Consider the following 70,004-nt stretch of genomic DNA (forward strand, 5'->3'; position numbering starts at 1 on the left):
GGGACTAATCAGTTTCCAAATCCTCCAATTATGATGGGTATTACTATAAAGAAAATTATAACAAAGGCATGAGCAGTTACAATGACATTATAAATTTGATCATCATTTATTATTGATCCTGGTTGGCCTAATTCTGCTCGGATTAGTATTCTAAGGGCTGTTCCAATTATAGCAGCCCATATTCCAAAAATTATGTATATTGTACCAATATCTTTGTGGTTAGTAGAGAATATTCATCGCGGTAAAATGTCTGAAGGATAAGAGATAAATTGTAAATTTATTTATGGCTTAGAAAATCCTTTTACTATGAGATTTAGGCTTTATATTTTATGAAGAATTTAAAATTGCAAATTTTAAGGAGATTTCAAAGCTTAAACAAATTTATTGTAAACTTTGAAGGTTTATAGTTTTAGTTTAACTTAAAGCTTTAATATAATATTCTGATTACTGGCCCTCTTAATAAAATAAGAATAAAATAAGGGGAATAACTTAAAGAATTTTGATAAATATTTTTTTTTTTTGAAAAAGAGTTTAATATCAAGGCAACATAGGTTAAGCGGATGTAGAAAATAAATTTATTATAGCTCTTATAATAAGAATAATGCTAACAATTATTCAATTTAATTTGATTAATATAGATAGAACCATAAGCTTAGGGAAAAAGCCTACTAAAGGGGGTATTCCTCCTATATTCAATATTAAAGTATAAATTAAGATCTTATTTTTTTTTTTGAGGTAAATAAAGTAGTGTTAATTGAGCTTATTTTTAAAGATCTTATGGTACCTGTAGCAATGATTAAGGATAAAGAATAGATTAAGAAGTAGATTATTACTATATTAGTTCTACATATCGTAGCTCTAATAAGTCATCCTATATGGGCAATTGAAGAGAAGGCTAGTATTTTTTTTGTTCTTGTTTGAAATAAGCCCCCTAACGACCCCCAAATAATTGAACTAATTAAAGCTATTAGGATTAAGTTTGATATTTTATTATGAATATTAAGAATTATTAAGGGAGCAATTTTTTGTCATGTTAAAAGCAGGGTTATTATATTTCAACTAATATTTTCAGTGATAGAGGGCACCCAGAAGTGGAAAGGTGCTGCTCCTAATTTAGTTAGAAGAGCAACTGTAACAATATCTGTTCTTAATAGTAAAAAATTATTTTGAATTGAAAATAATAGCAAAGCGGAGGAACTAATTGATTGAATAATAAAATATTTCAGTGCTCTTTCTGATGTTAAAATATTTTTTTTTTGTTAACAATTAAAGGAATAAATCCGATAATATTTATTTCTATTCCTAATCAAATTGAGAATCAAGAGGTAGCTCTAATTGAAATTAAAGTTCCTAATTATATTATTATAATAAATGATAAAGATGAGGGTTTTATTAACATTTAAAAAAGGAGGTGTTTTCATCTTTAGGGTATGGGCCTAAAAGCTTAAATTAGCTTACTTTTTTAGTTTAGACTATTTATAAGTTTTAAGTTATTAGGTTAGTAATATTTTAGTAATAACTTGTATTATTTTTTAGTCTTAAACAGTTTAATTTAGGCTTACAGTCTTATTGTTATTTTAAAGTTTTATCTAAAGTTTAGAGATATAAAATTAATGAGGCCTTGGTTTTATATATTAAATAAATTATATATAGATTAAATAATTTAATACCGGCGAAAAACGTGCCAGCCGCCGCGGTTAGACGAAGGGTGTAAAATAAGATTATTTTACGTACTATTTTGGCCTCGTGCTTTAGAAGTTTCAAAACTGACGCAGAGGGGCGAGTTCTAAGTTTAGATTTAATTGTTGACAAATATAGAATCCGTTTTTTAAATGTTTATGCCCCTTGTAAGCCTTATGCGAGAAAAATATTTTTTGCGAACATTTATCAATATCTTGAAGGCCCTGTAGACGCGTTTATTATGGGCGGCGATTGGAACTGCGTGCCGGACCCCGCCTTAGATAGAGAGGGTTGTACCAATACACTCCGCGACATCAGCGTAGCGGAATTAAATACAAGTTGGGAAAACCAAAATATTACCTCTCCGAGTCAAGAGGTCTACTACTACAAACTTATTTACCTAGATATGGAATTATTTCATTTTTTTGAAGTAAAAATTTACGAAATATTGAAGCAGTATTCCAAGCATAGCGAATAATACAGTATAGCAGACGACATTTTACATCCAATAAGGATAAATCTTGGACACATGGAAATCAGTCAATGGGGAAAAGATCAGGAAATGAAGTCTACGCTTCAGCTGTTTACCGTATATTCTGATAGCTACATTCACAACTGGTTTGCAGTGTAAACACTATCGTCTCGTCTCACCCAAAGAAAATATACGCTCCGGGAATGGAAGCTATGTCTCGGGGTTGGGTTGACCAAGGAACTTCCGGTCTATGCAATTTCAATGTAGCCGGAAATACCTCGGTCAACCGAGCCTGCCTTTGGAGCGTACTAGGAGGGGAGAGACAAAAATTTACACTAGAGGAAGCTACACTTTCCATTCCTGGGGCGTGTATCTTCTTTGTCTCACCTCAACAATATTCTTAGTTTGCCAACATGAATGTTAACGTTAAATAACACCAAAGCTAAATTGTAGCTAGACGCACTGATAGTCGATGCGCACCATAAAGAGAATAAAAGGTCTGTAGCTACTACCCGTTTACCATTAGCCCTTTTACTATTCTAATTGCCACCATGATCTTTTCTTCTATTATAAAATCTTAACCTGATTATTTAACAGTGTATTTAACTTTCGGCTCACTCTGAACCGTTGATGTCTCTTCATTTCAGACACGAAAATCAAAGCCCAAAGTTTACTTCACCTCAGGCCTCAATTATTTACTCTTTGTTTCACTAAGCCTATTGCGGATGATACTTAATATACCCGCCGGAGTCTAGGTCTTAGTTTTCTTCATGAAATCACTCAACCAAGGATTATTGTATATACAGATGTAGTATAGCTTAAGTAATATATAAACAGCCATTTCAAATAACAATATTAAAAAAATCTTTGGAATATCAAAATGAAACAGAGCTTTAAAGCTACAAAAGTACTAAATACATCATAATTACGAAAAATACTTCCACATATTCACTTTATATTATGGAAAAAGGGAATATTAAGGTTCTGTATGATTTCTTAACACATCAACACAAGGCTAACTGCTAACACGACGCACTAGTGTAACAATGGACGGACACACACAGACAAAAACATAGACTGCTTTTTAACTCTTTCCGTAATAATTTTGAGTTGAGAAACAAGATTATCTTTAATATTTAAATAAATATAATTATTTTTAATTATTTTAATCTTCAATAATTAACATTAATAATAGTTAAATCGTTTAAAATAAAGTTATACCTATTATCTTCTCAAACTTTGCTAATATTGACGTTTACAGTGAAGGGTACCCCTCTTCCCGCTTTCTTCAAATTTTGGGGTATATATACGATTCGTTTCCATTATAATAGCAAGGAAAAAGCGCAATTGCGAAAACCTTCGGTGGTCGATCCCACCTTAGGGAGGCTAGACGTTTCTCGTAACCCTAGCTGATCGCCGCGTATATCCTAAAACCAAACGATGATAATGGAGTAGAAGCCCATGAGACAGATTGGTGTCTATGTGGAATAGACGGAAGACCAGTAGATGGTGGTGTTTAGAAGCCAGAATGTACAGATTGGTGTCCAAGTGGGATGGACAAAGACCAGAAGATGGTGGTGATTAGAAGCCAGTATGGACAGACTGGTGTCCAAGTGGAATGGACGAAGACCAGAAGATGGTGGTGATTAGAAGCCGGTATGTACAGACTGGTGTCCATGTGGAATGGACGAAGATCAAAAGATGATGGTGATTAGAAGCCGGTAAGTACAGACTGGTGTCCGTGTGGAATGGACAAAGACCAGAAGATGGTGGTGTGAGAACTCAAGTAGGGGAGCCATTTCCGTGACTGTGAAAGCAGTTCGGAAATGGCGAACACGTTTGCTCCGATTTGTAAACTGCGAACGCGGTCACGTGGGGTCTGACAGACAGACAGACAGACAGACAGACAGACAGACAGACACACACACACACACACAGACACGGTCAGTGCATTACCTCTCCGTGACGTCATCGTCACTCGGAGAGGTAAAAATCACCGATAGTCTCCAACTTTCTGATATCTGGCGGCTGCTTAATCCGTCGGCTAAACAATTTACCTGTGAATCCTCAACTAAAAAGAGCAGATTAGACCGTTTCTACTTGCCACAGAACCAAGAGATCTCCGCCTCGTCTTCAGAAATTTACACCATTGGAAATTCAACAACGGTTATCTCCGACCACAAGCTCGTTGTCTCTACGATACACTTCGGCACCAATACTCCCCGGGGCCCGGGTATTTGGCGTCTTAATGACGCTATCCTGGACGAGGCGACAATCAAGAAGTTCTCACCAACAATCAAAGATCTCGCCAAAGAAGTTAACTCATTAGAAAAATGGGACCAATTCAAAGACCACGTCAAAACCATCCTACGGAATGAAGGCAAGGAGAGGGCAAAAGCCAAGAGGAGGGAGGCAAGCTTTCTGCGCTGGAGTCTTCAAAAGCTGTATAGAGCACAGCAAAAGACGATCGAGGCCATCTCTTTGGAAGAGGAGCTACGCAATAGCTTACACGATTTCTGCACGACTACATTCAGAGAGAAGATGCAGAGAAACTTGGCAAGCGACCTAACCAATGAAGAGACCTTCACTTCTGGATTTTATTGCCGAGCCAAAAACAGCCTATGAAGACCAGTTATAACAGAAGTCCTAACTCCCTCAGGATTATCTACCGACCAAGAAATTATAGCCTCGGCTTTCAATGATTACTACGCAGCGCTCTACCAAAGGGGACCCGTACAAGATCTAGCCAATAGCACCACTTTGCCACAAGTGACTGTTCTAGACGCAGAATCTCTTGCAGCGGAGTTTACGTTGGAAGAGGTTACTCAGTCACTAAAGTCGATGAAAAAAAGAAAGTCCCCTGGCCCTGATGGGCTAACATCGGCCTTTTACTCTTCGTTTTGGGAAGTCCTTGGCCCGGTGGTAACATCTCTATTCAACGAAATCCGCGAGTCCGGTTCTGCGCCGACGTCTATGAGAAAAGGAATCGTTACCCTCATTTGTAAAGACGATACGAAGAAAGCGGAAGTGTATTCATGGAGACCAATAACCCTTTTGGACTTTGACCGTAAGCTCTACGCTAAAGTTCTAGAAATGTGGCTTACTAAAGTTACCAACGCGCTCATCGGCAAAGATCAATCATGTGGTGTCAAGGGCCGCGTACCGATGAGGAACCTTCTCTTCCTTCGTGACGCAATCACCCAGGCAGTCGAAAAGAAGAATCCCGGCTATTTGCTGTCAAAGCCGCCCTGCTTGAAGTTGACAAGTACTGTGCAGCCTCAGGGAGTATAATTAACACGACCAAATTAATAAATAAATTCATGATCTAAACTAATGCTGATCGGCGAAAACCATGACGTTTGCCTGGGTCCGAACCCACTACTAATTCCAACGAAAGGCCCGATAAAGATTCTGGGAATCCTTTTCAATAACCATGGAGTTCACAAGTCTAACGTGGAGCGATTTGCAAGCAATTTTCGGGAGGCTTTCTTGCCGTGGGATGACATTGGATTGTCCTTCAGGGGAAGGGTCCAGTTGGTCAACCAAGTGGCTGTACCAAGGCTTACGTATCCGGCTCCACTGGTGCATTTCCCCGATGATATCCTGAGCACTCTACAAGGAATGGTTTTCAAATTCATTTGGAGTGACAAACAAGAACTCATCTCGAGAGACACGCTCTACCTTCCCACGCCTAAAGGTGGTCTCGGAGTGCCTAATCTGAAAGCAGTTATTCGATCCTTAGGACTGTCCAGAGTCCTAACCTCCATAAGGGATAAAGATCACGCAGCGTTTGAAACAATCGAGTACCACATGTCCACAGCTTTCAAAACCATATTCCACCAGGAATGGAACCTCCAGCGACCTCATCTGTCCACAACCCACGCAAACTACATCGATGTTAAGAACACAGCAATCCAAGTTCAGAAAACTATCCTTAAACCTGACGAGTTCCTCAAGGCCTCACTACAGAAACTAAGGCGAACATTGGATAAGAAGGATCGGCCACGCGTGGTGGCTCTCCTGCCGCACTTGAACTGGACCCAAATTTTCAACCGTGCCTCTCTTGGTTACCTTGAGGGCTCTCGAAGAGACTTTCAATTCAAGGTGATACATGATGTAGTGCCGACACGTGACACCCTCTTCACCAGAAACATGTCTACTACTAGAAAATGCCCTTTCTGCCCATCAAACGAATCACTTATACACTTACTGTACCAATGTCTCAACGCCGTCCTTTGTTGGAACAAAGTCAAATGTTTCTTGAAATGCCGCTTTATCTCCTCTGCGGCAGCCTTGTACCACTCACCACTTCCAGTACCACCGGAGCTTAACTATGTCACCAACATCGTTTTTACGGAGACAAAATTTCAACTATGGAAGGCAAGAAATGCCGCAATTTTCGACAAGAAGATCCTCAACGCTAAAATCATCAGCGACCGTATCCGGATTAGGATCACTCACCGAGCAAGTGCCGATCTTCTTCGCCAGGATAGACAACGATTCAACACCCTTTGGTGCAACCCCACACTACCCCTAGCACAAGTTCAGGGAAACAATGTAGTATAACTTTCTAGGGCCATATACCCCCTTCTTTAGATTAAGCTTTTTTTACAATGTCGCCTTTTGATTTTTGATTTATTATCCATTTTATTATTATTAAATAACAATCTTTAGATCAGGTTTTACAAATTTAAATCTAGCTTTTTCGACTCTGGGCTCTGCGTGTAATTTAAATTAATGTAAACGCATCCCAATGTAAACTGAATTTTTGACCTACTTAATAAACTATTTAAATATCTAGTATTACCCATAATAGGCTTAGTGAAACAAAGAGTAAATAATTGAGGCCTGAGGTGAAGTAAACTTTGGGTTTTGATTTTCGTGTCTGTAATAGAGTGCTGTCAGAAGCGCCGGTGTGACGTCACCCATGCTGTTTTCCCATAAAGAAAAAACGGTAACTGTCATGGCCTCCCATTGCTAAAGGCAGACTCGTGACGTTTAACCTTGGATCTGACGTCACAACTGACAGCACTCTATGAAGAGACATCAACGGTTCAGAGTGAGCCGAACGTTAAGTAAACTCTAAAATAATCAGGTTAAGATTTTATAATAGAAGAAAATATCATGGTGGCAATTAGATTAGTAGGGCTAAGCTACAGAGTTTTTATTCTATTTATGGTGCGCATTGACTATCAGTGCGTCTAGCTACAATTTAGCTTTGGTATTATTTAACGTTAACACTCATGTTGGCAAACTAAGAATTTTGTCGAGGTGAGACGAGACGATAGTGTTTACACTGCAAACCAGTTGTGAATGTAGCTATCAGAATATAGGGTAAACAGCTGAAGCGTAGACTTCATTTCCTGTTCTTTTTGCCATTGACTGATTTCCATGTGTCCAAGATTTATCCTTATTGGATGTAAAATGTCGTCTGCTTTACTGTATATTCGCTATGCTTGGAATACTGCTTCAATATTTCGTAAATTTTTACTTCAAAAAAGAGAAATAATTCCATATCTAGGTAAATAACTTTGTAGTAGTAGACCTCTTGACTCGGAGAGGTAATATTTTGGTTTTCCCAACTTGTTATAACACAAAACTGGCTGAACTGAACTGATTCAATTTGAACTACAAGAGGGGCCAAGTACCCATAATTCCTTTAGAACTTTCTGTTTTCAAAAACATTTTGTGCTTTGTGAGTGGTGAAGAGAGTCGACAGTCTACGGCTCTACGCGATGGATTTAATCATTAGATCAAAAATAAGTTAACTTAGTTTTGTGATAATCGACCAGCCAGTGTGAACTGCTTGTATACTTTCCCGTTAAAATGTTTCCAAAAGCCAAAGTCAAACGGTTTAATGAGAATATCGGTAATGTAACTCTTTGAACCATATCTCTTTGTTTGTATTTATTTATAATGTTATAATTTAAGTTTAAAAGTTTTATTTGTCGTTTTCTGTGTATCTGTCCCGGTAGCCACACTTTACAGGCCTAGGCCTTCTGTGGTTGCCTGTAACGTCTGTTATTAAATAAAGTATTATTTTTAGTTTGTTGTAGCCCATGCATAGACTTGAAAATGTCTTAACCTTTGTGTGTGATTGATAATTTTAATTAGTTTCTAGAAAAGCCAACTATTACAAATTTTGCCTTCAATCTAGATTGAGGGCACTGAATTTAAATTAAATTTCTCTATTTCTAATATTTTAAAATCTGTATAATGGGCCCATCATTGTCAAAAGCTCTCCAGTTTCTGCAATTACCTTTATTTGACTAAGGGGGCTGTAAGACTGAAATCTGACCCCCTTTATGTGTGGCAACATTTAAGGTAATTTGTTTAAAAAGAAGCAAGGCAAGTCCATGTTCTGGTCTTACCCCTACAGGGAAGCTCTAGCTTTGACATCTTCCGAAGCTTTTAGTCTACCTGCAACGCATTCAAAATCTAAATGTGTTCATTTGTAATCTTAGTAATAGATTTAGGCATTTTTTAATATTTTAAATATGAAGAAGCTCTGCTATAAAACATTCTACTAGGTTATTTACCTTGTGCCAAGAGGCACCAGTAGAGGCAGTGTAAATTTCCAAGCCAATGGGTTAATTAGCTCTGAATTTAAAAAGTGCCACTGTCAGAGAGAAAACACATAAAGCAAATACAAAATACAAATGAAATCATTGTCTCAATCAAATATCCTAGGCTTATACTCCCTTTTAAAAGTCAGCTAAGACAACACCACATCATTTGCCGTTGCCTTTTGGCGCGAAGAAAAATAGCCTAATATGGCTAGTACTATCTCGGGGTACTACTTACAATGGGGAGGAACTACTTGTGGTGTTGTCTTAGCTGACATTTTAAAAGGGAGTATAAGCCTAGGATATTTGATTGAGACAATGATTTCATTCGTATTTTGTATTGCTTTATGTGTTTTCTCTCTGACAGTGGCACTTTTTAAATTCAGAGCTAATTAAGCCATTGGCTTGGAAATTTATATAAACATCTAATCAAATTGTTATTTGGCCAAATGGTAGTATTCCCCCTCCACGGATTTTTAAAAGTTTGTACTCATTTCTGATGGTAAATGAGGTGGGGAACACGATACCTTCAAAATTTTTCCCCGCAAAAAAAAAGGTAGCACATATTACCTATGGTTGTTTTTATATTTGATATTTGGGGCGCATACACTTGTTTAGATTATGTTTGGGATATTTTAGGTTAGGTTAGGTGTTAGGTTCAGTTTCTATTAGATTTGTCCTTTTCCAAAATATTGCAATTTTCATATAGTATATTGGCATATTTTAAAAATCCGTGGAGGGGGAATACTACTATTTTACCTGTTATTTAAATTATAAAGTGAACAGTTTAAAATGACATCAGCACTAGAGAATTATTGATAAATGTAATTGGCTTGACCCAAAACTTTGAAACAATCATCATATACCACTTTGAGTTGAAAATTATTGATAGTGGTTTGTTTTTTCTCAACCTTAAACTAGAGTGTCTATAGACAGAGTAGCGTAAATAGGCCAAATAAAACTTTAAAGTCCTTTGTTTTTTCTGGGGAGGGGGGGGGGGGACGGAAACGAATCATGTTTCCGTTTATTGGCGATAGATGGCGCTGTTTTAAACGCTTTATGTCCGCATAGAACCAGTTTCGGAACTAAGTTGAAAACACTAATACAGGGTTGCCACGGGTCAGGGAAAACCTGTAAAAGTCAGGGAATTTAGAACTGGGCCAAAAAATCACTGAATTTGATTTTAGTGGGTAAAATTTCGAAACGCTAAAACAGGGTTGCCACGGGTCAGGGAAAACCTGAAAGAGTCAGGGAATTCAAAAATGGGCCCAAAAGGTCAGGGAAGTCAGGGAATTTAAAATATTTCAGCAAAGTCAGGGAATTGATTTTTGTGGGTAACATTTCTGTGGATAAGTCTTTATTGAAAGAGTAATGAAAGTTTCTCCTCGTCCTCTCTTAAAGGGGCTGGCCGGAGCTGTTGGGGTGAAGGGGGAGTCAAACCGTTGGTTAGCATATTGCTTACCCGCCCACCGCGACGGTGGCGCCATTTCTTATGGCCAAAGAGCTGGGTGTTTTCCCCCTGAACTAAGGGCGGACTTCACCCCAACAGCGCCGGTTAGCCCCTTTAACACAGAAAACTCTAGAGCAATCCTTAAAAATGCTGTCTAGAATTGTTTTTATAAAGTAAATGCTCTCTAAAAAATCTCTTAGACTGTTTTTTATAGTTAAAACGTTTCTTATTCATTTGGTGCAACAAATACATTGGAAAACTTAATGTAGAGAGTTTATTTAATTATAAGCACTTAAAACGTGCTGTAAACATTCACACTTTCGGCCTAAAAGGTCAGGGAAAACCTGGAAAAGTCAGGGAATTTGGTTCTGAAAATTCCGTGGCAACACTGTGTATACGAAATACTTAAAATAAAACACAGAAATCATTTGTCAATTACGGTCGGGATACTTCATTCATTTGTCAATTTTAAAACAGGGTGTGCGCCAGCTGTTGGATCGTACGACCCTGAACTATTTCTCAAAGTTCCAACCGTTGTTTTTGAGAAAAGTGAACGGTTTAAAAGCGTTCAAAATGGTAGTGAATTTCAATCATTTGCCTTTTAATGTAATGTAATGTAATATAATATTAATTTCTGAAGAACCTGAAGTTTCAAGTACAACTCCTTCGCGATCTGCTCCACGAAGTCGTGGCTCAAAAAATTCTTCCGTGTCCTCAATTTCCAAATCGCCAAGGAAAAAAATCAAGGTTTGTTGCGTTGTATTCAAGAACCCATATAAGACCTGAAATAGGCCTAGCTTATACTTTTGCACTAGTTGTATTGTTTATATTATTGCAATAATGTAGTTGCAATACTAAATGGGAAAACCAAAGATAATAAATGGCAATGCAGCCCTATTATATCTTTGAACATTCCCAGGTCTTATGGATTCTTGTTTTATTGTATAATGACGTTATATATAACCCTTATCACCTAAATTAGTTCTTGTGATTTATTTTAAAACCGTGAAATATTGCTTGTCATAAGCCTTTTATCACCTGCAATATTTTACCTTATAGAAAAGGTCATTCGTTATTTAATATGAAATTTAGAAAATTAAAAAAATACCAAAAATTGTAGAAAAAATCTCTTTAAAGGTAAATTAAAACGCAGTTTTCTAATTAATTAGGTTAAATTATTTTTTACACTGCCTAAAATTAAGTTTAGTAATATAATAAACTAAATAAAATACGCTATAATAATACTTAAATACGTCATTAACGGGAATGTTGCACGATTGCTGTTAAATGTTTGTTTTTTTGGAATGAATTTTTTGAATGTAGAAACACAGTTCTGCGAATGGCTCAATACCTTCAGTTAGTGAAGAAAATATCTATATGGCGGCTGAAACAATTGAAACTAGCATATCTGTTCGATCATTGGTACGTTGTTAATCACCCGCATAAACCGATTCATTCATTCATTATCCATTTGTTTTTAATTGGTCGTTAAGCCTATTTCTTAATTGTAAATACTAATCTTTGTAGAAAACGAGTTTCAACAAGTCAAACGAAGAAGTTGAGACTTACGTAAGTGCCCCCGTTGAGGAGGTCAAGCCATCGGCGGACAGAGCTCAAGTTACACGCAAATTTTCACAGGTTTGACCGCGTTTATGTCCAGAGTTTTATATAACGTATTTTATTATTTAATCCATGTTGAGTTAATATTTTTGGCAAATACCCTATACTTACTATAATTCTCTGTAGTTTTTAGTTTTTTGGCTGTTGGTGGCTATTGATGGTGGAAGCTTTAGTTTTATTTTGAAATAACGCTTTATTACCCAACGTTCTTGAGTTCAAAGGTCGATATCAAAGAATAAGTTCTTATTTAAAGTTCAATCATAATAATGAAAATTTTAGAACTTGATATCGAATTTATGATTGCGAGAAAACTGTACGACTCTGCCGAGCCCTGCAGACTTAATGTTGGTAATTTTACAATCTAAGATCGTTGAAGTATACTTTGTAACTTTGTAGAAGCTCTAATATTTGCGGTTTGAATGATACTTCGAACTTTCTTAGATTGTAAAGTCATATTGTAATCTGATTGTGGTTGAAATATCCACCGAAACATGGGTGAGATATTTACACCATTTTTAGCTTGCAAATTAACCTAGTTTAGGGAAATTAATGTTGTTCATTAAAATCTCAGGATTGATTGGATATAAGCTCATTAAAAATTGGTAAAAAGAACAATCAAAACATTTAAATGTACGAAAATATATGGGAATATACGAAAATATATGATAATATATGGGAATATACGAAAATATATGATAATATATGGGAATATACGAAAATATATGATAATATATGGAAATATACGAAAATATATGATAATACAGGGTGTATCTGAAATGGACGTAGGAGCGAAAGTATTTGGGTTCCTGGGGCCAATATAAGGCGAAACTGTGGTATGACATTTTGTCGTACGCCAACCCATTTGGAAGTTACTTGAACCTCACACTTGCTAGTTTGCATAAATCACAGCATGTTGACTTCGTCTAAAACAGTAGGAAATACGTTCAAGATAGGATGATTATTGCAAATTAGTGGTTGCCAGCTAAAACAAAAAAGCCTCAAAGCCATAGAGTCAATTTTTAAGGAAGAGAAAGTTGTACAGTTGGAGACTCATAACGAACATCATTGTAAAACAACATGTTTACAATGATGTTCGTTAGTTTGTTGAAACAACTGACCGATACTAACGGGAAACTAACAGCGATAACTAGCGGAAACTAATAAGGAACACCGACATTTTGCTTCATTCTTCAAACAATCGAACGGTTGCAAAAGCGTTCATTTTGGTTTGTGTACAAGACTACATATCCGGCGACGTCTCGTTTCCATTAAATTAGCAAATTATTTTTTACATGCTTTAAAGCATTTGAACCGTTAAAAGAACCTTTTTTACCGTTTTTATTGGCAATTTTCATAGAATAATTCTAAGGAATAAGAATGTACATTTCCTTATGGGTACATTACATTGCATCTCGCATTGCACGTAGGTCCCCTGTCGTTCTCAACGCTGGCAGATTGCTACCAGTTAGTAAACGTCATTAGTCTAAAGTTTTCGCATATCACGATACTTCAATCATATGTCTTACAGTTTCTTGTTCAAGCATCCGTATTTAATTTGTTACGGGTGAAGTTTCGGGTGAGGCCCCAAGAAAACCGCCATTACTCCCTCACTTTAATTTTTTAGAGAAAGGAATGTTCCCTTTTTTGGTCTCTTTGAACCGTAACAAATTTTATTTCATTTTCAACATTTAGGTTTCTTCATTATTTGTTGATTTTTATAAGGATTAAATTTTACCAATTATGCATTTTACTGCTCAGTTTTAACAGGCGTTGCCCAACATCCCATCCCAAACATTCGCCCACTAACATTCATTCACGAATACCGATTTCGATAAGTTGCAACAATAACCTAATCTTTAAACTAAATGCAACCTTTCGATTGTTTGAAGAATGAAGCAAAATGTCGGTGTTCCTTTTTCGTTTGCGCTACTTATCGCTGCTAGTTTACCGTTAGTATCGGTCAGTTGTTTCAACACACTAAATCGTAACATGTTGTTTTACATTTATGCTCTTTATGAGTCACCAACTGTACGACTTTCTACTCCTTAAAAATTGACTATAAACTCTATGGCTTTGAGGCTTTTTTTGTTTTAGCTGGCAACCACTAATTTGCAATAACCATCCTATCTTGAACTTAATTCCTACTGTTTTAGACGAAGTCAACATGCTGTGATTTATGCAAACTAGCAAGTGTGAGGTTCAAGTAACTTCCAAATGGGTTGGCGTACGACAAAATATCATACCTCAGTTTCGCCTTATATTGGCCCCAGGAACCCAAATACTTTCGCTCCTACGTCCATTTCAGATACACCCTGTATATGGAAATATACGAAAACATATGATAATATATGGAAGATGATAACCGTTATCTTAATGCCAAGTTTGTTTGGAGACTACCCTTCTGAAAATACGAACTTTTCGATGATTTCTAGGTCAACTTCGCTGGTCTGTCTTCCCTTAAAGATCAATGGGAAAGTGGTAACATAAACACCGCTGCCGAGGAAGCCAAGGAAGATGTTAAAGATGATTTGGCTAAATTGCGCCAACGTATTTGCCTTGGACGTTCGGAGTCCATGAAAGCGGTGGACGAAAAAGCGTGTCAAGACACGAAGACAAAGTCGCCGGTTCGTAGCGAATCAGTCGTCTTAGGACGCGATGTTAAGGCCCTGTCCATAAAGGACAAGTTCGAGAAGGGTGCGATTGAAAATGATGAAGAGATTGAGGCTGAAAAGTTCGAACGTCTGCGCGAAGAGAAGGAAGAGGACTTGTCAGTTCTAACGGAACCTGGTAAGCAATTTGTACTTGTCCTTACATGACTCGAGCTTTAGTATTTTATATCCTTGGGTATTGTGAAATTTCTTTAGGTACGGCTGTTGGTGCTAGTAGCTTCTTCAAGCAGATGGACGCTAGCGTCAAGTCCCCATCACCGACTCAATTGTCCCCTTCGAAGAGCCCTTCCATGATTTTGCGAACCCACAACGACAGTATCTCGAGTCAAGCCCCTGAGGGTGAAATCGTTAAGGGCAGTGCCCCGACCGAAAGGAAAGAGATTCCAGTTGAAACCACCGTTATCACCCAGAAATTCAAATTCTTTGAAAATTACAAGGAAGAGGAGAAGGAACGCAAGCGTTTCCAAATCACTCCTCCGAGGGAAATAACCAAGGAGCCTTCCACAGAACCTGAAGCTCCCAGGGACCCCAATATTGTACGAAGCACTGATAAAATTGATGACCTACCAGTCACGGACACGGCCAAGAAGATGCTGGACAAATTCAAGGCCTTGGAGAACCAATCAACCCAAGAACACGTGCCGATGCCCACGACTCGCAAGCCTTTGAAGCGAATCAAACCACCGAGAGAAGATCGACCCAAGGTGGTCAACGTGCAAGTCGACACCCAACCGCAAGTTGATCCAGATGTCGTTCGATGCAGTTACAAGTCGGATGACGACATAGTAGTTGGGGCGGACAAGGTTAAGAGCCTGAGAGCCAAGTTCAAAAACTGCGAATTGGAAGTCAGCAGGGAGAACTTGAAGAGTGAAAAGTTAGGGTTGAGAATGGCCGATGTCAGCGGAAACGGTGTTGAAGAAACCGATTTCTTACCGCAAGTTCACGCAACGAAGAATTTAAAAGCCAAATCCGAAGCGATTAAGGATGAAACCGCCAAAACTCCGGAGAAGCCAAAACCAAAAGCGAGACGTTCTATTGTAAGTACCAGAGAGGATTCATCCGAATTTTCTTAATGTTTGAACTTAAGTTTAACAGTATGTTACTTAACCCCAAAATTGTTAAATAACATAATACGAGTCACAAATTTTCTATCTACGCTTATACCAGTTTTGATTTTTGCGGAACTTTCTCTTAAGAAACCATTGATTTGCATGTTAGTTTTGAAACGGTAGTTATTTAGCCTTGTTTTTTATAAGACTAACGCTGGTGTCGTTTTGATATATTCCCGTTTAATTAATCATTATGTATATTTATGTTTTCGACTCAATATGTTTTTGTCTCGCCAATTTGGTTTGTAAAATGATCGCAATGTTAACTATCAATCAGTAGCAAATTGTTTAAATTGTAGTATTTAAATTGCTTCCAATGTTACTAATTATTTTGACTGATTAAAAAAAGGTGCCAAGGTCGACTGATATATATATATATGATTATTAAATATGATCCCTATTTTTCGAGAAAAGTAATTAAATTCAAGTTTTTTAAAAATTTTATAGCAAAAACAAATTCAATTTTGATAGAGTAATTAACGTTTTAGGACTGATTACAATTTGTAAAATGAAAATGTTGCTTTAGTAGGAAACTGATGTGGTAGGTAAAAGATTCGTGTGTTTAAATATTATTACGTATAGGCCTAAATTTAATGTATATACTTGAACTTTGCGTTCAATTATTTTGATCTCTTAACTATTTAAGTATTTTTGTCATGGGTTTATAATTTTGAAATTTATAATTCAGTTCTTGCGTAATTATTTCAAAGTCGCATCTTCGAATTTTTTTTTCATTTTTTTTGAAAAAGTTACAATTTGTAATAATTTTTAGGCAATATATCTACTATCAGTGATGGTTTTATAACGTTATATTTATCAGTGAAACCTCATGAGAAAGAAAACAAGAATTAATAAAAACCAATCTTTTGTGGAATTAAATTTATGTATAAACCAAAAAAAACCAAAAGGAAAAAGAAGAAAATAAACGTTTCTAACAAAGAAGTTTATTTTTGACATAAACATTGCACAAGATATTTAAAATTGTGTATTCATCCGCACTAGCCTCCTCAAGCGTTCTTTAAGTTGAATTTAAGTATGGATTCATAAAAAAATCGAGATATTATAATTGATTTGTTTAATTTAAAATCTTCTTTAAGCGAATTAAAATAATTATTTTAATTTTATATTTCCTATAAAATGAATTAAATTATTTTTATTTAAATTCTCTATTAAGTTAACAAAACTAATTATTTTAAATATTTATTACATACGAAATGGATTTAATTAATTCTCTTAACTGATGATGCAGTTAATTAAAATATGGAATAATTTGAAATTATTTAGTTGAAACTTTATCCTCCATCGCCATTCGATCTATTTTGCTAATTTACATAAATAATATAACCAGGGATAGATTTAATTTTAGTAGTAGGAATGGAGAACAGAGTAATGGAATGTGGGCGCGCGTCAAAGTCCCGGACCCCCCTTCCACGGGACGGAGAGGGGGGTATGAAGGAAGAGGCGGGTCATGGCGACAGAGGTAAAAAGGAGTAACGTATTTTTCGCCGTCCCCGTCAGCAACGTCATCAAAACGTAGTTTAAAACTGAGCCAATAAGATCATTTAAACTTTTCGTTACGTATTGGAGGGAGCCCCCCCTTTTAACTCCAAGATTTATAGGACATTGTCCACTGGAGTGCGCAAAAATAGTGTCGCATCTTCATAGTCAAGTTATCAAAAATTCTGAAAAAATGTATTGGTCAACTGTCCAGTGACCCCCTTTGTTTTTAAAAATTATGGGACATTATAAAATTGTATTGGACAATGTCCAGTGTCTTGCGCTTATTTCCGACCCTAGTAACGATATTACAGCGATAAACCTCTTTTTCGTGAGTATAGTTGATTCCTGAAGTTGTCCGGGCACCGACCACCTCTTTACGGTGTCTTTATTGTTGTTGTTGACGTCACAAAGGCCTGCCGTTTGTGTAGATTTTGTATAGGGGTAGTACAAAGTAGTACGTATTCAAAGTCTAATCATTCTTGTTGATGTGTCTTACAGAGAAACCTTCGGCGGAAGCGACATTTCGTGGCTCGGAGTATTTATCATACGATCCTTTGATGAAAGCTCCGATCATCGGTTCGAGCGATCAGGTGTCGTTGTACTTCAAGAGGCGGCAACCGAGCGGCATGTTGTTCTACACGGGCGACAACGAAGATTACATGATGCTCAGTTTGAGAGACGGCGTCATCGTCCTGACCGTCAGGGTCAGCCTCGGTTCCAGCTCCGTCGAGAAGGCCGTCAGACCCGCCAAGGTCCGCTTCGACGACAATCAGTGGCACAAGGTTCTCGTTCAACGAAAAGTTAGAGAGGTAAGATAGTAACACCCCCTGCGGACAAACATTGTTTGTGGAAAAAATAAATACAATTGGGTTTCATAAAGGTTAGCTCCGTAGGATTAACATGGTTCAAGAGATACGAGGAAATTATTTGAGTTGATTATAGCATGAGTTTATAAGATACGTTTCAGAAGTACGTCACTTCCTATACTTTGTAATTCTACTGAGAGACTTACAGCTCGAGCTAGTTCGAGAACGACGGAAGCGAGAATTGAAGTCTTACACTCGGTGGTTAGTTTTGCCGGACTTCCATCTAGGTCCTATTTAGTCTGCATTACTAAGCCCCTTTTGACAGCAGCGCCTCATGCACCAGGCCTCCCTCGCTTTACCTCCTCGAATCTATGACCTATAACTCATACACTTCATGACAAGCTCTTAGTAACCAGAGACAAACTTATGGCCAACATATCTTATGAACTTATGATTATAGTCCTACTTCTCCCCCTTTAACAACGATGCAACCACAAGCTCAAACACGTACGAAAAGCGTCGTAGATGGCGCTAATTGACAGGCGTATCTAAAAATATGAACTCTTTGAGTTTTCTACTCTTGGTGGGATAATAAAATCCATTATTTTCTGACGTTGCTAAACTATTGAGATGATTTTTAAAAATATCGAAGTTTGTAAAAAGCAGCTAGGCCTAGGCATCTCGGAGATTAGACTTCTTGGAGGAGCTATGAAATGCTTGATAAGGCTTTCAAAGAAGCGTGGAGCTAAATTATATAAGTTGATTATAAATGACTTGTTCCTACGTAATATTAGCGAGAGAGAGAACCCATATTTTTAGGTGCGTTCCCGCAACCCCCGCTCACGTACTCCGGAATGGTTTTTTTAATAGCGTGTCGCGGGGGGACTATATTTAAGCTAAGAGGACCGCGTCTTTAAATCCAGCTTAAAAATTCATTAATCCCAGCTCTGATTAATTTCCTCAAAGCGTTTTTCGCACCTGATTTCGCCCTCATAGCCATAGCTACTCTGAATCTCGCGCTATGTTTACTTATCTAAAGACTCGTGAAAGAGATTATTTTAAAGGAACGGGCCTTTTCTAAATCTGAAAGGAAAAATATTTTTTTAAAAAAATGAAATGCTCTCATATTATAAAATTATCAGCATTTAATTAGTCAATTGCTTTAGTGGCGTCTGCTAAATCTAATCTATTACTCCTTACCTTTCTCAGCTTGTGGGAATTCAACCAATCCCGTTTGGGGTAAGTGGTTCCATTTAATAATAATAATAATAGCAGTGGGGTGGCGTAGCGGTTAGCGCTTTCGCCTCGCAGCAAGAGGATCCCGGGTTCGATCCCGAACTGTGGCACCGGGTGAAAATCTGGGAACAAATCCTTCTGCGTAGAGTTTGCAAGTTCTCTCCCCGCTTGTTAAAAGGAGTTTTCCTCCGCGGTCTTACCCGGTTTCTCCTTTCCATCAAAACTTGCAGAGGTTAACGGTAATAGTTAGTATAGGGCGCTGTAGGTTAGCTGTGGCATAGGGGCTAGCCACCACCCCTCTATGCACTGTAAAGGGACCCACCTGTAAACAAGCCACAGGCTTAGTGTGGATATCCCTTCATAGACAAAAGCTTATATTATTATTATTATTATTATCAAAAGTGGATGAGAGGAAAAGTATGAAAATGGCCAAAAGTCGCGAGTCATCAGAGTTTCGCCGTAGTTGACCGTTTTATTGGCGTAGCTATACTGGGCCTGTTCACTGCCTTAAAATAGGTCTTGTGTTAATTCGCGGTTACGCGGTTACCGTCGTCTGCTATTGTGTATGCTAGAACTTCCTCGATTTGTGTTTGTAGTCAGGACAGAGTAGCTGGTAATGTTTTAAAAGGTATTTGAAGGTATAAAATGGATTTAAGTAAGGTTATCGAAGCAATAGAAGAACACATAAAACTAGACACGTTAAAAAAAAACTCGGTAATTTAGCTATAGCGCGAGCAGCTTGCGTCGTGATCGAGTGGGCTATGGTTAAACCAAGGAGCATAAATGTCTGAACTACTTTCAGTCGCGAGTTTGCAAGTCCATCAGGCACTAGTAAACTAAATAGTTATTGGCCAAACTTTGATGTCCGCGTTTTTTAACAAAGGCTCTATGGCACTTGTCATACTTTCCCTCTCATCCACATTTGTTATTATTATTATTATTATTATTATTTTCCAGCCAGTCGAGTCGTTCATCGAATAGTTCGGCCTAGTATTCGCGAATAGTTCGGCGTTTGTATTTCAGGGATAATCTAATGAATTTTTGAAATGAAAGGGACTTCTCAATGATTTCCATCTCGATTGTTTACTATTCAACGCGCTTCAATCTTACACCCTTTTCAGGGTTCATACAACTTTTGGGAAACCGATTTCCACCAGTTTCCAGGTTTTTTCCCATATATATTATATTTTGTTTAAACGGTTCACCGTTGACCACGAGGCGACGACGCGATATTACGGCCACTCCCATACCGTCACTCGAGATGAAGTAGAAAAATTTTATCTGAATTCAATTTTAGCCTGAACTTTATGTATTAATTCGCTGTTGTAGTAATTTCTGGACTAATTTGCTTCCCTGGATATAATTTTAATGTCTCTTTCCATTTGGTCATTCCTTTCAGAACGATACGGCGCACTTAAGGGTCATCTCTGCTCCCAAAAATCTTTTTCTCGAAGCTTGAAGTCCGACATTATAATTTAGTGTAGCAATAACTTAAATAAGCATGATGTAATTTTAGTGTAGGGTTTTAATAACGTTCCTGTATGATCAATAAAGATTTTATCACGAAAATATTGTTTCATTTATTAGAACAAAGGCTAAGTAAGATATGTTCCAAAAGTTTGTCACTGGTTACAATCTGGAGCTTGTCACGAAGTGAAGTACGTAGGTCATAGATTCGAGGTAAAGCGACGGCTGGTGAGGTGCAGTCAAAAGGCTTAGTACAGACTAAATAGGACCTAGATGGCAGTCCTGCAAAATTAACCGAGTGTAGTCAATTATAGCAAGTTGTTCTCGGACTAGCCCTCTGTAAGTCTCTAGCATTACGAAGTATAGATAGTGTCATACTTATGGAACATATCACTTATAAACTTATGGTATCACCTATATATAATTTCCTGGTAAAGTTTATGGTGTCTCCGAGGTAGCTCGTTGTATATATAAATATCCTGGGTACATATGGAGTCAATCATCCATGCGTAAGACCAATCCTGTACGTGTTTGGATCTAAACCAGTAAAGAGACATTCAAATCCCCTAGACATTTGTAATGTCACGTTTCCATCTGAGAATGATGTCTTTTGACGATTATGCCTTATTCTTTTCTTTTCAAAAGGCGTTTAATTTTCATTAATTGTTAGTGATAAATTAATTAAATATGATGTACTCACACACTGCTTCAAGTCCATTTGTAAAACCAAAACTGGTAGTCCGTTAACATCTTGATGACAGGTAATTCCGGATCCATAATTAAACGTTGTTTAAGCCTTTTCCTGTATTTCAGCTCTAAAATATATCAGTATCAATTAGTTTTTAATAAAATTTTCATTCGATAAACAATGTCAAATTTTATGTGGGGAAATATCCAGTTTGGTAAGGAAAATATTTTCACCATATATGTGTACGAGATGGCGCTTATATTACCGTTGTGACAGGGGTCTTCCTTAAATTATCGTTGATATTTTAGGGGCAGTCATAAAATTTTTATGATTGAGTAAAGTTTCATCCTAAAATTAACGTGAATTTTTTGGGGCTATTCACTTTTTATTGAATCTTTCGGTTAGATTGTATTGATGACAACAAAATATATTATTTCAATTAAAATAATTCAGTAAGAGTAATAAAAACGTATACTTACAATCCGCGACCTTGGCCCAAATAATTAAGCAGTCGACAGGGTCACGGGTTTGAACTTTGTTTATTTTACGGTAATATAAGCGCCCCCAAGCGTAAAACCACGGCGAACTAAATTGGTTAAAAAAATATTCTCACTTCGCGACACGCATGGGCCTAGTTTATTTCGGAGGCTCCGATCCAATATATGTATGTACAGAGAATGTCGGCGGTTCTAATTTCGGCCTGGCCTGGTCTCTGTAACTTTGATTGCGGCGACTTTATGGGGGTTGGCTGTTTATAACGTCGTGTACTTCTGTTTCTTCCCCTCAACCCCCCCCCAGCCGGGTCCTTGAAGCGCGAACCGACGTAGCTCTCCGTATACCGAACTAATCTATGCTAGGTGAAGGGGGGTGTGTATGAATTTATCGGATATCTATATTTCATCGTTAACCATATAACATACCAGTAGAATATCTTAGAAGTGCCCGGCCCGATATCAAAAGGGGAAGGATATTGGCCTAATTTCGTTTCCATTGGGTCTACCTTTGTGGAATCTTATTTAGAATAAAGGCCTTTTCAGACGATACAACTTTGACTCAATGGGATGTCATAAACCTTAGGAACAGATATGGCACCCTAACATCGTGGTTGTTGTAACATCTATCCCAGGTATACCATTTCTTCTACCCCCTCCCTTCTTCTTCTTTTTCTTCTTCTCTCCCAGCGAATGATTAAATTCTCTTCAATAATGGACAAATCGAGTAGAAACTTCCCGGCCGGGCTCCGCTCCCTGCAAACTTCCTTCTCCTTCCCATCTTCATCCAGCTCTTGGCTTCACTCCGTCCGTCCGTCTCTGACAGTTTAATTCTCGCGAACCCCCCAAGAACCCCCCGGCCCCACTCTCTTTCCTGGCCCAGAAAAATTTCCTTATAAACAACTTCATTAGCAATTCCCTCTCGTTACTTCCTACTTTACTTCCTCTCCCCCCTCGGGGTAAGGGAGCGACCCCTCTCACGTGTTTTTATACAAACCCCTCTCCCTTCCTACTCCCGTTTCATCTTCCTTGAAGGAGAAAAACCCAAGACTAAGAGATGAGGAAGAGAAAGGATAATTGTGGAAGTAAAAAATAAAAGAACTGGAGCGGAAGTTGGTCCCAGTTCCGATCTGCAGTTCTTCAATGTGTTACGCCAGATAGACAGGGTGCGTTTCAACCCCTGACTATAGCCAACGTTGCAACTTAAGTTAACGAAATTTAGTAAAGCAAACGTTTGTGCCAGCGCCTGCTGCAAGAGGAACCCGGGTTCGATCCCGGACTGCAAGTTCCCTCCCTAATTGTTTAAGTGGTTATACTCCGCTGTCTTACCCTGTTTCTCTATTCTTTCAATACTTGCTGAGGTTAACGGTAATAGTTAGTGTAGGGCGCTGTCGGTTAGCTGTGGGGCAGACGGGGCTAGCCCCCTGCACCCCTCTATACATTGTAAAGAAATTCGCCCATCTTTTTAATTTTGGATTTGAGAGAACCTAAAATTTCTACAGTTTATTTGGCTATGTTTCGTAATTAGACCATTTTAAATGCGAAGGTGGTGATATTGTAAGTTCATGAGATATGTTGGCCATAAGTTTGTCACTGGTTACTTCAATTTGAAGTAGGTCATAGATTCGAGGGGGTAAAGCGAGGGAGGCCTGGTGAGTAATGCGGACTAAATAGGAAAACTCACTTTGCGTGGGAAAACTCTCTTTGCCTGGGTAAACTCTCTTTGCCTGGGTAAACTCTCTTTGCGTGGGTAAACTCCCTTTGCCTGGATAAACTCTCTTTGCCTGGGTAAACTCTCTTTGCCTGGGTAAACTCTCTTTGCGTGGAAAAACTCTCTTTACGTGGAAAACGGTCTTTGCGTTGGGAAACTCTTTGCGACTGAGTTTAATTTTTAACCAGCGACCCCTGGTTTTACCTCCAGTAAACACGGCACAGAATCAAATAGTCAATGTCCACGGAATGAACTTCCGGTTCTCGAATCATGTACGCTGTGAATTAAACCCCATAGGCACTAGGCAACGATTAAACCCGTTTTTAGGGACTCCTCTTGCTCTGTCGCTTAAGTATAAAAAATTAACGGTAACCGAAAAGTAAACTCTTAATTTGATTAGTACAATCATAGTAAGTATAAAAGATGAAGTACGTTGAAAACGTTTTATTACAAGGTATAAAATATATTCTAACGAACCTGTGAACGAATTTTACTTGATGTGTAGAAAACTTAAATATAAAATCATGGATTAATTAACTTATATTGTCGCCCTAAAATTCTGTCTGAACCGCGAAATTTAAAACTTTTTGAAGCTGTAAGGGTTGTTTCAGCGCTAGGCATGGGCCTAGCATGTCAATTGCATGGAACAAAAAAAAATCCAAGATAAAACCTATGTTTAGTCAAGGTTTAGTTTAATTTGATTACTACAATCATTGCGAGTATAAAAGATGAATTACATTGAAGAATTTACTTTTTTATTACACTACGCATACGGAGTAAATATATATACGAATCAGTCGGCTCTAAAAGTTAGATTAACGCATGTAGATTTACATAGGGATATTGATATATCATAAGTTACGTTCCATATCAAGCATACACCCATGATATTTATTAAATTTTCTTACCTACCTTTTTCTCCATAGAGTTCCAGTCTCTAGATGGAATTATTCTATGAACTTTTAACGTGATTAATGAAGTAAAATATTTTAGAAATTATACTATTTAGAAGATGAAGTTTTTAAATTATTTCTAATCATATTTGGGAATAGGCTTGCCGGTGTGGCTAAGGCTCGATACGGCAAATTTTGGGGATTCAAGTCTCGAGTAATAGCCATTAGTTTTAAGATAAAAGTGCATCTTAAGAACTAGGCCATACCTTCATTTATTATTTAGGAGAAAGGTGAATACCATAAGTGTATATCACCACATTATAACATACTTTCTTTACAACATCAAATCTAGGTTAGCATTTTCACCCATAGATGGTTGAAATGTTTCTAATAAATCTAAAGTTGAATTATTGAACTGTAACGAATTTTTTAATATGGGCAGATAACTATCACATGGGTGAATTGTATGTAATTTAGAAAACTTAGGTTTGACTCATTATACCCTTTTGCCTTCTTTGTAGCTTTTAGTTTGAGAGAAAATATACACAGGCTTTTATTTAACAATTCATAAACAATGAACCATCCATTGATTATATAGCGTCCAGTCATTGCATAAAATTTGAAACCTATCATATATTGAAGCCATGAAGGGCTCTACTGGCACTGTAGATTTGGTAGAGGTAAAAAGTGGTCTGCCATTTGCACGTGTAAGCATAGAGACTCCGGTAGAGACCTTAATTAACCATCTTGTACGGTCTCCTCAATCATGGAAGATCTTAATTTTTATCTCCACATGCACAGTATCTCTAGGATCTTAATTAGAAATTAAGGCCCGCCTTTATGAATCATTAATGGTCGAAACGTCCATAGGAGATTTTCAACCTATTCTAGGATGATTATTAGAAATTATACCTGACTTAAGGCCAAGGAGTAATCAACCATTTTATATGGTCTCAATGGCTGTTGAAGATTTGAATTTAACCTGAAAGTATGGACTTATCTCTAGGAAAGTAATTATGATTAATTAACCTAGCTTTGCAAGGTCCATTGAAGGTTTGAATTTAACCCGAAAGTATAGACTAACCCAAGTATAGCTAGTGTCATACTTATGGAACTTATCTTATAAACTTATGCAGCATACCATATAACAAGAGCGTATCCTGCGCAAAATAAAAAGGCAGCGTATTTTTAAAGCCCTGATGGTCAGAGAGGAGCCCTAGCTGCTTTTGATATTAATGTGCAGGGGCTATCTCTTGGTCAGTAATATTGAAGCAATAATACGAAAGCTACGCCAAATAAATACGCACTACCTGAGAAACGCCTTTGCAATTATACTTCCAATTCGGTAATCAAAAATACTTTGACATGCTATTTCCGACAGGGACGCGCTTCTTCCGTTATTTAATGATGAAATGACACTGGAATCAAAGGCAGGGAATGTTATAATTCAAAGGGAGCTCAATTTTAATCCATAGTGAAATTTCACTAGAAGGAAGCCATGGTGAGTCAACATTAACTCGTAAGGGCGAATAGGTTTAGTTCTACTGTAGATTCATGTTGAAATGGATGTGGAATATATATGGAAGGGCGGGGGGTTGTTTAGAAATATAGGTATTACCTTAAGGCCCGTTCGCAAGCGCGCGAGAAGCTCAAGCTGAAAGCTGAAACCGTACTCTAAATGCGATTCTCGCGATTCCACCAGCTGTTCTCAAGCGCGATTGCGGCGCTATTGCGAGAGCGGATCGTCACTTCTCGGCATCTCGCAACGATCTATCTCGGATAGATATTTTTTGAAATCAGCGCCAATTTTTCCCCCTTTTCACCCCCATTAACGCGTCAAACAGAAACAGGCGTCTGCTAGCATAAAGTTTTTCGATTTGATTAAACCAAGTTCTTTGGATTAAACAGTCTGTGATGGCGACTTTAAAACAGAAAAAAGAAATGGGCAAAGCTTTAAAAGCAGATCAAAGATTAAAAGAAATGGAAAGAAAAGAAAAATTTATTGAAGAAGTAAGAAAACAGAATGCAGTTTGGAATAAACTTAACATTGACTACAGAGATAGAGACAAATTAGAACATTCATGGAATGTTATTTCAGTCCAATGTGAAATGACTGGTAAGATACATTTTTTGCTTATTAGCGGCACTCAAAATGTAATTATTGGTTCAGTAAAAGAGGCTAAAAATGCATGGAAATACCTGAAAGACCAATTCCGTTCGAATTACCATGCCATTTCTAAAAATAAATCTGGACAGGAATATTTAGAAGACGGAGATGTTGAGCTGGTCACCTGGCCTTATTTTAAGCAACTTTTGTTTTTAAAAGATGTGGTCCAACGAAGAAAGTAAACAATCACAGTTTTAAAGTGAATGCTGTAAAGTATTCACTTTTCTCGCTTTTCAGAACCACATCAAACATGCCTCTTGGAAATGAAAGTTCCGAAGAAGTAAATGCTCCTGGAGAAGTAAATGGTCCTGGAGAAGTAAAAGGAAATGAGAGTTCCAAACAAATAAATGTTCCTGGAGAAGTAATCAACAGAACTTGATATATTTTTAAAACAAAATTTGTGATAGCCAACAAATAAAAGTTACTCATTGGAATAGGATGACGTTTTCGTGGAGGAAATATTAGAAGAGTGTAGCAATATGGAGACAGATTCCCATGTTTCGAACAGTGATGCGAATGCGAAAAGCGAAATGAAACAGAAAAGAAGATTCTCCTCTACATCAACATCTTCAGTCCAGCCAGACGTCTCAATGAAAACGAAAGCGCAAAAAATTAATAGTATTGACAAAGAAATAGAAAAAATTGATAGGTATTTTAACTATTAGAATATTACTTAAGTTAAATACGCAGTAATTCAATAAAACAAGACAGTAAAATGCAATCGTGCCATATTGCAGAAAGTATGATTCCTACTTGGCGAAAATAAGCATTTTATAGTGTTGGCCGATATTGCATATAAACCGATACCGATATCGTAGTTGTACCGATACCGATTTTAGCCGATTATTTTGCGTTAATTTAAAAAACCATTATTGGGAAAAGTAAACAGAGTCCGATATCGAATGCTGTAAAGTTTTCACTTTTCGGTCGAAATCGGCAAAATAAGCTCGAACCGATATCATATCGGTCGGTTGCATTTTATATCACGGGATTATGTAAGAAAAAAATGGGATTACAGGATTAAAGTAAATTGAATTGATGAGAGGATATTTCAAAATTTTGAGGCGGTGTATAGGGGAAAATCCAAATTTATTTTGACTCGGCATTGACACCTGGGCCCAGGCTATGGACCTGCAGGTTTCTAACCATTATTTTATGGGAAATATTTAAGAATTTAAATGGACCCGCCCTATTGGTCAGCGGTGTTCTATTGTATTTATTATTCTTAATTTTACGAAATGTTTACAGTGCGCTCTCAGCAGCTATAGCTCCAGCACAAAAGGATGAAGCACAGCTGTTCTGCGATTTCATAGCCTCCCAATTGCGAAAAGTTGATGGGAAACTGCTTAGGCAATGCCAAAATCATATTTTGGCAACAATAAATGAATTCATTGATTTGTCAGAATCGACTCAAATGAAAGAATAAAAATGTGTTTTAATATTATTTACAATGTTTTTTATCTTGTAACACCAGGCAAATCCCACTGCCAAGGAACTGCTCCTTCTTCCCAAAAATATTCGGCATAGCTGTTCCTACAGTCTCTAGCTTCCATAGAATAGTTTCGAGATGCAGTTTTTGCCAGATTTCGTAATCCACCTTGTGGCTCTTCATTCCACGCGCCATTATGCAAATCTCCTAAGCTGTCTGTGAAGTCACTATACCCTGGAGGGCAGTACACTCTTCTACTTGACTTAACCTGCTTTTCTTTACTCATCAAAAAATTGTGCAGCACCACAGTTGCTTTAATTATGCCATCAACATTTTTGGGAGCAAGGTTTATCGTTCTGTGGAAAACTCTCCACCTCGCAGCTAATATGCCAAAGGCATTTTCACTACAGCGCCTTCAACAAAATGTTCGAAAATGTTCTTGTTAGTTTGGCATGTTCTTATAAACATCTCATTAAATTACCTGGCTCTGCTTAGTTGGTAGTTAAAAACCCTTGCTTTTAGGGTTAAACCTTTTCCCGGATAGGGTCTTAAAAAATCCGAACGAAGGGCAAAAGCTTCATCACCAATTAATATAAATGGGGCCACTATTTCACTTCGAGGCAATCGAGCAGGTTCTGGAAAGTCTATAGTGCCACTTTCCAGAGCCCTTCCCAGCGCTGAGTTGCCGAAAATTCCTCCATCGGAGTTGGAGCCATAGCCCCCAATGTCAACGGCTATGAATTTATACTCTGCATCTACAACTGCCATCAGAACAACTGAATTTGTTCCCTATATTTGCAAAAACTTACTATTACCATTCTAAAATTCCTCCTTATTTGTTTTTTAAATTAAATGTCTTTAATAATTTGCAAAAATAATAATCAAATTATCCAAAATGTCAAGCTAAAATGATTTTTAAATAATGTTTTATGATATCTTACTTTATAATTGTAATACATAGAACCACTATTTGGTGGTTGTTGTATGACAACGTGTTTACCATCAACTGCTCCGCAACAGTGAGGATATTGCCACTGGCGATCAAATTCTTCAGCAGTTTTTTCCCAAACCGCTTTAGTTGGAACCTTAATAAAGCAATACATTTCGTACAAATAATGTATACATTTATTATCTTTACGAAGACAATATTACTTTCATATACAGAGGCTGCAAGATATCCCACATTGCTGCACACGTTTCATTAACAACATAATGGGCTGTTGATTTGCCGATTCTAAATCCATAAGCTATGCTTATCAAGCTTTCACCGGTAGCTAGATATCTGTATATATTATGACAAATGAGTTCATTATCATAATAGGCGTGACTCGAACGCCTAGTATCACTAGAACAGCTAACCTCAAAGTTATGGCTACGCGATGAGAAGGAGAAAGCGGCTCTCTTGATGATGGATACTTTTTCAATGAATGTGAAAGCAGTTCAACTAATTCATCGAAAATCTCTGGCGACATACGCGAAAAATTCTTGAAATATTCGTGGTCATGTGTTCGCATTGCTTTAAGCTTAATTTTATACAAAAAATATAAATTTTTGGCGGCTTATAAAGTACCTAAGCCTTTGCTATGAAGCTAAAATTACCAAAGTATGAAAATATCCTTCTTCTTTTCGTTTCATCCAAATGGGATGCACCCACCAACGTCTTTTTGTTTTTAATTTTAGTTTTTTCTTTTTTAATAATAAGGTTTTTTTCTTTAATAAAAGCAATTTAATGAGCCTAGCTCGTACTATCTCGCTTCCGTCGTTCTCGAACTAGCTCGAGCTGTAAGTCTCTCAGTAGAATTACAAAGTATAGGAAGTGACGTACTTCTGAAACGTATCTTATAAACTCATGCTATAATCAACTCAAATAATTTCCTCGTATCTCTTGAACCATGTTAATCCTACGGAGCTAACCTTTATGAAACCCAATTGTATTTATTTTTTCCACAAACAATGTTTGTCCGCAGGGGGTGTTACTATCTTACCTCTCTAACTTTTCGTTGAACGAGAACCTTGTGCCACTGATTGTCGTCGAAGCGGACCTTGGCGGGTCTGACGGCCTTCTCGACGGAGCTGGAACCGAGGCTGACCCTGACGGTCAGGACGATGACGCCGTCTCTCAAACTGAGCATCATGTAATCTTCGTTGTCGCCCGTGTAGAACAACATGCCGCTCGGTTGCCGCCTCTTGAAGTACAACGACACCTGATCGCTCGAACCGATGATCGGAGCTTTCATCAAAGGATCGTATGATAAATACTCCGAGCCACGAAATGTCGCTTCCGCCGAAGGTTTCTCTGTAAGACACATCAACAGAATGATTAGACTTTGAATACGTACTACTTTGTACTACCCCTATACAAAATCTACACAAACGGCAGGCCTTTGTGACGTCAACAACAACAATAAAGACACCGTAAAGAGGTGGTAGGTGCCCGGACAACTTCAGGAATCAACTATACTCACGAAAAAGAGGTTTATCGCTGTAATATCGTTACTAGGGTCGGAAATAAGCGCAAGACACTGGACATTGTCCAATACAATTTTATAATGTCCCATAATTTTTAAAAACAAAGGGGGTCACTGGACAGTTGACCAATACATTTTTTCAGAATTTTTGATAACTTGACTATGAAGATGCGACACTATTTTTGCGCACTCCAGTGGACAATGTCCTATAAATCTTGGAGTTAAAAGGGTGGGGCTCCCTCCAATACGTAACGAAAAGTTTAAATGATCTTATTGGCTCAGTTTTAAACTACGTTTTGATGACGTTGCTGACGGGGACGGCGAAAAATACGTTACTCCTTTTTACCTCTGTCGCCATGACCCGCCTCTTCCTTCATACCCCCCTCTCCGTCCCGTGGAAGGGGGGTCCGGGACTTTGACGCGCGCCCACATTCCATTACTCTGTTCTCCATTCCTACTACTAAAATTAAATCTATCCCTGGTTATATTATTTATGTAAATTAGCAAAATAGATCGAATGGCGATGGAGGATAAAGTTTCAACTAAATAATTTCAAATTATTCCATATTTTAATTAACTGCATCATCAGTTAAGAGAATTAATTAAATCCATTTCGTATGTAATAAATATTTAAAATAATTAGTTTTGTTAACTTAATAGAGAATTTAAATAAAAATAATTTAATTCATTTTATAGGAAATATAAAATTAAAATAATTATTTTAATTCGCTTAAGGAAGATTTTAAATTAAACAAATCAATTATAATATCTCGATTTTTTTATGAATCCATACTTAAATTCAACTTAAAGAACGCTTGAGGAGGCTAGTGCGGATGAATACACAATTTTAAATATCTTGTGCAATGTTTATGTCAAAAATAAACTTCTTTGTTAGAAACGTTTATTTTCTTCTTTTTCCTTTTGGTTTTTTTTGGTTTATACATAAATTTAATTCCACAAAAGATTGGTTTTTATTAATTCTTGTTTTCTTTCTCATGAGGTTTCACTGATAAATATAACGTTATAAAACCATCACTGATAGTAGATATATTGCCTAAAAATTATTACAAATTGTAACTTTTTCAAAAAAAATGAAAAAAAAATTCGAAGATGCGACTTTGAAATAATTACGCAAGAACTGAATTATAAATTTCAAAATTATAAACCCATGACAAAAATACTTAAATAGTTAAGAGATCAAAATAATTGAACGCAAAGTTCAAGTATATACATTAAATTTAGGCCTATACGTAATAATATTTAAACACACGAATCTTTTACCTACCACATCAGTTTCCTACTAAAGCAACATTTTCATTTTACAAATTGTAATCAGTCCTAAAACGTTAATTACTCTATCAAAATTGAATTTGTTTTTGCTATAAAATTTTTAAAAAACTTGAATTTAATTACTTTTCTCGAAAAATAGGGATCATATTTAATAATCATATATATATATATCAGTCGACCTTGGCACCTTTTTTTAATCAGTCAAAATAATTAGTAACATTGGAAGCAATTTAAATACTACAATTTAAACAATTTGCTACTGATTGATAGTTAACATTGCGATCATTTTACAAACCAAATTGGCGAGACAAAAACATATTGAGTCGAAAACATAAATATACATAATGATTAATTAAACGGGAATATATCAAAACGACACCAGCGTTAGTCTTATAAAAAACAAGGCTAAATAACTACCGTTTCAAAACTAACATGCAAATCAATGGTTTCTTAAGAGAAAGTTCCGCAAAAATCAAAACTGGTATAAGCGTAGATAGAAAATTTGTGACTCGTATTATGTTATTTAACAATTTTGGGGTTAAGTAACATACTGTTAAACTTAAGTTCAAACATTAAGAAAATTCGGATGAATCCTCTCTGGTACTTACAATAGAACGTCTCGCTTTTGGTTTTGGCTTCTCCGGAGTTTTGGCGGTTTCATCCTTAATCGCTTCGGATTTGGCTTTTAAATTCTTCGTTGCGTGAACTTGCGGTAAGAAATCGGTTTCTTCAACACCGTTTCCGCTGACATCGGCCATTCTCAACCCTAACTTTTCACTCTTCAAGTTCTCCCTGCTGACTTCCAATTCGCAGTTTTCGAACTTGGCTCTCAGGCTCTTAACCTTGTCCGCCCCAACTACTATGTCGTCATCCGACTTGTAACTGCATCGAACGACATCTGGATCAACTTGCGGTTGGGTGTCGACTTGCACGTTGACCACCTTGGGTCGATCTTCTCTCGGTGGTTTGATTCGCTTCAAAGGCTTGCGAGTCGTGGGCATCGGCACGTGTTCTTGGGTTGATTGGTTCTCCAAGGCCTTGAATTTGTCCAGCATCTTCTTGGCCGTGTCCGTGACTGGTAGGTCATCAATTTTATCAGTGCTTCGTACAATATTGGGGTCCCTGGGAGCTTCAGGTTCTGTGGAAGGCTCCTTGGTTATTTCCCTCGGAGGAGTGATTTGGAAACGCTTGCGTTCCTTCTCCTCTTCCTTGTAATTTTCAAAGAATTTGAATTTCTGGGTGATAACGGTGGTTTCAACTGGAATCTCTTTCCTTTCGGTCGGGGCACTGCCCTTAACGATTTCACCCTCAGGGGCTTGACTCGAGATACTGTCGTTGTGGGTTCGCAAAATCATGGAAGGGCTCTTCGAAGGGGACAATTGAGTCGGTGATGGGGACTTGACGCTAGCGTCCATCTGCTTGAAGAGGCTACTAGCACCAACAGCCGTACCTAAAGAAATTTCACAATACCCAAGGATATAAAATACTAAAGCTCGAGTCATGTAAGGACAAGTACAAATTGCTTACCAGGTTCCGTTAGAACTGACAAGTCCTCTTCCTTCTCTTCGCGCAGACGTTCGAACTTTTCAGCCTCAATCTCTTCATCATTTTCAATCGCACCCTTCTCGAACTTGTCCTTTATGGACAGGGCCTTAACATCGCGTCCTAAGACGACTGATTCGCTTCGAACCGGCGACTTTGTCTTCGTGTCTTGACACGCTTTTTCGTCCACCGCTTTCATGGACTCCGAACGTCCAAGGCAAATACGTTGGCGCAATTTAGCCAAATCATCTTTAACATCTTCCTTGGCTTCCTCGGCAGCGGTGTTTATGTTACCACTTTCCCATTGATCTTTAAGGGAAGACAGACCAGCGAAGTTGACCTAGAAATCATCGAAAAGTTCGTATTTTCAGAAGGGTAGTCTCCAAACAAACTTGGCATTAAGATAACGGTTATCATCTAGCTACTGTGGTACACACACTGCCTAAGCTAGTTAGTTAAACAGCTGTTCATGCTGCGTTTAACATTCTAAAAAGTGTTTAACTTAATGGTAGGCAAAGCTTTAAAAGCAGATCAAAGATTAAAAGAAATGGAAAGAAAAGAAAAATTTATTGAAGAAGTAAGAAAACAGAATGCAGTTTGGAATAAACTTAACATTGACTACAGAGATAGAGACAAATTAGAACATTCATGGAATGTTATTTCAGTCCAATGTGAAATGACTGGTAAGATACATTTTTTGCTTATTAGCGGCACTCAAAATGTAATTATTGGTTCAGTAAAAGAGGCTAAAAATGCATGGAAATACCTGAAAGACCAATTCCGTTCGAATTACCATGCCATTTCTAAAAATAAATCTGGACAGGAATATTTAGAAGACGGAGATGTTGAGCTGGTCACCTGGCCTTATTTTAAGCAACTTTTGTTTTTAAAAGATGTGGTCCAACGAAGAAAGTAAACAATCACAGTTTTAAAGTGAATGCTGTAAAGTATTCACTTTTCTCGCTTTTCAGAACCACATCAAACATGCCTCTTGGAAATGAAAGTTCCGAAGAAGTAAATGCTCCTGGAGAAGTAAATGGTCCTGGAGAAGTAAAAGGAAATGAGAGTTCCAAACAAATAAATGTTCCTGGAGAAGTAATCAACAGAACTTGATATATTTTTAAAACAAAATTTGTGATAGCCAACAAATAAAAGTTACTCATTGGAATAGGATGACGTTTTCGTGGAGGAAATATTAGAAGAGTGTAGCAATATGGAGACAGATTCCCATGTTTCGAACAGTGATGCGAATGCGAAAAGCGAAATGAAACAGAAAAGAAGATTCTCCTCTACATCAACATCTTCAGTCCAGCCAGACGTCTCAATGAAAACGAAAGCGCAAAAAATTAATAGTATTGACAAAGAAATAGAAAAAATTGATAGGTATTTTAACTATTAGAATATTACTTAAGTTAAATACGCAGTAATTCAATAAAACAAGACAGTAAAATGCAATCGTGCCATATTGCAGAAAGTATGATTCCTACTTGGCGAAAATAAGCATTTTATAGTGTTGGCCGATATTGCATATAAACCGATACCGATATCGTAGTTGTACCGATACCGATTTTAGCCGATTATTTTGCGTTAATTTAAAAAACCATTATTGGGAAAAGTAAACAGAGTCCGATATCGAATGCTGTAAAGTTTTCACTTTTCGGTCGAAATCGGCAAAATAAGCTCGAACCGATATCATATCGGTCGGTTGCATTTTATATCACGGGATTATGTAAGAAAAAAATGGGATTACAGGATTAAAGTAAATTGAATTGATGAGAGGATATTTCAAAATTTTGAGGCGGTGTATAGGGGAAAATCCAAATTTATTTTGACTCGGCATTGACACCTGGGCCCAGGCTATGGACCTGCAGGTTTCTAACCATTATTTTATGGGAAATATTTAAGAATTTAAATGGACCCGCCCTATTGGTCAGCGGTGTTCTATTGTATTTATTATTCTTAATTTTACGAAATGTTTACAGTGCGCTCTCAGCAGCTATAGCTCCAGCACAAAAGGATGAAGCACAGCTGTTCTGCGATTTCATAGCCTCCCAATTGCGAAAAGTTGATGGGAAACTGCTTAGGCAATGCCAAAATCATATTTTGGCAACAATAAATGAATTCATTGATTTGTCAGAATCGACTCAAATGAAAGAATAAAAATGTGTTTTAATATTATTTACAATGTTTTTTATCTTGTAACACCAGGCAAATCCCACTGCCAAGGAACTGCTCCTTCTTCCCAAAAATATTCGGCATAGCTGTTCCTACAGTCTCTAGCTTCCATAGAATAGTTTCGAGATGCAGTTTTTGCCAGATTTCGTAATCCACCTTGTGGCTCTTCATTCCACGCGCCATTATGCAAATCTCCTAAGCTGTCTGTGAAGTCACTATACCCTGGAGGGCAGTACACTCTTCTACTTGACTTAACCTGCTTTTCTTTACTCATCAAAAAATTGTGCAGCACCACAGTTGCTTTAATTATGCCATCAACATTTTTGGGAGCAAGGTTTATCGTTCTGTGGAAAACTCTCCACCTCGCAGCTAATATGCCAAAGGCATTTTCACTACAGCGCCTTCAACAAAATGTTCGAAAATGTTCTTGTTAGTTTGGCATGTTCTTATAAACATCTCATTAAATTACCTGGCTCTGCTTAGTCGGTAGTTAAAAACCCTTGCTTTTGGGGTTAAACCTTTTCCCGGATAGGGTCTTAAAAAATCCGAACGAAGGGCAAAAGCTTCATCACCAATTAATATAAATGGGGCCACTATTTCACTTCGAGGCAATCGAGCAGGTTCTGGAAAGTCTATAGTGCCACTTTCCAGAGCCCTTCCCAGCGCTGAGTTGCCGAAAATTCCTCCATCGGAGTTGGAGCCATAGCCCCCAATGTCAACGGCTATGAATTTATACTCTGCATCTACAACTGCCATCAGAACAACTGAATTTGTTCCCTATATTTGCAAAAACTTACTATTACCATTCTAAAATTCCTCCTTATTTGTTTTTTAAATTAAATGTCTTTAATAATTTGCAAAAATAATAATCAAATTATCCAAAATGTCAAGCTAAAATGATTTTTAAATAATGTTTTATGATATCTTACTTTATAATTGTAATACATAGAACCACTATTTGGTGGTTGTTGTATGACAACGTGTTTACCATCAACTGCTCCGCAACAGTGAGGATATTGCCACTGGCGATCAAATTCTTCAGCAGTTTTTTCCCAAACCGCTTTAGTTGGAACCTTAATAAAGCAATACATTTCGTACAAATAATGTATACATTTATTATCTTTACGAAGACAATATTACTTTCATATACAGAGGCTGCAAGATATCCCACATTGCTGCACACGTTTCATTAACAACATAATGGGCTGTTGATTTGCCGATTCTAAATCCATAAGCTATGCTTATCAAGCTTTCACCGGTAGCTAGATATCTGTATATATTATGACAAATGAGTTCATTATCATAATAGGCGTGACTCGAACGCCTAGTATCACTAGAACAGCTAACCTCAAAGTTATGGCTACGCGATGAGAAGGAGAAAGCGGCTCTCTTGATGATGGATACTTTTTCAATGAATGTGAAAGCAGTTCAACTAATTCATCGAAAATCTCTGGCGACATACGCGAAAAATTCTTGAAATATTCGTGGTCATGTGTTCGCATTGCTTTAAGCTTAATTTTATACAAAAAATATAAATTTTTGGCGGCTTATAAAGTACCTAAGCCTTTGCTATGAAGCTAAAATTACCAAAGTATGAAAATATCCTTCTTCTTTTCGTTTCATCCAAATGGGATGCACCCACCAACGTCTTTTTGTTTTTAATTTTAGTTTTTTCTTTTTTAATAATAAGGTTTTTTTCTTTAATAAAAGCAATTTAATGAGCCTAGCTCGTACTATCTCCGCATCCTCCACCATTTTAATTTTCGAACAACTTCAGCTAGAATTGCGACTCGCGAGGGACGATCTGCTTTTCTTGTGAACAAAAATATAGCAGCTGATTCCGACGGCTGAGAGCGTATGCGAGCTAGGGATCTGCGAGCGAGAAGACAGACTCGCTTCCACTCTCAGCTTCTCGCGCGCTTGCGAACGGGCCTTTATGGTTTAAGGCAGCAGTCTCTTCGGGGGCGTGGGTTGAAATCCCGCCTCTATCAGCCTATTTTGTTTTCTAGGATTAATAATATGAAGCTTTTGCTTAAAAGACTGAGTTTCCTTTCGCTTTCAGGTAGAGTGGCCGAGTGGTTTAAGGCGCTGGTTTATGGCAGCAGTCTCTTCGGGGGCGTGGTTTCGAATCCATCCTCTATCAGCCTATTTTGTTTTCTAGGATTAATAATATGAAGCTTTTGCTTAATAGACTGAGCTTCCTCTTGCTTCGTCAGTTCGCGCTTCAAGGACCCGGCTGGGGGGGGTTGAGGGGAAGAAACAGAAGTACACGACGTAATTAACAGCCAACCCCCATAAAGTCGCCGCAATCAAAGTTACAGAGACCAGGCCAGGCCGAAATTAGAACCGCCGACATTCTCTGTACATACATATATTGGATCGGAGCCTCCGAAATAAACTAGGCCCATGCGTGTCGCGAAGCGAGAATATTTTTTTAACCAATTTAGTTCGCCGTGGTTTTACGCTTGGGGGCGCTTATATTACCGTAAAATAAACAAAGTTCAACCCCGTGACCCTAACGACTGCTTAATTATTTGGGCCAAGGTCGCGGATTGTAAGTATACGTTTTTATTACTCTTACTGAATTATTTTAATTGAAATAATATATTTTGTTGTCATCAATACAATCTAACCGAAAGATTCAATAAAAAGTGAATAGCCCCAAAAAATTCACGTTAATTTTAGGATGAAACTTTACTCAATCATAAAAATTTTATGACTGCCCCTAAAATATCAACGATAATTTAAGGAAGACCCCTGTCACAACGGTAATATAAGCGCCATCTCGTACACATAGCCAAATAAACTGTAGAAATTTTAGGTTCTCTCAAATCCAAAATTAAAAAGATGGGCGAATTTCTTTACAATGCATAGAGTGGTGCAGGGGGCTAGCCCCGTCTGCCCCACAGCTAACCGACAGCGCCCTACACTAACTATTACCGTTAACCTCAGCAAGTATTGAAAGAATAGAGAAACAGGGTAAGACAGCGGAGTATAACCACTTAAACAATTAGGGAGGGAACTTGCAGTCCGGGATCGAACCCGGGTTCCTCTTGCAGCAGGCGCTGGCACAAACGTTTGCTTTACTAAATTTCGTTAACTTAAGTTGCAACGTTGGCTATAGTCAGGGGTTGAAACGCACCCTGTCTATCTGGCGTAACACATTGAAGAACTGCAGATCGGAACTGGGACCAACTTCCGCTCCAGTTCTATTATTTTTTACTTCCACAATTATCCTTTCTCTTCCTCATCTCTTAGTCTTGGGTTTTTCTCCTTCAAGGAAGATGAAACGGGGGTAGGAAGGGAGAGGGGTTTGTATAAATACACGTGAGAGGGGTCGCTCCCTTACCCCGAGGGGGGAGAGGAAGTAAAGGAGGAAGTAACGAGGGGGAATTGCTAATGAAGTTGTTTATAAGGAAATTTTTCTGGGCCAGGAAAGAGAGTGGGGCCGGGGGTTCTTGGGGGGTTCGCGAGAATTAAACTGTCAGAGACGGACGGACGGAGTGAAGCCAAGAGCTGGATGAAGATGGGAAGGAGAAGGAAGTTTGCAGGGAGCGGAGCCCGGCCGGGAAGTTTCTACTCGATTTGTCCATTATTGAAGAGAATTTAATCATTCGCTGGGAGAGAAGAAGAAAAAGAAGACGAAGGGAGGGGGTAGAAGAAATGGTATACCTGGGATAAATGTTACAACAACCACGATGTTAGGGTGCCATATCTGTTCCTAAGGTTTATGACATCCCATTGAGTCAAAGTTGTATCGTCTGAAAAGGCCTTTATTATAAATAAGATTCCACAAAGGTAGACCCAATGGAAACGAAATTAGGCCAATATCCTTCCCCTTTTGGTATCGGGCCGGGCACTTCTAAGATATTCTACTGGTATGTTATATGGTTAACGATGAAATATAGATATCCGATAAATTCATACACACCCCCCTTCACCTAGCATAGATTAGTTCGGTATACGGAGAGCTACGTCGGTTCGCGCTTCAAGGACCCGGCTGGGGGGGGGGTTGAGGGGAAGAAACAGAAGTACACGACGTAATAAACAGCCAACCCCCATAAAGTCGCCTCAATCAAAGTTACAGAGACCAGGCCAGGCCGAAATTAGAACCGCCGACATTCTCTGTACATACATATATTGGATCGGAGCCTCCGAAATAAACTAGGCCCATGCGTGTCGCGATGCGAGAATATTTTTTTAACCAATTTAGTTCGCCGTGGTTTTACGCTTGAGGGCGCTTATATTACCGTAAAATAAACAAAGTTCAACCCCGTGACCCTGTCGACTGCTTAATTATTTGGGCCAAGGTCGTGGATTGTAAGTATACGTTTTTATTACTCTTACTGAATTATTTTAATTGAAATAATATATTTTGTTGTCATCAATACAATCTAACCGAAAGATTCAATAAAAAGTGAATAGCCCCAAAAAACTCACGTTAATTTTAGGATGAAACTTTACTCAATCATAAAAATTTTATGACTGCCCCTAAAATATCAACGATAATTTAAGGAAGACCCCTGTCACAACGGTAATATAAGCGCCATCTCGTACACATATATGGTGAAAATATTTTCCTTACCAAACTGGATATTTCCCCACATAAAATTTGACATTGTTTATCGAATGAAAATTTTATTAAAAACTAATTGATACTGATATATATTAGAGCTGAAATACAGGAAAAGGCTTAAACAACGTTTAATTATGGATCCGGAATTACCTGTCATCAAGATGTTAACGGACTACCAGTTTTGGTTTTACAAATGGACTTGAAGCAGTGTGTGAGTACATCATATTTAATTAATTAATCACTAACAATTAATGAAAATTAAACGCCTTTTGAAAAGAAAAGAATAAGGCATAATCGTCAAAAGACATCATTCTCAGATGGAAACGTGACATTACAAATGTCTAGGGGATTTGAATGTCTCTTTACTGGTTTAGATCCAAACACGTACAGGATTGGTCTTACGCATGGATGATTGACTCCATATGTACCCAGGATATTTATATATACAACGAGCTACCTCGGAGACACCATAAACTTTACTAGGAAATTATATATAGGTGATACCATAAGTTTATAAGTGATATGTTCCATAAGTATGACACTATCTATACTTCGTAATGCTAGAGACTTACAGAGGGCTAGTCCGAGAACAACTTGCAATAATTGACTACACTCGGTTAATTTTGCAGGACTGCCATCTAGGTCCTATTTAGTCTGTACTAAGCCTTTTGACTGCGCCTCACCAGCCGTCGCTTTACCTCGAATCTATGACCTACGTACTTCACTTCGTGACAAGCTCCAGATTGTAACCAGTGACAAACGTTTGGAACATATCTTACTTAGCCTTTGTTCTAATAAATGAAACAATATTTTCGTGATAAAATCTTTATTGATCATACAGGAACGTTATTAAAACCCTACACTAAAATTACATCATGCTTATTTAAGTTATTGCTACACTAAATTATAATGTCGGACTTCAAGCTTCGAGAAAAAGATTTTTGGGAGCAGAGATGACCCTTAAGTGCGCCGTATCGTTCTGAAAGGAATGACCAAATGGAAAGAGACATTAAAATTATATCCAGGGAAGCAAATTAGTCCAGAAATTACTACAACAGCGAATTAATACATAAAGTTCAGGCTAAAATTGAATTCAGATAAAATTTTTCTACTTCATCTCGAGTGACGGTATGGGAGTGGCCGTAATATCGCGTCGTCGCCTCGTGGTCAACGGTGAACCGTTTAAACAAAATATAATATATATGGGAAAAAACCTGGAAACTGGTGGAAATCGGTTTCCCAAAAGTTGTATGAACCCTGAAAAGGGTGTAAGATTGAAGCGCGTTGAATAGTAAACAATCGAGATGGAAATCATTGAGAAGTCCCTTTCATTTCAAAAATTCATTAGATTATCCCTGAAATACAAACGCCGAACTATTCGCGAATACTAGGCCGAACTATTCGATGAACGACTCGACTGGCTGGAAAATAATAATAATAATAATAATAATAACAAATGTGGATGAGAGGGAAAGTATGACAAGTGCCATAGAGCCTTTGTTAAAAAACGCGGACATCAAAGTTTGGCCAATAACTATTTAGTTTACTAGTGCCTGATGGACTTGCAAACTCGCGACTGAAAGTAGTTCAGACATTTATGCTCCTTGGTTTAACCATAGCCCACTCGATCACGACGCAAGCTGCTCGCGCTATAGCTAAATTACCGAGTTTTTTTTTAACGTGTCTAGTTTTATGTGTTCTTCTATTGCTTCGATAACCTTACTTAAATCCATTTTATACCTTCAAATACCTTTTAAAACATTACCAGCTACTCTGTCCTGACTACAAACACAAATCGAGGAAGTTCTAGCATACACAATAGCAGACGACGGTAACCGCGTAACCGCGAATTAACACAAGACCTATTTTAAGGCAGTGAACAGGCCCAGTATAGCTACGCCAATAAAACGGTCAACTACGGCGAAACTCTGATGACTCGCGACTTTTGGCCATTTTCATACTTTTCCTCTCATCCACTTTTGATAATAATAATAATAATAATATAAGCTTTTGTCTATGAAGGGATATCCACACTAAGCCTGTGGCTTGTTTACAGGTGGGTCCCTTTACAGTGCATAGAGGGGTGGTGGCTAGCCCCTATGCCACAGCTAACCTACAGCGCCCTATACTAACTATTACCGTTAACCTCTGCAAGTTTTGATGGAAAGGAGAAACCGGGTAAGACCGCGGAGGAAAACTCCTTTTAACAAGCGGGGAGAGAACTTGCAAACTCTACGCAGAAGGATTTGTTCCCAGATTTTCACCCGGTGCCACAGTTCGGGATCGAACCCGGGATCCTCTTGCTGCGAGGCGAAAGCGCTAACCGCTACGCCACCCCACTGCTATTATTATTATTATTAAATGGAACCACTTACCCCAAACGGGATTGGTTGAATTCCCACAAGCTGAGAAAGGTAAGGAGTAATAGATTAGATTTAGCAGACGCCACTAAAGCAATTGACTAATTAAATGCTGATAATTTTATAATATGAGAGCATTTCATTTTTTTAAAAAAATATTTTTCCTTTCAGATTTAGAAAAGGCCCGTTCCTTTAAAATAATCTCTTTCACGAGTCTTTAGATAAGTAAACATAGCGCGAGATTCAGAGTAGCTATGGCTATGAGGGCGAAATCAGGTGCGAAAAACGCTTTGAGGAAATTAATCAGAGCTGGGATTAATGAATTTTTAAGCTGGATTTAAAGACGCGGTCCTCTTAGCTTAAATATAGTCCCCCCGCGACACGCTATTAAAAAAACCATTCCGGAGTACGTGAGCGGGGGTTGCGGGAACGCACCTAAAAATATGGGTTCTCTCTCTCGCTAATATTACGTAGGAACAAGTCATTTATAATCAACTTATATAATTTAGCTCCACGCTTCTTTGAAAGCCTTATCAAGCATTTCATAGCTCCTCCAAGAAGTCTAATCTCCGAGATGCCTAGGCCTAGCTGCTTTTTACAAACTTCGATATTTTTAAAAATCATCTCAATAGTTTAGCAACGTCAGAAAATAATGGATTTTATTATCCCACCAAGAGTAGAAAACTCAAAGAGTTCATATTTTTAGATACGCCTGTCAATTAGCGCCATCTACGACGCTTTTCGTACGTGTTTGAGCTTGTGGTTGCATCGTTGTTAAAGGGGGAGAAGTAGGACTATAATCATAAGTTCATAAGATATGTTGGCCATAAGTTTGTCTCTGGTTACTAAGAGCTTGTCATGAAGTGTATGAGTTATAGGTCATAGATTCGAGGAGGTAAAGCGAGGGAGGCCTGGTGCATGAGGCGCTGCTGTCAAAAGGGGCTTAGTAATGCAGACTAAATAGGACCTAGATGGAAGTCCGGCAAAACTAACCACCGAGTGTAAGACTTCAATTCTCGCTTCCGTCGTTCTCGAACTAGCTCGAGCTGTAAGTCTCTCAGTAGAATTACAAAGTATAGGAAGTGACGTACTTCTGAAACGTATCTTATAAACTCATGCTATAATCAACTCAAATAATTTCCTCGTATCTCTTGAACCATGTTAATCCTACGGAGCTAACCTTTATGAAACCCAATTGTATTTATTTTTTCCACAAACAATGTTTGTCCGCAGGGGGTGTTACTATCTTACCTCTCTAACTTTTCGTTGAACGAGAACCTTGTGCCACTGATTGTCGTCGAAGCGGACCTTGGCGGGTCTGACGGCCTTCTCGACGGAGCTGGAACCGAGGCTGACCCTGACGGTCAGGACGATGACGCCGTCTCTCAAACTGAGCATCATGTAATCTTCGTTGTCGCCCGTGTAGAACAACATGCCGCTCGGTTGCCGCCTCTTGAAGTACAACGACACCTGATCGCTCGAACCGATGATCGGAGCTTTCATCAAAGGATCGTATGATAAATACTCCGAGCCACGAAATGTCGCTTCCGCCGAAGGTTTCTCTGTAAGACACATCAACAGAATGATTAGACTTTGAATACGTACTACTTTGTACTACCCCTATACAAAATCTACACAAACGGCAGGCCTTTGTGACGTCAACAACAACAATAAAGACACCGTAAAGAGGTGGTAGGTGCCCGGACAACTTCAGGAATCAACTATACTCACGAAAAAGAGGTTTATCGCTGTAATATCGTTACTAGGGTCGGAAATAAGCGCAAGACACTGGACATTGTCCAATACAATTTTATAATGTCCCATAATTTTTAAAAACAAAGGGGGTCACTGGACAGTTGACCAATACATTTTTTCAGAATTTTTGATAACTTGACTATGAAGATGCGACACTATTTTTGCGCACTCCAGTGGACAATGTCCTATAAATCTTGGAGTTAAAAGGGTGGGGCTCCCTCCAATACGTAACGAAAAGTTTAAATGATCTTATTGGCTCAGTTTTAAACTACGTTTTGATGACGTTGCTGACGGGGACGGCGAAAAATACGTTACTCCTTTTTACCTCTGTCGCCATGACCCGCCTCTTCCTTCATACCCCCCTCTCCGTCCCGTGGAAGGGGGGTCCGGGACTTTGACGCGCGCCCACATTCCATTACTCTGTTCTCCATTCCTACTACTAAAATTAAATCTATCCCTGGTTATATTATTTATGTAAATTAGCAAAATAGATCGAATGGCGATGGAGGATAAAGTTTCAACTAAATAATTTCAAATTATTCCATATTTTAATTAACTGCATCATCAGTTAAGAGAATTAATTAAATCCATTTCGTATGTAATAAATATTTAAAATAATTAGTTTTGTTAACTTAATAGAGAATTTAAATAAAAATAATTTAATTCATTTTATAGGAAATATAAAATTAAAATAATTATTTTAATTCGCTTAAAGAAGATTTTAAATTAAACAAATCAATTATAATATCTCGATTTTTTTATGAATCCATACTTAAATTCAACTTAAAGAACGCTTGAGGAGGCTAGTGCGGATGAATACACAATTTTAAATATCTTGTGCAATGTTTATGTCAAAAATAAACTTCTTTGTTAGAAACGTTTATTTTCTTCTTTTTCCTTTTGGTTTTTTTTGGTTTATACATAAATTTAATTCCACAAAAGATTGGTTTTTATTAATTCTTGTTTTCTTTCTCATGAGGTTTCACTGATAAATATAACGTTATAAAACCATCACTGATAGTAGATATATTGCCTAAAAATTATTACAAATTGTAACTTTTTCAAAAAAAATGAAAAAAAAATTCGAAGATGCGACTTTGAAATAATTACGCAAGAACTGAATTATAAATTTCAAAATTATAAACCCATGACAAAAATACTTAAATAGTTAAGAGATCAAAATAATTGAACGCAAAGTTCAAGTATATACATTAAATTTAGGCCTATACGTAATAATATTTAAACACACGAATCTTTTACCTACCACATCAGTTTCCTACTAAAGCAACATTTTCATTTTACAAATTGTAATCAGTCCTAAAACGTTAATTACTCTATCAAAATTGAATTTGTTTTTGCTATAAAATTTTTAAAAAACTTGAATTTAATTACTTTTCTCGAAAAATAGGGATCATATTTAATAATCATATATATATATATCAGTCGACCTTGGCACCTTTTTTTAATCAGTCAAAATAATTAGTAACATTGGAAGCAATTTAAATACTACAATTTAAACAATTTGCTACTGATTGATAGTTAACATTGCGATCATTTTACAAACCAAATTGGCGAGACAAAAACATATTGAGTCGAAAACATAAATATACATAATGATTAATTAAACGGGAATATATCAAAACGACACCAGCGTTAGTCTTATAAAAAACAAGGCTAAATAACTACCGTTTCAAAACTAACATGCAAATCAATGGTTTCTTAAGAGAAAGTTCCGCAAAAATCAAAACTGGTATAAGCGTAGATAGAAAATTTGTGACTCGTATTATGTTATTTAACAATTTTGGGGTTAAGTAACATACTGTTAAACTTAAGTTCAAACATTAAGAAAATTCGGATGAATCCTCTCTGGTACTTACAATAGAACGTCTCGCTTTTGGTTTTGGCTTCTCCGGAGTTTTGGCGGTTTCATCCTTAATCGCTTCGGATTTGGCTTTTAAATTCTTCGTTGCGTGAACTTGCGGTAAGAAATCGGTTTCTTCAACACCGTTTCCGCTGACATCGGCCATTCTCAACCCTAACTTTTCACTCTTCAAGTTCTCCCTGCTGACTTCCAATTCGCAGTTTTCGAACTTGGCTCTCAGGCTCTTAACCTTGTCCGCCCCAACTACTATGTCGTCATCCGACTTGTAACTGCATCGAACGACATCTGGATCAACTTGCGGTTGGGTGTCGACTTGCACGTTGACCACCTTGGGTCGATCTTCTCTCGGTGGTTTGATTCGCTTCAAAGGCTTGCGAGTCGTGGGCATCGGCACGTGTTCTTGGGTTGATTGGTTCTCCAAGGCCTTGAATTTGTCCAGCATCTTCTTGGCCGTGTCCGTGACTGGTAGGTCATCAATTTTATCAGTGCTTCGTACAATATTGGGGTCCCTGGGAGCTTCAGGTTCTGTGGAAGGCTCCTTGGTTATTTCCCTCGGAGGAGTGATTTGGAAACGCTTGCGTTCCTTCTCCTCTTCCTTGTAATTTTCGAAGAATTTGAATTTCTGGGTGATAACGGTGGTTTCAACTGGAATCTCTTTCCTTTCGGTCGGGGCACTGCCCTTAACGATTTCACCCTCAGGGGCTTGACTCGAGATACTGTCGTTGTGGGTTCGCAAAATCATGGAAGGGCTCTTCGAAGGGGACAATTGAGTCGGTGATGGGGACTTGACGCTAGCGTCCATCTGCTTGAAGAGGCTACTAGCACCAACAGCCGTACCTAAAGAAATTTCACAATACCCAAGGATATAAAATACTAAAGCTCGAGTCATGTAAGGACAAGTACAAATTGCTTACCAGGTTCCGTTAGAACTGACAAGTCCTCTTCCTTCTCTTCGCGCAGACGTTCGAACTTTTCAGCCTCAATCTCTTCATCATTTTCAATCGCACCCTTCTCGAACTTGTCCTTTATGGACAGGGCCTTAACATCGCGTCCTAAGACGACTGATTCGCTTCGAACCGGCGACTTTGTCTTCGTGTCTTGACACGCTTTTTCGTCCACCGCTTTCATGGACTCCGAACGTCCAAGGCAAATACGTTGGCGCAATTTAGCCAAATCATCTTTAACATCTTCCTTGGCTTCCTCGGCAGCGGTGTTTATGTTACCACTTTCCCATTGATCTTTAAGGGAAGACAGACCAGCGAAGTTGACCTAGAAATCATCGAAAAGTTCGTATTTTCAGAAGGGTAGTCTCCAAACAAACTTGGCATTAAGATAACGGTTATCATCTAGCTACTGTGGTACACACACTGCCTAAGCTAGTTAGTTAAACAGCTGTTCATGCTGCGTTTAACATTCTAAAAAGTGTTTAACTTAATGGTAGGCCGAGCTAACATCCCCTATCATTTCAAAAAAAAAAATACACCAAAATTAAAACGGCCCGTTTTAGCCAAATTATTTTCATGTGGATTGAAGCATTTATCTGTTTTGAGGTCACCTAGACGTAGTTTTCTAACATCCATCAACAAGGTGCGCGTCCATTACTGAAAGCTGAATTGCAACGTTATAAGTAAATATACGTTGTTGATGTACACGAGTATTTCTTTTAAGTAAACATATTTTCAATATTTTTACGTCTATATAAAACGTTAGTCACAAATCTTTCAAAACGACACCAACGTTAGTCTTATAAAAAACAAGGCTAAATAACTACCGTTTCAAAACTAACATGCAAATCAATGGTTTCTTAAGAGAAAGTTCCGCAAAAATCAAAACTGGTATAAGCGTAGATAGAAAATTTGTGACTCGTATTATGTTATTTAACAATTTTGGGGTTAAGTATCATACTGTTAAACTTAAGTTCAAACATTAAGAAAATTCGGATGAATCCTCTCTGGTACTTACAATAGAACGTCTCGCTTTTGGTTTTGGCTTCTCCGGAGTTTTGGCGGTTTCATCCTTAATCGCTTCGAATTTGGCTTTTAAATTTTTCGTTGCGTCAACTTGCGGTAAGAAATCTGTTTCTTCAACACCGTTTCCGCTGACATCGACCATTCTCAACCCTAACTTTTCATTCTTCAAGTTCTCCCTGCTGACTTCCAATTCGCAGTTTTCGAACTTGGCTCTCAGGCTCTTAACCTTGTCCGCCCCAACTACTATGTCGTCATCCGACTTGTAACTGCATCGAACGACATCTGGATCAACTTGCGGTTGCGTGTCGACTTGCACGTTGACCACCTTAGGTCCATCTTCCCTCGGTGGTGTGATTCGCTTCAAAGGCTTGGGAGTCGTGGGCATCGGCACGTGTTCTTGGGTTGATTGGTTCTCCAAGGCCTTGAATTTGTCCAGCATCTTCTTGGCCGTGTCCGTGACTGGTAGGTCATCAATTTTATCAGTGCTTCGTACAATATTGGGGTCCCTGGGAGCTTCAGGTTCTGTGGAAGGCTCCTTGGTTATTTCCCTCGGAGGAGTGATTTGGAAACGCTTGCGTTCCTTCTCCTCTTCCTTTGAATTTCTGGGTGATAACGGTGGTTTCAACTGGAATCTCTTTCCTTTCGGTCGGGGCACTGCCCTTAACGATTTCACCCTCAGGGGCTTGACTCGAGATACTGTCGTTGTGGGTTCGCAAAATCATGGAAGGGCTCTTCGAAGGGGACAATTGAGTCGGTGATGGGGACTTGACGCTAGCGTCCATCTGCTTGAAGAGGCTACTAGCACCAACAGCCGTACCTAAAGAAATTTCACAATACCCAAGGATATAAAATACTAAAGCTCGAGTCATGTAAGGACAAGTTCAAATTGCTTACCAGGTTCCGTTAGAACTGACAAGTCCTCTTCCTTCTCTTCGCGCAGACGTTCGAACTTTTCAGGCTCAATCTCTTCATCATTTTCAATCGCACCCTTCTCGAACTTGTCCTTTATGGACAGGGCCTTAACATCGCGTCCTAAGACGACTGATTCGCTACGAACCGGCGACTTTGTCTTCGTGTCTTGGCACGCTTTTTCGTCCACCGCTTTCATGGACTCCGAACGTCCAAGGCAAATACGTTGGCGCAATTTAGCCAAATCATCTTTAACATCTTCCTTGGCTTCCTCGGCAGCGGTGTTTATGTTACCACTTTCCCATTGATCTTTAAGGGAAGACAGACCAGCGAAGTTGACCTAGAAATCATCGAAAAGTTCGTATTTTCAGAAGGGTAGTCTCCAAACAAACTTGGCATTAAGATAACGGTTATCATCTTCCATATATTATCATATGTTTTCGTATATTTCCATATACAGGGTGTATCTGAAATGGACGTAGGAGCGAAAGTATTTGGGTTCCTGGGGCCAATATAAGGCGAAACTGAGGTAAGATATTTTGTCGTACGCCAACCCATTTGGAAGTTACTTGAACCTCACACTTGCTAGTTTGCATAAATCACAGCATGTTGACTTCGTCTAAAACAGTAGGAATTAAGTTCAAGATAGGATGATTATTGCAAATTAGTGGTTGCCAGCTAAAACAAAAAAAGCCTCAAAGCCATAGAGTTTATAGTCAATTTTTAAGGAGTAGAAAGTCGTACAGTTGGTGACTCATAAAGAGCATAAATATAAAACAACAAGTTACGATTTAGTGTGTTGAAACAACTGACCGATACTAACGGTAAACTAGCAGCGATAAGTAGCGCAAACGAAAAAGGAACACCGACATTTTGCTTCATTCTTCAAACAATCGAAAGGTTGCATTTAGTTTAAAGATTAGGTTATTGTTGCAACTTATCGAAATCGGTATTCGTGAATGAATGTTAGTGGGCGAATGTTTGGGATGGGATGTTGGGCAACGCCTGTTAAAACTGAGCCGTAAAATGCATAATTGGTAAAATTTAATCCTTATAAAAATCAACAAATAATGAAGAAACCTAAATGTTGAAAATGAAATAAAATTTGTTACGGTTCAAAGAGACCAAAAAAGGGAACATTCCTTTCTCTAAAAAATTAAAGTGAGGGAGTAATGGCGGTTTTCTTGGGGCCTCACCCGAAACTTCACCCGTAACAAATTAAATACGGATGCTTGAACAAGAAACTGTAAGACATATGATTGAAGTATCGTGATATGCGAAAACTTTAGACTAATGACGTTTACTAACTGGTAGCAATCTGCCAGCGTTGAGAACGACAGGGGACCTACGTGCAATGCGAGATGCAATGTAATGTACCCATAAGGAAATGTACATTCTTATTCCTTAGAATTATTCTATGAAAATTGCCAATAAAAACGGTAAAAAAGGTTCTTTTAACGGTTCAAATGCTTTAAAGCATGTAAAAAATAATTTGCTAATTTAATGGAAACGAGACGTCGCCGGATATGTAGTCTTGTACACAAACCAAAATGAACGCTTTTGCAACCGTTCGATTGTTTGAAGAATGAAGCAAAATGTCGGTGTTCCTTATTAGTTTCCGCTAGTTATCGCTGTTAGTTTCCCGTTAGTATCGGTCAGTTGTTTCAACAAACTAACGAACATCATTGTAAACATGTTGTTTTACAATGATGTTCGTTATGAGTCTCCAACTGTACAACTTTCTCTTCCTTAAAAATTGACTCTATGGCTTTGAGGCTTTTTTGTTTTAGCTGGCAACCACTAATTTGCAATAATCATCCTATCTTGAACGTATTTCCTACTGTTTTAGACGAAGTCAACATGCTGTGATTTATGCAAACTAGCAAGTGTGAGGTTCAAGTAACTTCCAAATGGGTTGGCGTACGACAAAATGTCATACCACAGTTTCGCCTTATATTGGCCCCAGGAACCCAAATACTTTCGCTCCTACGTCCATTTCAGATACACCCTGTATTATCATATATTTTCGTATATTTCCATATATTATCATATATTTTCGTATATTCCCATATATTATCATATATTTTCGTATATTCCCATATATTATCATATATTTTCGTATATTCCCATATATTTTCGTACATTTAAATGTTTTGATTGTTCTTTTTACCAATTTTTAATGAGCTTATATCCAATCAATCCTGAGATTTTAATGAACAACATTAATTTCCCTAAACTAGGTTAATTTGCAAGCTAAAAATGGTGTAAATATCTCACCCATGTTTCGGTGGATATTTCAACCACAATCAGATTACAATATGACTTTACAATCTAAGAAAGTTCGAAGTATCATTCAAACCGCAAATATTAGAGCTTCTACAAAGTTACAAAGTATACTTCAACGATCTTAGATTGTAAAATTACCAACATTAAGTCTGCAGCGCTCGGCAGAGTCGTACAGTTTTCTCGCAATCATAAATTCGATATCAAGTTCTAAAATTTTCATTATTATGATTGAACTTTAAATAAGAACTTATTCTTTGATATCGACCTTTGAACTCAAGAACGTTGGGTAATAAAGCGTTATTTCAAAATAAAACTAAAGCTTCCACCATCAATAGCCACCAACAGCCAAAAAACTAAAAACTACAGAGAATTATAGTAAGTATAGGGTATTTGCCAAAAATATTAACTCAACATGGATTAAATAATAAAATACGTTATATAAAACTCTGGACATAAACGCGGTCAAACCTGTGAAAATTTGCGTGTAACTTGAGCTCTGTCCGCCGATGGCTTGACCTCCTCAACGGGGGCACTTACGTAAGTCTCAACTTCTTCGTTTGACTTGTTGAAACTCGTTTTCTACAAAGATTAGTATTTACAATTAAGAAATAGGCTTAACGACCAATTAAAAACAAATGGATAATGAATGAATGAATCGGTTTATGCGGGTGATTAACAACGTACCAATGATCGAACAGATATGCTAGTTTCAATTGTTTCAGCCGCCATATAGATATTTTCTTCACTAACTGAAGGTATTGAGCCATTCGCAGAACTGTGTTTCTACATTCAAAAAATTCATTCCAAAAAAACAAACATTTAACAGCAATCGTGCAACATTCCCGTTAATGACGTATTTAAGTATTATTATAGCGTATTTTATTTAGTTTATTATATTACTAAACTTAATTTTAGGCAGTGTAAAAAATAATTTAACCTAATTAATTAGAAAACTGCGTTTTAATTTACCTTTAAAGAGATTTTTTCTACAATTTTTGGTATTTTTTTAATTTTCTAAATTTCATATTAAATAACGAATGACCTTTTCTATAAGGTAAAATATTGCAGGTGATAAAAGGCTTATGACAAGCAATATTTCACGGTTTTAAAATAAATCACAAGAACTAATTTAGGTGATAAGGGTTATATATAACGTCATTATACAATAAAACAAGAATCCATAAGACCTGGGAATGTTCAAAGATATAATAGGGCTGCATTGCCATTTATTATCTTTGGTTTTCCCATTTAGTATTGCAACTACATTATTGCAATAATATAAACAATACAACTAGTGCAAAAGTATAAGCTAGGCCTATTTCAGGTCTTATATGGGTTCTTGAATACAACGCAACAAACCTTGATTTTTTTCCTTGGCGATTTGGAAATTGAGGACACGGAAGAATTTTTTGAGCCACGACTTCGTGGAGCAGATCGCGAAGGAGTTGTACTTGAAACTTCAGGTTCTTCAGAAATTAATATTATATTACATTACATTACATTAAAAGGCAAATGATTGAAATTCACTACCATTTTGAACGCTTTTAAACCGTTCACTTTTCTCAAAAACAACGGTTGGAACTTTGAGAAATAGTTCAGGGTCGTACGATCCAACAGCTGGCGCACACCCTGTTTTAAAATTGACAAATGAATGAAGTATCCCGACCGTAATTGACAAATGATTTCTGTGTTTTATTTTAAGTATTTCGTATACACAGTGTTGCCACGGAATTTTCAGAACCAAATTCCCTGACTTTTCCAGGTTTTCCCTGACCTTTTAGGCCGAAAGTGTGAATGTTTACAGCACGTTTTAAGTGCTTATAATTAAATAAACTCTCTACATTAAGTTTTCCAATGTATTTGTTGCACCAAATGAATAAGAAACGTTTTAACTATAAAAAACAGTCTAAGAGATTTTTTAGAGAGCATTTACTTTATAAAAACAATTCTAGACAGCATTTTTAAGGATTGCTCTAGAGTTTTCTGTGTTAAAGGGGCTAACCGGCGCTGTTGGGGTGAAGTCCGCCCTTAGTTCAGGGGGAAAACACCCAGCTCTTTGGCCATAAGAAATGGCGCCACCGTCGCGGTGGGCGGGTAAGCAATATGCTAACCAACGGTTTGACTCCCCCTTCACCCCAACAGCTCCGGCCAGCCCCTTTAAGAGAGGACGAGGAGAAACTTTCATTACTCTTTCAATAAAGACTTATCCACAGAAATGTTACCCACAAAAATCAATTCCCTGACTTTGCTGAAATATTTTAAATTCCCTGACTTCCCTGACCTTTTGGGCCCATTTTTGAATTCCCTGACTCTTTCAGGTTTTCCCTGACCCGTGGCAACCCTGTTTTAGCGTTTCGAAATTTTACCCACTAAAATCAAATTCAGTGATTTTTTGGCCCAGTTCTAAATTCCCTGACTTTTACAGGTTTTCCCTGACCCGTGGCAACCCTGTATTAGTGTTTTCAACTTAGTTCCGAAACTGGTTCTATGCGGACATAAAGCGTTTAAAACAGCGCCATCTATCGCCAATAAACGGAAACATGATTCGTTTCCGTCCCCCCCCCTCCCCAGAAAAAACAAAGGACTTTAAAGTTTTATTTGGCCTATTTACGCTACTCTGTCTATAGATACTCTAGTTTAAGGTTGAGAAAAAACAAACCACTATCAATAATTTTCAACTCAAAGTGGTATATGATGATTGTTTCAAAGTTTTGGGTCAAGCCAATTACATTTATCAATAATTCTCTAGTGCTGATGTCATTTTAAACTGTCCACTTTATAATTTAAATAACAGGTAAAATAGTAGTATTCCCCCTCCACGGATTTTTAAAATATGCCAATATACTATATAAAAATTGCAATATTTTGGAAAAGGACAAATCTAATAGAAACTGAACCTAACACCTAACCTAACCTAAAATATCCCAAACATAATCTAAACAAGTGTATGCGCCCCAAATATCAAATATAAAAACAACCATAGGTAATATGTGCTACCTTTTTTTTTGCGGGGAAAAATTTTGAAGGTATCGTGTTCCCCACCTCATTTACCATCAGAAATGAGTACAAACTTTTAAAAATCCGTGGAGGGGGAATACTACCATTTGGCCAAATAACAATTTGATTAGATGTTTATATAAATTTCCAAGCCAATGGGTTAATTAGCTCTGAATTTAAAAAGTGCCACTGTCAGAGAGAAAACACATAAAGCAATACAAAATACGAATGAAATCATTGTCTCAATCAAATATCCTAGGCTTATACTCCCTTTTAAAATGTCAGCTAAGACAACACCACAAGTAGTTCCTCCCCATTGTAAGTAGTACCCCGAGATAGTACTAGCCATATTAGGCTATTTTTCTTCGCGCCAAAAGGCAACGGCAAATGATGTGGTGTTGTCTTAGCTGACTTTTAAAAGGGAGTATAAGCCTAGGATATTTGATTGAGACAATGATTTCATTTGTATTTTGTATTTGCTTTATGTGTTTTCTCTCTGACAGTGGCACTTTTTAAATTCAGAGCTAATTAACCCATTGGCTTGGAAATTTACACTGCCTCTACTGGTGCCTCTTGGCACAAGGTAAATAACCTAGTAGAATGTTTTATAGCAGAGCTTCTTCATATTTAAAATATTAAAAAATGCCTAAATCTATTACTAAGATTACAAATGAACACATTTAGATTTTGAATGCGTTGCAGGTAGACTAAAAGCTTCGGAAGATGTCAAAGCTAGAGCTTCCCTGTAGGGGTAAGACCAGAACATGGACTTGCCTTGCTTCTTTTTAAACAAATTACCTTAAATGTTGCCACACATAAAGGGGGTCAGATTTCAGTCTTACAGCCCCCTTAGTCAAATAAAGGTAATTGCAGAAACTGGAGAGCTTTTGACAATGATGGGCCCATTATACAGATTTTAAAATATTAGAAATAGAGAAATTTAATTTAAATTCAGTGCCCTCAATCTAGATTGAAGGCAAAATTTGTAATAGTTGGCTTTTCTAGAAACTAATTAAAATTATCAATCACACACAAAGGTTAAGACATTTTCAAGTCTATGCATGGGCTACAACAAACTAAAAATAATACTTTATTTAATAACAGACGTTACAGGCAACCACAGAAGGCCTAGGCCTGTAAAGTGTGGCTACCGGGACAGATACACAGAAAACGACAAATAAAACTTTTAAACTTAAATTATAACATTATAAATAAATACAAACAAAGAGATATGGTTCAAAGAGTTACATTACCGATATTCTCATTAAACCGTTTGACTTTGGCTTTTGGAAACATTTTAACGGGAAAGTATACAAGCAGTTCACACTGGCTGGTCGATTATCACAAAACTAAGTTAACTTATTTTTGATCTAATGATTAAATCCATCGCGTAGAGCCGTAGACTGTCGACTCTTTTCACCACTCACAAAGCACAAAATGTTTTTGAAAACAGAAAGTTCTAAAGGAATTATGGGTACTTGGCCCCTCTTGTAGTTCAAATTGAATCAGTTCAGTTCAGCCAGTTTTGTGTTATAACAAGTTGGGAAAACCAAAATATTACCTCTCCGAGTCAAGAGGTCTACTACTACAAAGTTATTTACCTAGATATGGAATTATTTCTCTTTTTTGAAGTAAAAATTTACGAAATATTGAAGCAGTATTCCAAGCATAGCGAATATACAGTAAAGCAGACGACATTTTACATCCAATAAGGATAAATCTTGGACACATGGAAATCAGTCAATGGCAAAAAGAACAGGAAATGAAGTCTACGCTTCAGCTGTTTACCCTATATTCTGATAGCTACATTCACAACTGGTTTGCAGTGTAAACACTATCGTCTCGTCTCACCTCGACAAAATTCTTAGTTTGCCAACATGAGTGTTAACGTTAAATAATACCAAAGCTAAATTGTAGCTAGACGCACTGATAGTCAATGCGCACCATAAATAGAATAAAAACTCTGTAGCTTAGCCCTACTAATCTAATTGCCACCATGATATTTTCTTCTATTATAAAATCTTAACCTGATTATTTTAGAGTTTACTTAACGTTCGGCTCACTCTGAACCGTTGATGTCTCTTCATAGAGTGCTGTCAGTTGTGACGTCAGATCCTAGGTTAAACGTCACGAGTCTGCCTTTAGCAATGGGAGGCCATGACAGTTACCGTTTTTTCTTTATGGGAAAACAGCATGGGTGACGTCACACCGGCGCTTCTGACAGCACTCTATTACAGACACGAAAATCAAAACCCAAAGTTTACTTCACCTCAGGCCTCAATTATTTACTCTTTGTTTCACTAAGCCTATTATGGGTAATACTAGATATTTAAATAGTTTATTAAGTAGGTCAAAAATTCAGTTTACATTGGGATGCGTTTACATTAATTTAAATTACACGCAGAGCCCAGAGTCGAAAAAGCTAGATTTAAATTTGTAAAACCTGATCTAAAGATTGTTATTTAATAATAATAAAATGGATAATAAATCAAAAATCAAAAGGCGACATTGTAAAAAAAGCTTAATCTAAAGAAGGGGGTATATGGCCCTAGAAAGTTATACTACATTGTTTCCCTGAACTTGTGCTAGGGGTAGTGTGGGGTTGCACCAAAGGGTGTTGAATCGTTGTCTATCCTGGCGAAGAAGATCGGCACTTGCTCGGTGAGTGATCCTAATCCGGATACGGTCGCTGATGATTTTAGCGTTGAGGATCTTCTTGTCGAAAATTGCGGCATTTCTTGCCTTCCATAGTTGAAATTTTGTCTCCGTAAAAACGATGTTGGTGACATAGTTAAGCTCCGGTGGTACTGGAAGTGGTGAGTGGTACAAGGCTGCCGCAGAGGAGATAAAGCGGCATTTCAAGAAACATTTGACTTTGTTCCAACAAAGGACGGCGTTGAGACATTGGTACAGTAAGTGTATAAGTTATTCGTTTGATGGGCAGAAAGGGCATTTTCTAGTAGTAGACATGTTTCTGGTGAAGAGGGTGTCACGTGTCGGCACTACATCATGTATCACCTTGAATTGAAAGTCTCTTCGAGAGCCCTCAAGGTAACCAAGAGAGGCACGGTTGAAAATTTGGGTCCAGTTCAAGTGCGGCAGGAGAGCCACCACGCGTGGCCGATCCTTCTTATCCAATGTTCGCCTTAGTTTCTGTAGTGAGGCCTTGAGGAACTCGTCAGGTTTAAGGATAGTTTTCTGAACTTGGATTGCTGTGTTCTTAACATCGATGTAGTTTGCGTGGGTTGTGGACAGATGAGGTCGCTGGAGGTTCCATTCCTGGTGGAATATGGTTTTGAAAGCTGTGGACATGTGGTACTCGATTGTTTCAAACGCTGCGTGATCTTTATCCCTTATGGAGGTTAGGACTCTGGACAGTCCTAAGGATCGAATAACTGCTTTCAGATTAGGCACTCCGAGACCACCTTTAGGCGTGGGAAGGTAGAGCGTGTCTCTCGAGATGAGTTCTTGTTTGTCACTCCAAATGAATTTGAAAACCATTCCTTGTAGAGTGCTCAGGATATCATCGGGGAAATGCACCAGTGGAGCCGGATACGTAAGCCTTGGTACAGCCACTTGGTTGACCAACTGGACCCTTCCCCTGAAGGACAATCCAATGTCATCCCACGGCAAGAAAGCCTCCCGAAAATTGCTTGCAAATCGCTCCACGTTAGACTTGTGAACTCCATGGTTATTGAAAAGGATTCCCAGAATCTTTATCGGGCCTTTCGTTGGAATTAGTAGTGGGTTCGGACCCAGGCAAACGTCATGGTTTTCGCCGATCAGCATTAGTTTAGATCATGAATTTATTTATTAATTTGGTCGTGTTAATTATACTCCCTGAGGCTGCACAGTACTTGTCAACTTCAAGCAGGGCGGCTTTGACAGCAAATAGCCGGGATTCTTCTTTTCGACTGCCTGGGTGATTGCGTCACGAAGGAAGAGAAGGTTCCTCATCGGTACGCGGCCCTTGACACCACATGATTGATCTTTGCCGATGAGCGCGTTGGTAACTTTAGTAAGCCACATTTCTAGAACTTTAGCGTAGAGCTTACGGTCAAAGTCCAAAAGGGTTATTGGTCTCCATGAATACACTTCCGCTTTCTTCGTATCGTCTTTACAAATGAGGGTAACGATTCCTTTTCTCATAGACGTCGGCGTAGAACCGGACTCGCGGATTTCGTTGAATAGAGATGTTACCACCGGGCCAAGGACTTCCCAAAACGAAGAGTAAAAGGCCGATGTTAGCCCATCAGGGCCAGGGGACTTTCTTTTTTTCATCGACTTTAGTGACTGAGTAACCTCTTCCAACGTAAACTCCGCTGCAAGAGATTCTGCGTCTAGAACAGTCACTTGTGGCAAAGTGGTGCTATTGGCTAGATCTTGTACGGGTCCCCTTTGGTAGAGCGCTGCGTAGTAATCATTGAAAGCCGAGGCTATAATTTCTTGGTCGGTAGATAATCCTGAGGGAGTTAGGACTTCTGTTATAACTGGTCTTCATAGGCTGTTTTTGGCTCGGCAATAAAATCCAGAAGTGAAGGTCTCTTCATTGGTTAGGTCGCTTGCCAAGTTTCTCTACATCTTCTCTCTGAATGTAGTCGTGCAGAAATCGTGTAAGCTATTGCGTAGCTCCTCTTCCAAAGAGATGGCCTCGATCGTCTTTTGCTGTGCTCTATACAGCTTTTGAAGACTCCAGCGCAGAAAGCTTGCCTCCCTCCTCTTGGCTTTTGCCCTCTCCTTGCCTTCATTCCGTAGGATGGTTTTGACGTGGTCTTTGAATTGGTCCCATTTTTCTAATGAGTTAACTTCTTTGGCGAGATCTTTGATTGTTGGTGAGAACTTCTTGATTGTCGCCTCGTCCAGGATAGCGTCATTAAGACGCCAAATACCCGGGCCCCGGGGAGTATTGGTGCCGAAGTGTATCGTAGAGACAACGAGCTTGTGGTCGGAGATTACCGTTGTTGAATTTCCAATGGTGTAAATTTCTGAAGACGAGGCGGAGATCTCTTGGTTCTGTGGCAAGTAGAAACGGTCTAATCTGCTCTTTTTAGTTGAGGATTCCCAGGTAAATTGTTTAGCCGACGGATTAAGCAGCCGCCAGATATCAGAAAGTTGGAGACTATCGGTGATTTTTACCTCTCCGAGTGACGATGACGTCACGGAGAGGTAATGCACTGACCGTGTCTGTGTGTGTGTGTGTGTGTGTCTGTCTGTCTGTCTGTCTGTCTGTCTGTCTGTCTGTCAGACCCCACGTGACCGCGTTCGCAGTTTACAAATCGGAGCAAACGTGTTCGCCATTTCCGAACTGCTTTCACAGTCACGGAAATGGCTCCCCTACTTGAGTTCTCACACCACCATCTTCTGGTCTTTGTCCATTCCACACGGACACCAGTCTGTACTTACCGGCTTCTAATCACCATCATCTTTTGATCTTCGTCCATTCCACATGGACACCAGTCTGTACATACCGGCTTCTAATCACCACCATCTTCTGGTCTTCGTCCATTCCACTTGGACACCAGTCTGTCCATACTGGCTTCTAATCACCACCATCTTCTGGTCTTTGTCCATCCCACTTGGACACCAATCTGTACATTCTGGCTTCTAAACACCACCATCTACTGGTCTTCCGTCTATTCCACATAGACACCAATCTGTCTCATGGGCTTCTACTCCATTATCATCGTTTGGTTTTAGGATATACGCGGCGATCAGCTAGGGTTACGAGAAACGTCTAGCCTCCCTAAGGTGGGATCGACCACCGAAGGTTTTCGCAATTGCGCTTTTTCCTTGCTATTATAATGGAAACGAATCGTATATATACCCCAAAATTTGAAGAAAGCGGGAAGAGGGGTACCCTTCACTGTAAACGTCAATATTAGCAAAGTTTGAGAAGATAATAGGTATAACTTTATTTTAAACGATTTAACTATTATTAATGTTAATTATTGAAGATTAAAATAATTAAAAATAATTATATTTATTTAAATATTAAAGATAATCTTGTTTCTCAACTCAAAATTATTACGGAAAGAGTTAAAAAGCAGTCTATGTTTTTGTCTGTGTGTGTCCGTCCATTGTTACACTAGTGCGTCGTGTTAGCAGTTAGCCTTGTGTTGATGTGTTAAGAAATCATACAGAACCTTAATATTCCCTTTTTCCATAATATAAAGTGAATATGTGGAAGTATTTTTCGTAATTATGATGTATTTAGTACTTTTGTAGCTTTAAAGCTCTGTTTCATTTTGATATTCCAAAGATTTTTTTAATATTGTTATTTGAAATGGCTGTTTATATATTACTTAAGCTATACTACATCTGTATATACAATAATCCTTGGTTGAGTGATTTCATGAAGAAAACTAAGACCTAGACTCCGGCGGGTATATTAAGTATCATCCGCAATAGGCTTAGTGAAACAAAGAGTAAATAATTGAGGCCTGAGGTGAAGTAAACTTTGGGCTTTGATTTTCGTGTCTGAAATGAAGAGACATCAACGGTTCAGAGTGAGCCGAAAGTTAAATACACTGTTAAATAATCAGGTTAAGATTTTATAATAGAAGAAAAGATCATGGTGGCAATTAGAATAGTAAAAGGGCTAATGGTAAACGGGTAGTAGCTACAGACCTTTTATTCTCTTTATGGTGCGCATCGACTATCAGTGCGTCTAGCTACAATTTAGCTTTGGTGTTATTTAACGTTAACATTCATGTTGGCAAACTAAGAATATTGTTGAGGTGAGACAAAGAAGATACACGCCCCAGGAATGGAAAGTGTAGCTTCCTCTAGTGTAAATTTTTGTCTCTCCCCTCCTAGTACGCTCCAAAGGCAGGCTCGGTTGACCGAGGTATTTCCGGCTACATTGAAATTGCATAGACCGGAAGTTCCTTGGTCAACCCAACCCCGAGACATAGCTTCCATTCCCGGAGCGTATATTTTCTTTGGGTGAGACGAGACGATAGTGTTTACACTGCAAACCAGTTGTGAATGTAGCTATCAGAATATACGGTAAACAGCTGAAGCGTAGACTTCATTTCCTGATCTTTTCCCCATTGACTGATTTCCATGTGTCCAAGATTTATCCTTATTGGATGTAAAATGTCGTCTGCTATACTGTATTATTCGCTATGCTTGGAATACTGCTTCAATATTTCGTAAATTTTTACTTCAAAAAAATGAAATAATTCCATATCTAGGTAAATAAGTTTGTGGTAGTAGACCTCTTGACTCGGAGAGGTAATATTTTGGTTTTCCCAACTTGTATTTAATTCCGCTACGCTGATGTCGCGGAGTGTATTGGTACAACCCTCTCTATCTAAGGCGGGGTCCGGCACGCAGTTCCAATCGCCGCCCATAATAAACGCGTCTACAGGGCCTTCAAGATATTGATAAATGTTCGCAAAAAATATTTTTCTCGCATAAGGCTTAAAAGGGGCATAAACATTTAAAAAACGGATTCTATATTTGTCAACAATTAAATCTAAACTTAGAACTCGCCCCTCTGCGTCAGTTTTGAAACTTCTAAAGCACGAGGCCAAAATAGTACGTAAAATAATCTTATTTTACACCCTTCGTCTAACCGCGGCGGCTGGCACGTTTTTCGCCGGTATTAAATTATTTAATCTATATATAATTTATTTAATATATAAAACCAAGGCCTCATTAATTTTATATCTCTAAACTTTAGATAAAACTTTAAAATAACAATAAGACTGTAAGCCTAAATTAAACTGTTTAAGACTAAAAAATAATACAAGTTATTACTAAAATATTACTAACCTAATAACGTAAAACTTATAAATAGTCTAAACTAAAAACGTAAGCTAATTTAAGCTTTTAGGCCCATACCCTAAAGATGAAAACACCTCCTTTTTTAAATGTTAATAAAACCCTCATCTTTATCATTTATTATAATAATATAATTAGGAACTTTAATTTCAATTAGAGCTACCTCTTGATTCTCAATTTGATTAGGAATAGAAATAAATATTATCGGATTTATTCCTTTAATTGTTAACAAAAAAAAAATATTTTAACATCAGAAAGAGCACTGAAATATTTTATTATTCAATCAATTAGTTCCTCTGCTTTGCTATTATTTTCAATTCAAAATAATTTTTTACTATTAAGAACAGATATTGTTACAGTTGCTCTTCTAACTAAATTAGGAGCAGCACCTTTCCACTTCTGGGTGCCCTCTATCACTGAAAATATTAGTTGAAATATAATAACCCTGCTTTTAACATGACAAAAAATTGCTCCCTTAATAATTCTTAATATTCATAATAAAATATCAAACTTAATCCTAATAGCTTTAATTAGTTCAATTATTTGGGGGTCGTTAGGGGGCTTATTTCAAACAAGAACAAAAAAAATACTAGCCTTCTCTTCAATTGCCCATATAGGATGACTTATTAGAGCTACGATATGTAGAACTAATATAGTAATAATCTACTTCTTAATATATTCTTTATCCTTAATCATTGCTACAGGTACCATAAGATCTTTAAAAATAAGCTCAATTAACACTACTTTATTTACCTCAAAAAAAAAAAAAATAAGATCTTAATTTATACTTTAATATTGAATATAGGAGGAATACCCCCTTTAGTAGGCTTTTTCCCTAAGCTTATGGTTCTATCTATATTAATCAAATTAAATTGAATAATTGTTAGCATTATTCTTATTATAAGAGCTATAATAAATTTATTTTCTACATCCGCTTAACCTATGTTGCTTTGATATTAAACTCTTTTTCAAAAAAAAATATTTATCAAAATTCTTTAAGTTATTCCCCTTATTTTATTCTTATTTTATTAAGAGGGCCAGTAATCAGAATATTATATTAAAGCTTTAAGTTAAACTAAAACTATAAACCTTCAAAGTTTACAATAAATTTGTTTAAGCTTTGAAATCTCCTTAAAATTTGCAATTTTAAATTCTTCATAAAATATAAAGCCTAAATCTCATAGTAAAAGGATTTTCTAAGCCATAAATAAATTTACAATTTATCTCTTATCCTTCAGACATTTTACCGCGATGAATATTCTCTACTAACCACAAAGATATTGGTACAATATACATAATTTTTGGAATATGGGCTGCTATAATTGGAACAGCCCTTAGAATACTAATCCGAGCAGAATTAGGCCAACCAGGATCAATAATAAATGATGATCAAATTTATAATGTCATTGTAACTGCTCATGCCTTTGTTATAATTTTCTTTATAGTAATACCCATCATAATTGGAGGATTTGGAAACTGATTAGTCCCATTAATACTTGGAGCCCCTGATATGGCTTTTCCTCGACTTAATAATATAAGATTTTGATTACCCCCCCCTTCTTTTTTACTATTATCATCATCAACAATAGTAGAAAATGGGGCAGGAACAGGGTGAACTGTATACCCCCCCCTTATCAAGAAATATTGCCCATACAGGAGCATCTGTAGATTTAACTATTTTTTCACTACACCTAGCAGGTGTATCCTCAATTCTGGGAGCTATTAATTTTATCACTACAATTATCAATATACGAACACAAGGGATAATTATAGAACGAATACCTCTTTTTGTATGATCAGTAAAAATTACAGCTATTTTACTTCTTCTATCTTTGCCCGTTTTAGCAGGTGCTATTACCAAAAGTAGATAGGGGGAAAGTAAAGCTCGAGGATGGTCCCCCACCTTTGACTGTGGGTTTCCTCTAAGTTTAGAAGCTCTCTCTCCTCTCCCTTACCCCCTATGCGAGTTAGCCAATGACGTTTGAGAAAACACCCCAACCCCTTATCGATTTTTTTTGAGAGGTAGTTCATAGCGACGGCAGCGCCCCGGGACAGTAGCCGGTTAAATTGTCTGCTCTAAAGGAAAATTCAAATCGACCAAGTGTTACATCGTTTAAAAATTCGGGGCGCTGATTTTTATCCTTTAATAGTCCAGGCAAAAAGAAATGCAGAATAACCACCAGTCACCACTGTTATGTTTATTGAGAGTTAGCAATTAAGAGTTTAGATTCGATAACTTTATAGAGCTACGAAATAACGTGACACGTTTTATGCTAGGTCATAGACTGTCTGTCTTTTATTTCTCTTGTTATGGTATAGGTAATCTTTAACATAGTAGCGACATCTTTTAGACTCTTATACAACTATTTATAAAATACATAACACGCCCCGTTTTAAGAACAAAGCAAAAATGGACATTTAACAATGAGGAACGTGTATAGAATGATGATGAGATGATCTTAAGCAACCAGGGAGTTGATCTGGAAGCGACCAGGCGGCTTGACTGATCGTCCAGAGCGGGTTGTCAGCGGAGGTCTGGAGTTGGACATTGTTGTGTCATTTGAGGTAGCAACTGTTGTGTCATTTGAGGTAGCAACATCAGTGGACGGAGTGCTACTGGGTAAGGGTTGAGAAACAAAAGAGGGAATGGAAACAGGTTTGGGAAGTGAGATTGGATAATAGTCTTCTACTGTTCTTGAGCGATCGATAGTTTTGGGGTTTTCTATGTCGTCGTTTGATTCCTTGTTGAGTTCCTTCGTGGTATCAACACGAATGTGGAATCGATTCCTCGTATAAATGCGACCGTGTTCGGATTGGATCGCGTATGAGCGTGATCCGGGGCCGATTTTGATTATAGTTCCTCGCTGCCATGGTTCGTTAAGATGGAGTCGAAACCAGACGGAGGTATTGGCTTGTAAGGGTGGAAGAGGCCGGGAACCAACGTTTGCGTACGTTGATTGGGAAGTCTGGCGGCGGTGTAGTTCGAGAGTAGCTTCACTTGTGTCGAAATGCGGTTTCAGTTGACCAGGTAGACTGGGGATTAGTGAGCGGATACGGCGACCCATTAGGAGTTCGGAAGGGGACTGAAGGCCATGAGTAGGAGTAATTCGGTAGTCCAAGAGGACTAAATTCAGATCCTTGCCGTCTTCTAAGGCTTTTCGTAACGTTGCTTTCATTGTGCCGACAGCACGCTCAACTTGCCCGTTTGAACGCGGATAATGAGGAGAGCTTTTATTGTGGAAAATCTTCCAGTCGCGAGCGAATTCGGCCATGAGCGCGGAGTTGAAAGGTGGGCCTTGGTCGGAGACCATCTCTTCAGGGATGCCATGACGCGCGAAGATGGTTTTCATGGCATTGATGACGGCTGGAGCGCCAGTGCCATGCATGTGCTGAATCTCAATATATTTGGAGAAATAATCCACTATCAATAGGTAATGTTGACCAAAGAGTTCGTAAAAATCACAAGCGACTTTTTCCCATGGTCGGGAGGGAAGTTCTCTATCGAGAAGCGGTTCACGCTGATTAGAACGTTGATGTTCTTGACAAATGGAACATTTAGCAACATCAGCTTCAATATCTTTGGTTAGATTCGGCCAGTAAAAGTATTCTCGCGCCTTAGCCTTACTGGCGACTATTCCACGGTGGGCTATGTGTAATATGTTCAAGAAATCTTGGTGGAGACTAGAGGGTACAACAAGACGTTGGCCTCTGCATAGAAGTCCTTCATCGGACTCGTGCAATTCTTCTCTACATTGCCAGTACGGACGAGCACGAGGGGTGGTGTTACTTTTGTGTGCCGGCCATCCGTGTCGCACGTAGGCTAGGACATCCTGTAGTGTGGGATCAGCTGTAGTAGCCACAAGGAGCTCTGACCATTTGGCTTGTGAAGCCCGTACTAAGAGGCAAAATTGCGCCGGTGCTGGGTTTTCAATAGGAATATCAAAAGTATTGTCTTTCAATTGAGCACGGGATAACGCATCAGCAATAACCAACTCTTTCCCAGGGACGAACGTAAGGGAAACGTTGTATCGGTTAAGTCGGAGTAACAGCCTCTGTAGTCGTGGAGTTATGGTATCATAGGGTTTCTTGCTTAAACCGAGGAGTGGTTTATGGTCAGTTTGAACTTGAACAGGACGCGCATAAGTATAATAGTTAAAATGTTCCAGGCCAAAAATTACAGCGAGAAGTTCTTTTTTAATCTGTGCGTAATTTTGCTGAGCGGACGTTAGAGCAGCAGAACCATATGCTACTGGTCGCTCGTTTTGAAGCAGTACAGCTCCAAGTCCCGATTTACTAGCGTCAACTGAGATTGTAACAGGCTTCTTATCATCAAAGAGTTGTAGACAAGGCGACTCAGCGAGTGCGGTTTTCAAAGCTTGGAAGTCGCGATCCATATTCGCATCCCAAAGCCAGACATTATCTTTACGCAGTAATTGCCGGAGGCTGTGTGTGCGGCTGGAGAGATTGGAGGTGAACTTCGAATGGTAGGTAATCATTCCAAGAAAGCGTGTTAGATCGGCTTGGCACGTAGGCGTAGCGTATTCGAGGATGGCTTTGATCTTATCAGGGTGAGGGGTTATTCCATTAGCGTCAATGTTATGGCCAAGATACGTGATGGAAGACTTGGCCAAACGAAGTTTGTCAGGGTTGAATTTTAAATTCGCTTGTCGCGCGATCGTCAAAGTGCGTCGAAGAAGCTGGCAGTGTTCTTCGGTATTCACCGAGCCAAGTAGTATGTCATCGAAATAAGGTTCTACCTGAGGTTCCGATTCAAATGTTTCGTTCATCGCGCGTTGAAATTCTTCAGGAGCATTGATCAATCCAAATGGCAAAACCAAGTATCGGTAACGACCCCAGGGGGTTGCAAATGTTGTCAAATATGTTGACTCTTCCTCGAGTGGTAGATGCCAAAACCCATTCTTCGCATCCAGAAGGGTAAAGACTTTGCACCCTTGATAGTTAGCGAAGAGTTTATTAGGACTGGGTATAGGATAATGTGGACGCTTTATGGCACTGTTCAGTGGTCTCGGATCCAGGCAGATTCTGATTTTCGTCTTTTCTGAGTTACCGTTGTCGTGATTAAGATCCTTGACAGGTTTCTCGACAACTGTTATGGCACTAACCCATTCGGTGGGAGTGTCCACTTTGGCTATGATGCCTTCATCGAGCATGCGTTGGAGTTCCGTCTTGACAGTATCATGAAGCGCCAGCGGGATTTCTCTTGCCGCTGCAACGTGTGGAACGACGTTGTCTTCGAGATGAATTTTGACTTGTCTGGTGAAACGGCCAGTTCCAGTAAAGACATCTTGAAACTCTTTTATTATATCATCAGGAGTTTCTGGTGGTTGTGAGATCAAGGTAGAAATCTCCGTATCACTTGAGGTATCACTTGAGTTATAAATTCGTTGTATGAGACCGAACTTGACGCAAGTTGGCAGACCAAGTATAGGAACTGAATTCAGAGGGGTGACTAGAAAGGATTCTAACATCTCGGGTGTGCCCTCTTCGTTTAGTTTAGTAGAGAACGTACAGGATCCAGAAATTGGTACGCGTTTTCCGTTATAGGTTTGCACCATTTGTGTTGTCGGATTAATGGAAGGTTGAGTAGGCCAATTGGCAAATACTACTTCAGGAAGTACATTGATTTGCGCTCCAGTATCTAGCTTGAATGTGACCTTGTTGCCATTCAAGGATATGTCTTGAAACCATTCAGTTTCATCTGTGATAGTATTAAGTTCGTCAACTTGTTTTAATTCGCCGATAAAGTAGACATCTGAGGTATTTTGAGCGGCATTGTTGTCAGTAGAAGTAAGAGTATGTAGCTTACGACCAGATTTAGTAGTCTGGGGTTTATTCTGTTGTCTATGAGTGCCTTTTGTTTCGCAGTAGTTAGCCCAATGATTTTTCCCTCCACATTTAGCGCAAGTTTGCCCAAAAGCAGGACAAGTGTTTTTTCCAAACACATGGGAGAGTCCACAAAATTTGCAGGAAGGTTGCGAGGGAGTTTTAACGTGCTGTATGGAATTTCCATGTGCCGATCGCACAGGAGGTTGAAACTTGGGCTTTGACTTAGGCTTAGTATTATTTTGTCTCCAATTCAAAGCATGCAGATGCATCTTAGAATCACTCATTGCATCAGCATGGGCACGAGAGTGCTCAGCAGCTTTACAAGAACTTATCAGGTCTTGTAAATTAGTAGCTTTCTTTCCATATTCACGTAACAGTCTTTCCCTTAAGGGTCCATCACGGAGGCCTTGGACTATTTTATCGCGTAGGAGTCGATCTTGTAAGGCACCATAATTGCAATCTTCGACAGAGCATCGCAAACGAGCATAGTAATCTTCAAACTTCTCACCTTCTTTTTGTTTTAGTTCGAGAAAAACAAACGCTGCGTAGATTTCATTTTGATAATCGCTGTAGTGCGTGTCAAAGGCAGTAAGAATTTGAGTCAGGGAAACTTCAGTTGCAGGAGCAACAGGGTTTAGAGTAAAGCCCCGATATTGCTGTTTCAGAGTGTCGCCACAGACGTGACGAAATAATGCTGTTTTAGTAGCTTCCGATTCTTGATCATACTTTAAGGCTTGGAGATAATCTTGAAAATCCTGCTTCCAAAATCTCCACGATTCGGACGGGTTAGGGCCCGCCAGAAAAGGTTTTAGTGTTGGGAGATTCGCTGCCATGTTACGACGTAGGAGCCAAAGCGCGAGCAAGAGATAGCGCGCGGTGGAGTTAAGCCTAGGCCTGACAACGCCCGAAAACACAAAAAGGAAAGCCTAAATAAAACAGCGAGAGAGACCCGAAACGACAAAAAGGAAGAACGAGAAGACGGGGGTTCGTTATAGCGAATCTGACACCATGTTATGTTTATTGAGAGTTAGCAATTAAGAGTTTAGATTCGATAACTTTATAGAGCTACGAAATAACGTGACACGTTTTATGCTAGGTCATAGACTGTCTGTCTTTTATTTCTCTTGTTATGGTATAGGTAATCTTTAACATAGTAGCGACATCTTTTAGACTCTTATACAACTATTTATAAAATACATAACAACCACTATCTTCTTCATGTTTTGACTTAAGAAGATCACAAATCATATCATATAACAGTTCATTCATGGATCCATTACCTTTCATACAGTTAAATATTCAAATTCTACTTCCAGTATCGTCCGTGGTAAAAAGATCGTCATTTATTAATTTTAACGTTTCCACTCACAGATGTTGCTTTACCGTATATCCGTATGCAATCTTGTTAAGCCTTAGCTAGTAGGAGCATGGTAGGAGTCCTTTTAAAACTGTTTACCGAACTATTTTTCAGTTGCAAATAGGCACTGGCAATGTGCAATGCCTCTCCTACGCGAGGGGGTAGGAACTGTGAGAGAGAGGAAAGGGGGTTTCTAGGTTTTCATGGCGCGGGGGATCTTCCAAGTGCTTTACTTTCCCCCCTATTTACTTTTGCTATTACCATACTTCTTACTGACCGAAATTTTAATACATCTTTCTTTGACCCAGCGGGGGGAGGGGACCCTATTCTATATCAACATTTATTTTGATTCTTTGGACACCCAGAAGTTTATATTCTTATCTTACCCGGATTTAGAATAATCTCTCATATCATTAGCCACCAAACAGGAAAAAAAGAACCTTTTGGAACTTTAGGAATAATCCATGCTATGCTAGCAATTGGAGTATTAGTATTTTAAGTGGATATAACATAAATTCATTAATTCTTTTTTCATGAATCTTTAACACTAATTATTATAATACACCATTGTTAAATCTATTTTTTAAATTAAATTGTTGTAGTTAAATTAAGCAGATATGCACGGGGCTTACAAGTCACAATGTGACTTAGCCCCGTAGCAAACTGTATATGTAATGAAAAGTAAAAAATAAACATTTTTTGAATTTGAATTTGAATTTGAATTTGTCGTCTGAGCCCATCATATATTCACAGTAGGAATAGATGTTGATACACGAGCTTACTTTACCGCAGCTACAATAATTATTGCGGTACCCAAAGGTATTAAAATTTTTAGATGACTAGCCACA

At 38.2% G+C, this 70,004-nt stretch overlaps 7 protein-coding genes and 1 long non-coding RNA gene across 9 annotated transcripts; 3 read left to right on the forward strand and 5 right to left on the reverse strand.

Annotated features, from left to right (window-relative positions):
- Positions 1 to 7,835: 7,835 nt before the first annotated feature.
- Positions 7,836 to 19,494, forward strand: LOC149588122 (uncharacterized). Of its 2 annotated transcripts, XR_016380052.1 has the most exons (9): positions 7,836 to 8,021; positions 10,646 to 10,744; positions 10,809 to 10,915; positions 11,492 to 11,590; positions 11,696 to 11,806; positions 14,221 to 14,575; positions 14,653 to 15,494; positions 17,565 to 17,875; positions 17,947 to 19,494. XR_016380052.1 is itself a non-coding variant. In XM_089863157.1 (8 exons), the coding sequence occupies exons 1-8, from the start codon at positions 7,979 to 7,981 to the stop codon at positions 17,622 to 17,624; spliced, it is 1,716 nt and encodes a 571-aa protein (XP_089719283.1). In that variant the 5' UTR covers positions 7,836 to 7,978; the 3' UTR covers positions 17,625 to 19,494. The 2 variants fall into 2 exon arrangements, 1 of the variants encoding a protein (XP_089719283.1); XM_089863157.1 differs by having other exon boundaries at positions 17,565 to 19,494.
- Positions 19,495 to 20,048: 554 nt separating this feature from the next.
- On the reverse strand, positions 20,049 to 30,191 carry LOC149588123 (neurexin 1-like). The gene is made up of 4 exons (XM_089863172.1): positions 29,940 to 30,191; positions 21,276 to 21,390; positions 20,990 to 21,204; positions 20,049 to 20,922 (listed from the first exon to the last, which is right to left on the reverse strand). The coding sequence occupies exons 1-2, from the start codon at positions 30,189 to 30,191 to the stop codon at positions 21,385 to 21,387; spliced, it is 258 nt and encodes an 85-aa protein (XP_089719298.1). The 3' UTR covers positions 20,049 to 20,922; positions 20,990 to 21,204; positions 21,276 to 21,384.
- Positions 30,064 to 33,671, reverse strand: LOC149588124 (uncharacterized). Its single transcript, XM_089863175.1, has 4 exons — positions 33,663 to 33,671; positions 33,240 to 33,594; positions 32,321 to 33,162; positions 30,064 to 30,250 (listed from the first exon to the last, which is right to left on the reverse strand). The coding sequence occupies exons 1-4, from the start codon at positions 33,669 to 33,671 to the stop codon at positions 30,191 to 30,193; spliced, it is 1,266 nt and encodes a 421-aa protein (XP_089719301.1). The 3' UTR covers positions 30,064 to 30,190.
- Positions 33,672 to 34,238: 567 nt separating this feature from the next.
- Positions 34,239 to 35,414, forward strand: LOC149588125 (uncharacterized). Its single transcript, XM_089863176.1, has 3 exons — positions 34,239 to 34,349; positions 34,426 to 34,637; positions 35,237 to 35,414. The coding sequence occupies exons 1-3, from the start codon at positions 34,239 to 34,241 to the stop codon at positions 35,412 to 35,414; spliced, it is 501 nt and encodes a 166-aa protein (XP_089719302.1).
- An 822-nt stretch (positions 35,415 to 36,236) lies between these two features.
- On the reverse strand, positions 36,237 to 36,931 carry LOC149588126 (uncharacterized). The gene is made up of 4 exons (XM_089863177.1): positions 36,777 to 36,931; positions 36,570 to 36,699; positions 36,359 to 36,502; positions 36,237 to 36,248 (listed from the first exon to the last, which is right to left on the reverse strand). The coding sequence occupies exons 1-4, from the start codon at positions 36,929 to 36,931 to the stop codon at positions 36,237 to 36,239; spliced, it is 441 nt and encodes a 146-aa protein (XP_089719303.1).
- A 1,836-nt stretch (positions 36,932 to 38,767) lies between these two features.
- LOC149588127 (uncharacterized) lies at positions 38,768 to 41,443 on the forward strand. Its single transcript, XR_016380068.1, has 3 exons — positions 38,768 to 40,216; positions 40,288 to 40,502; positions 40,570 to 41,443. It is a non-coding gene; the product is annotated as an uncharacterized LOC149588127 (long non-coding RNA).
- A 554-nt stretch (positions 41,444 to 41,997) lies between these two features.
- LOC149588128 (uncharacterized) lies at positions 41,998 to 48,552 on the reverse strand. The gene is made up of 4 exons (XM_089863160.1): positions 47,965 to 48,552; positions 46,917 to 47,271; positions 45,998 to 46,839; positions 41,998 to 43,927 (listed from the first exon to the last, which is right to left on the reverse strand). The coding sequence occupies exons 1-4, from the start codon at positions 48,409 to 48,411 to the stop codon at positions 43,868 to 43,870; spliced, it is 1,704 nt and encodes a 567-aa protein (XP_089719286.1). The 5' UTR covers positions 48,412 to 48,552; the 3' UTR covers positions 41,998 to 43,867.
- Positions 48,488 to 55,572, reverse strand: LOC149588129 (uncharacterized). The gene is made up of 7 exons (XM_089863163.1): positions 55,418 to 55,572; positions 52,698 to 52,796; positions 52,527 to 52,633; positions 51,852 to 51,950; positions 51,636 to 51,746; positions 48,867 to 49,221; positions 48,488 to 48,789 (listed from the first exon to the last, which is right to left on the reverse strand). The coding sequence occupies exons 1-7, from the start codon at positions 55,458 to 55,460 to the stop codon at positions 48,488 to 48,490; spliced, it is 1,116 nt and encodes a 371-aa protein (XP_089719289.1). The 5' UTR covers positions 55,461 to 55,572.
- Between the last annotated feature and the right edge of the window lie 14,432 nt (positions 55,573 to 70,004).

Source organism: Phalangium opilio, unplaced genomic scaffold (assembly GCF_054372755.1).
Source record: "Phalangium opilio isolate 3A_F unplaced genomic scaffold, DU_Popi_V2 ptg000663l_1, whole genome shotgun sequence".
Classification (NCBI taxonomy): domain Eukaryota; kingdom Metazoa; phylum Arthropoda; class Arachnida; order Opiliones; family Phalangiidae; genus Phalangium; species Phalangium opilio.

What these genes read in the sequence shown, in the direction of transcription:
- LOC149588126 (XM_089863177.1), bottom strand. Translation starts at nt 36,931, where the DNA reads ATGCGAACACATGACCACGAATATTTCAAGAATTTTTCGCGTATGTCG. An exon ending in CGCGTAGCCATAACTTTGAG is followed by an intron (nt 36,700 to 36,776) that starts GTTAGCTGTTCT and finishes TAATATATACAG; the next exon opens with ATATCTAGCTACCGGTGAAA. An exon ending in TGCAGCCTCTGTATATGAAA is followed by an intron (nt 36,503 to 36,569) that starts GTAATATTGTCT and finishes TGCTTTATTAAG; the next exon opens with GTTCCAACTAAAGCGGTTTG.
- LOC149588129 (XM_089863163.1), bottom strand. Translation starts at nt 55,460, where the DNA reads ATGTTTCCAAAAGCCAAAGTCAAACGGTTTAATGAGAATATCG. An exon ending in ACGGTTTAATGAGAATATCG is followed by an intron (nt 52,797 to 55,417) that starts GTAATGTAACTC and finishes ATTTTAAAACAG; the next exon opens with GGTGTGCGCCAGCTGTTGGA. An exon ending in TTACACGCAAATTTTCACAG is followed by an intron (nt 49,222 to 51,635) that starts GTTTGACCGCGT and finishes GATGATTTCTAG; the next exon opens with GTCAACTTCGCTGGTCTGTC.
- LOC149588124 (XM_089863175.1), bottom strand. An exon ending in GTCAGTTCTAACGGAACCTG is followed by an intron (nt 33,163 to 33,239) that starts GTAAGCAATTTG and finishes AAATTTCTTTAG; the next exon opens with GTACGGCTGTTGGTGCTAGT. An exon ending in CAAAAGCGAGACGTTCTATT is followed by an intron (nt 30,251 to 32,320) that starts GTAAGTACCAGA and finishes TGTGTCTTACAG; the next exon opens with AGAAACCTTCGGCGGAAGCG.
- LOC149588122 (XM_089863157.1), top strand. Translation starts at nt 7,979, where the DNA reads ATGTTTCCAAAAGCCAAAGTCAAACGGTTTAATGAGAATATCG. An exon ending in ACGGTTTAATGAGAATATCG is followed by an intron (nt 8,022 to 10,645) that starts GTAATGTAACTC and finishes ATTTTAAAACAG; the next exon opens with GGTGTGCGCCAGCTGTTGGA. An exon ending in GTTTAAAAGCGTTCAAAATG is followed by an intron (nt 10,745 to 10,808) that starts GTAGTGAATTTC and finishes TAATTTCTGAAG; the next exon opens with AACCTGAAGTTTCAAGTACA.
- LOC149588125 (XM_089863176.1), top strand. Translation starts at nt 34,239, where the DNA reads ATGCCTCTTGGAAATGAAAGTTCCGAAGAAGTAAATGCTCCTGGAGAA. An exon ending in AAATAAATGTTCCTGGAGAA is followed by an intron (nt 34,350 to 34,425) that starts GTAATCAACAGA and finishes TCATTGGAATAG; the next exon opens with GATGACGTTTTCGTGGAGGA. An exon ending in GAAATAGAAAAAATTGATAG is followed by an intron (nt 34,638 to 35,236) that starts GTATTTTAACTA and finishes AAATGTTTACAG; the next exon opens with TGCGCTCTCAGCAGCTATAG.
- LOC149588128 (XM_089863160.1), bottom strand. Translation starts at nt 48,411, where the DNA reads ATGCTGGACAAATTCAAGGCCTTGGAGAACCAATCAACCCAAGAACAC. An exon ending in CAAAAGCGAGACGTTCTATT is followed by an intron (nt 47,272 to 47,964) that starts GTAAGTACCAGA and finishes GATGATTTCTAG; the next exon opens with GTCAACTTCGCTGGTCTGTC. An exon ending in CAAAAGCGAGACGTTCTATT is followed by an intron (nt 43,928 to 45,997) that starts GTAAGTACCAGA and finishes TGTGTCTTACAG; the next exon opens with AGAAACCTTCGGCGGAAGCG.
- LOC149588123 (XM_089863172.1), bottom strand. Translation starts at nt 30,191, where the DNA reads ATGAAAGCTCCGATCATCGGTTCGAGCGATCAGGTGTCGTTGTACTTC.